The sequence below is a fragment of the Papilio machaon genome, chromosome 8 (assembly GCF_912999745.1).
Source record: "Papilio machaon chromosome 8, ilPapMach1.1, whole genome shotgun sequence".
NCBI lineage: Eukaryota > Metazoa > Arthropoda > Insecta > Lepidoptera > Papilionidae > Papilio > Papilio machaon.
Window position 1 is genome coordinate 1,112,737 of NC_059993.1, and position 72,089 is coordinate 1,184,825.

At 33.1% G+C, this 72,089-nt stretch overlaps 3 protein-coding genes across 3 annotated transcripts; 1 reads left to right on the top strand and 2 right to left on the bottom strand.

The window, feature by feature from the left end:
* Positions 1-6,086: 6,086 nt before the first annotated feature.
* Positions 6,087-21,614, bottom strand: LOC123721190. Its single transcript, XM_045679041.1, has 3 exons — positions 20,714-21,614; positions 16,284-19,732; positions 6,087-6,161 (listed from the first exon to the last, which is right to left on the bottom strand). Exons 1-3 carry the CDS (start codon positions 21,081-21,083, stop codon positions 6,087-6,089), a joined length of 3,894 nt encoding a protein of 1,297 aa, XP_045534997.1. The 5' UTR covers positions 21,084-21,614.
* A 1,358-nt stretch (positions 21,615-22,972) lies between these two features.
* LOC106709987 (LINE-1 reverse transcriptase homolog) lies at positions 22,973-25,435 on the top strand. The gene has a single exon (XM_045679042.1). It carries the CDS (start codon positions 22,973-22,975, stop codon positions 25,433-25,435), a length of 2,463 nt encoding a protein of 820 aa, XP_045534998.1.
* Positions 25,436-30,932: 5,497 nt separating this feature from the next.
* On the bottom strand, positions 30,933-39,969 carry LOC123721191. Its single transcript, XM_045679043.1, has 5 exons — positions 39,265-39,969; positions 38,085-39,144; positions 36,491-38,027; positions 36,087-36,367; positions 30,933-31,213 (listed from the first exon to the last, which is right to left on the bottom strand). Exons 1-5 carry the CDS (start codon positions 39,967-39,969, stop codon positions 30,933-30,935), a joined length of 3,864 nt encoding a protein of 1,287 aa, XP_045534999.1.
* Between the last annotated feature and the right edge of the window lie 32,120 nt (positions 39,970-72,089).

Below are 72,089 nucleotides of genomic sequence, written 5' to 3' on the forward strand. Positions count from 1 at the left end.
TTATACACCTAATAAATATGTAAAAATAGGAGAGATTTTTATTGCGGAGAACATCCATAAAATATTAAAAATCGGTTTCATACTTAGTTACTCGATTAAAATATTTTTTTTTAATAATTAAAATGAAACCGAATAAAATATTTATTTGGTATAATAAAAATCAAATCTAGAAACTGTGTACTTACGTTTTTTTTAAACGTAAATTGATACCGTTATATTCGTCTTTTCAACGGTTGATGTTAAATTGCGGTGGATGAAGAAAACCGGAGACGCAATTAGGCGTCGTTCCAGATAACAATTCTATTTTAACTGTAATCGTGCCTTCGATTTCTTTCCCTTTTTACTGCGAGTTTAGTTACGTTATTTTGCTAACATGAATGTTAACTATTATTTTTCTGTTTTTTTTTTTCACATATGGTTTGATTACTGTCGGAGATCTCATCTGGGTAATTTTCAAGCCTTTGCACCCGAAAATGCAGTATGAATAGTATTAGCTCATTACTCTTTTACTCGTACATTACATTATTAACTTTCCCGCACTATTCTGACCCATTTTTTCACTTCAGTTTTTTACTACATTACATTGTCAATATTATTATTGGCCAGTACGACTTCTTTGGTAGTACGTGTGCAAATGTTTTGGCTACCAAAGAGGTCGAATAGTTAAACTTCACTTAACACTTTCGTCCTAAAAAGATGATTTCTGATTTTTTTACAGTCATTAGTAATGTTCGTAATATGAAAATAATAATTTCTTTTCATAAAAGGGTCCGAATTTATTTTATTCGTATTAAGGCCAGATGTACTTAATGACGCCGAAAACGGTTTTAAGGTCAAATTCAAACGATAAATAAAAGCAGACGAGTTGTGCAAATTATTTATGTGCTGTTTTATTGCTCGAAAATTAATGGTAACATTTGATTAAATTATATATTTTAAATTTATGTTTTCGGCTTGATTTTCATATTTATCATTTACTAGTTGTCGACCACGACAACGTCCGCGGGAAATTAAATAATATATAAAAAAGCATGATATAAGCATATAATGTTCAACAGTATATACTGTACTTATGACAACTTCTACACACATTTACTTATTACCCATTAAACAACCTCTCTCTATGTAATGGTTAGCTGTAAGAGAACTCTTTTAGAGTTAAGCTCTCCAGTACAACACTGCATTTCTTATGTAATGCCACAGAAATAATATGTGTATGTACAAAGTTTAAATAAATAAAAAAATAAAGCAGCCTATGTGTTCTTCCATACTATGCCAAATTTCATCAAGATGCGTTGAGCCGTTACCTTCAAACAAACATCCATCCAGCTATATATCCGTCTAAACATTCGCATTTATAATATTAGTAAGAAGTAAAATTAGATAAAGGTATGCTATGCTGAGTTTAGAAACTGACTTTATATGCTTATTTTCACAGGTGGGCACAGTTAATCGAAAAGTTAACTTCGTTAATCGTTAATTCGTTAATTAAAAAATTAACTTCGTTAATCGTTAAAGCGTTAAATTTTCGAAAATTTAACGCAAGTTAAAGTTAATCGTTAACAGTTAACCATACCAAAATAATTTCACACATATTGTGGCGATACTTGTTTTAAATAGTAATTTGACTATACATTCTATAACACATTAGTATTAGAGACAAGTATGAATGCATTATAGTATATTTCATTACGTGTGCGGAAAGCACAGTGCCGAGGCGCAGCCGAAGGTGAGGGTTGACCGTTGGAATAAGTTGTAATGACAGTTCCGCACGTGTACTAAACAACTATTTTTAATATAGTTGCGAAAAATGAAACAATTTAATAGAATAATAAAAACACAATAAACTCAACTAACTAAAATGTTTGAAAAATGGAGGTAACCGTAAAAGAATACAAACAGAGATTTTTTTTTTGTTTTCTTCATCCATTCTGGGTAGGCAAAGGGAACTATGCCCAAACGGCCAAGTCTTCAGTAGATTATTTTTATTAATATGATACGAAAATGAAATTTAATGAGATTAAATAAAATGACACCTAGCCTAATTCATTGAAACAAATCATTAAATCTGATATTGTAACAAATTAGGAGCTTGCTTTTAGAAATATTTTCATGAATCATAAAAACTTCAATGATTTTTTTTTGTAAAAACTTCTTGGTTGTTTTTTTCTTTTTAATAGACATTATTTTCACAGTTGGGAAAGAGAACGCACGAGTTTGGAAAAGCTAAAGAAAAAGCACGAGTAAAAAGTATTTTAATACAGTGGCTCAAAAAGTGGCGTATTGCAGGGACGAAGAGCGTTCGGAATGTGGGCTATTACATACTCTTGCTTTTATATACTCGTAATGAAATATACTATTTCGAACCTTCTTTTTCTGTTGGTCACGTCTTTCCCGAACGCTCTGATGCATCACACTTGCACGCGAACTTCACATATATCAATTATTAATTCGTTCGTTCACCATTCGAGTCGCCGACAGTCGCACAACATAGCTGAACTTACGAGTGTGGCGTGGCGCGTAATTTAAACAAAATGACACCACGTCTCTCAAGTTTCTAATTTAACGATTAACGGACTTTTATTAACGGAGGTTAAGTTTAACGGAAGTTAACAAAAGCGTTAACACTTTTTGAAGTTAACTTAAAAGTTAATCCGTTAAGCAAAATTTAAACTTCGTTAATTAACGATTAACGGATTAACGAGTTAATGCCCAGCTCTGCTTATTTTATATATGAATCGTACTTTTTCTTAAAATATACTGTATTACTTATATAGTAATATATTATATAGTAATATATTACATATTTATATACTTTTATATATTTACTGTATAATATTTTGTAATGTAAATATGCATAACACATAATTGAATGTTTAATGATCACTCAGCATTAATTGCAAACAATATAGTGTTGTGATATAGTGCAATACCTGACTCTGTGAATAATTAAAGCCCTGAATGTGTGACGTATAAATTTATTATTATTATATGAGGTGATTTAATAAGAGTTTTACACGAAATTTAAATTAACTGTTTGTTTTCACTGCATTGACAATAATGCACATTTTGTTATTACACATATATCACATATTTTAATTGAAAGAAAAGAGATGTATGCGTTACAATTGAAACCTCACACACCTTTTTTCTTTCTTACTCACGGAACTGAGTATTATTATTGGAAATTAATAGTTACCTGACATAATTTTTGTTGGAGTAGTGTAATCTGCTTAGACGCTGAGATGTGCACTGGCTGTTTTAGTTTTATGAAAGTGTACGTCAGTTATGTGTCAAGCATTTATATAGTCTTTCAAGAATAAATTTTCCCATGTAAACGTGTGTTCTTCATCAGGTTATGGGCCCAGAAACGCAATATTATCAGGTTATGGGCAAATAATATAAAACGTTTACATAATGATGGCTCAATCAGTGCGAATAGAGTTACTGGATAAAGAGAATTATGAAACGTGGAAAATACAAGTTCAAGCATTGTTAACGAAGACGGAAGGTTGGCAATACGTAAGTGGGAAAAATGTGAGACCGTGTTCAACACCAGGTAATGAAAAATTATTAGATGATTGGTTAGCTGCAGATGAAAAAGCGAAGGCAGATCTGATTTTGTCTATTAGTCCGAGTGAGTTAAAGCACGTAAGAGGGTGCATAACTGCACGAGAGGTGTGGTTGAAACTCGAGTCTATATATGCATCGAAAGGACCTGCACGTAAAGCAATTTTATTGAAACAGTTAACATTACATCTTATTCAAGAGGGCGAGGATGTGCGTGAACACATTTCAAAATTCATGGACGCTGTAGATAAACTGAGTGATATTGGAATCGAAATACATAGAGATTTGTTATCAATATTATTGTTATATAGTTTACCAGCAAGCTATGATAACTTTAGATGCGCAATGGAATCCCGCGACGATTTACCTACGGTGGATATATTAAAAATAAAAATTTTGGAAGAGGATAGCTCGAGGCGACAGAGTAATAATACTATGGAAATACAAGGAGCTATGTATGCTAAGAGAAATGGGACGAGACATAAGTCATTCAAGAACGTCAATACTGTATCTAATTCCGGTGGTACATTCAAGTACAAATGTTTCAAATGTCATAATTATGGTCACAAAGCTAGTGATTGCAAAATAAAGAAGAAAAACCATGAGATAGGATGTGTAACTGAAGAACAAAACAATTATGAAACGTTTAATTGTAATGGTTTACCAAATAATTTAATACGAAATTCTTTTATTTTAGATAGTGGGTGCACATCTCATCTCTGCAAAGATCCTGAAATTTTTGGTAAAGGGGTTTTTCCGTATACTGCAAAATTAAACTTAGCTAGTAATCTGTCGACAAATGTCAAAGGTAAGGGTGATATTAATTTCGTAGCTTCAAATGATCGAGACAAACGTCAAATTCTGCTTCGCGATACTTTGTACGTTCCCAATTTAAGAAGTAATTTAATATCAATTGCGAAAATTACTGAAAATGGTCATAATGTTCTTTTTAAACGTGATGTCGCTTATGTCACTGATAACAAGGGCATTGTCAAAATGACAGCTGATCGTGTGGGTAACTTATACAGAGTGAGAGAAGTAAAAAATAGAATGAATGACGCGTTAGTTGCTATGAATGTGGATGTACGTTTGTGGCATGAGCGTATGGGTCATTTAAATGCACGAGATCTTATGAAATTACTGAATACTTACGGATTTGATGTTAAGACAGAGGATATGAATGTATTATACGACTGTGAAATATGTACGAAGGGGAAAATGACTGCACTACCGTTCTTGAAGACGAGAGGCCCATGTAATACTAAATTAATGATTGTCCATTCGGACGTGGTTGGACCAATGAGAACCGAATCTCTTGGTGGAGCAAAGTACTTCGTTACTTTTATAGATGACAGTACACGTTGGTGTGAAGTGTACTTGCTCAGTAAGAAAAGTGAAGTATTGAACGCTTTTAAAACGTATAAAACTTTTATTGAAAAACAATCTGGTATGAAAATTAAAGCTCTTCAGTCTGACAACGGTGGCGAATACTGCAACAAAAAATTCGATGTCTTTCTAAGGACAGAAGGAATTCAACGTCGTTTGACGGTAGCACATACACCTCAAATGAATTCTGTAAGTGAGCGTATGAATCGTACTCTCACAGAGATGGCGAGATGCATGTTGTTATCTTCGGGACTGTCTAGTTGTTTTTGGGCTGAAGCTGTGGCAACTGCCTGCCATATTAGAAATCGCTGTCCGACGAATACTTTTAATGGTGACACGCCGTATAACAAGTGGTATGGAGAACCAGCTGATATTGAGTACATGCGATGTTTTGGTTCTAAATGTTTTGTTTTAGACAAGACGCCTAATAAAGATAAGTTTGTCGCACGTGCTCGAGAAGGCATAATGGTGGGATACCCACGAACTTCTAAAGGATATCGAATATGGATACCAGATGAACATAAAGTTGTTATTGCACGAGACGTGAAATTCCAAGAAAATCATATTACCAAAATCAATGAAATTTGCGGAAGTAAAGAAAGCAATGTAGATGGAAATGAGATTATCGAAAAGGATAAGAAATCAGATAATGAATTGATTATTGACATGGTATTTGATAAAGATACGATATGTGATGATTTTGAAATTGATCATGAAAATAATATAAATGATATATGAAATGATAATGGCGATGCAAGTGAAAATGCAACTGGTGGAATAAACCAGATTATATTAAAAAGAATGCCTGGAAGACCGAAAATACAAAGAGGTCAACGTGGAAGGCCTAAGAAGTTGTATAATGTTAGAGAAACCAGTCAAGAAGTTAATCAAAATGAAATGACAGAAAATACAACAACGCAATATGATCAAGAAGACAGTGAAAGGCTTTATGAAAATGAACATTTTGCTGGAGCTATAGAAATATCTATAGATGAAGCTTTATCGGGTGACGAACGCGAAGGTTGGATGGAAGACATTTCGTCAGAAGTTCAAAGTCTAATTAAAAATAATACTTTTGATATTATTTTGAAGCCTAACAGCTGTGATGTTGTAGGATGTCGCTATATGTCTTAATCGCAGAAACAGAAATCGGTAGCTACATCGTCGATGAAAGCTGAATGCATGAGGAAGCTGAATGCGTGAGCCTGGCAGAATATATATGAAAGAGAGTATATATTTGAATAGCTTATTAGCTGAATTTGGTTTGGATGAACTTGCTAAAGTGGTGATGCATGTTGACAATAGAGGTGCGATTTGTTTGGCTGAATGTCCTAAACGTAGTGTACGTCCTGTACGAAGTGTTATGAAGGAAAAATACTTAACCTTAAGGCATCTGTCAACGGATTTAATGATAGCTGACATCTTTACTTAAGCTTTGCCAATATCCAAACATTTGTTTTGTGTAAAAGGTTTAGGGCTCGTAGATAATGCAGATTAAAGGGGGCGTGTTGGAGTAGTGTAATCTGCTTAGACGCTGAGATGTGCACTGGCTGTTTTAGTTTTATGAAAGTGTACGTCAGTTATGTGTCAAGCATTTATATAGTCTTTCAAGAATAAATTTTCCCATGTAAACGTGTGTTCTTCATCAATTTTACTTTTGTTTATTGTTTTGTGACTAAGTTGTCACAGTTTGCCTTGAAGAGGCATTTACAACTGCACCGGGCGTGAGGTGGCCGGGCGCAGATTACGCTCAGCCTAAACCTCGTTTAAGAGTAAGTGAGTTTATAATTTTGACTTCGGCAAGAATACTACCTGAATAGGGAACAGAAAATGATTTAGCAATAAATGTATAATTATTTATCAAAGAAGGAAGATACAAAGGAGGTTACAAATTAAAAGGAGAGGATAGGTTCTTTTAGTTTATATAGGTCGGAATGTTATATAATAGTATGAAGGGACTTATAATAAGTGTAAGAAGCTAACTCGTTGCCAGCTAATTGGATAATTATTAGACGCCGTTCCATTACTTCTACTAGTAATTACTATTTCCAGTGTCCTCAGTTGACCTTTTAAGAAATGACATTGCTTAACAAAGACCGAAGAAATCGAAAATTATGTGAAAACGTCTACTCGCTCGGTGAAATTAACGATTCAATTTTTCAGACGACATTTTTATACGATCGCCGTATAGTGTTCGAACGTGGAAACATTTAAGATTTTACGGTAGCTTGGTCTGATAATAAATTGACATACTTATTGTAACAACAACTCATTAATATAACGAAAAAAGTTTTATTTGTTATTTTATTTTATTTATAATATTTTTAGTAGAGAAAATGAAATTAAAACAATATTAAAAATGTAATATTTATTTTCCGGCACAGCCATATTTTTACGACAAAGATGAGCATAATTTGAAAAAGCGGTCACAGAGTTAAAAAAGCGTTTTTAATTCGACACGGTTAATTGATAACGATTTGTAGGTGTCATAACTAAAATATTTAACCTTTAATTTAAAACGAAATGTTCATTTTCTTATAAGAAAGTCCCTTAGTTACTAACCTGTAAGATATCAAGAGTATTACGTAATGGAATTTCAAGAAACATATCAACCTTTAAGGATTTATTAGACATTTTTTGCGGTGTGAAATTTCCCCAGTGAAATGATACACCAGTTACGTAAAAATATATGATGTCAATAGAGTAAAAATACAACTATATAGAAAATAAAAGTACAAACTATAATTAACAGTCATGTCGTTACAAATCATTGAAAAATGATTACTTTTAACTTTGGGGCATACAGAATTTTTTGAACATCGTAAAATTCACCAGAATTATCGTTCATTATAGTTCCTCAGAAAACACCAAAGGCACTAATTCTACCCTAGATTTAGGATTGCATACCAACAGTTCTCCTGCCAAACCCAAAAAAAGATCTGTAAAATCGACCCAACATAATTTAGATTTGCATTAAGTAAAACGTGGAAAATAATATTTTTAATAGGTACTTCACGAAATAAAATTCTCGTTTATTCCATTACGACTTTTTTGGAATTAAATTGACAACTTCCCAACGCTTTTAAAGATAAAATTAAAATATTCTTTTCAGCTTTTTATGCGGCCTTGTTTACGTAATGAAAAATATTTTTAACCCACCTTGTCTATATTTTGTACGCGAAATATTAAAGTGTACTTATAATGTTTTTTAATATATATTTTTTTAATTTAAACTTGAGTCAACATGTTACTAAAATGTTCAATATTGGAATGAAGCTTTTAATGTATGTATATTAGTTAGAATAATATATTCGATATGACAGAGTTGTTAAATTCAATTTTAAAACTTTTTTTTAATTATATGTATCACTCGTTGTTATACGTGTAAATTTATAACCAAAACTCCTCAACAAAAATAGTGTTACTCTTATTTTGTTCTTAATAGTGTTGCACTTCATTGTTTTCGAAACAGCGGAGATGGCAATAGTTATGATTAAGTGAACAAAATAACAGTCAGTAAGTAAAAATAAAACTTGTCTATTCATTTGTTTTGAACACCGTACAGCTTTCGTGGTGTTTTATTTTACAGAATTGCATTTCTTGTACAACAAAGATGAAAGTTTCTTTTACTTAACAGAAGATCAAACTTTCGTGCTAACTAGAATTTATCACGAGCTGTTTTTATTAAAAATGCTTAAGCTGCAAGTGAAATATTTTCTTGTTTCAATTTTAAAATATACTGCAACTGATCTAGTTAGTTTTTCTTTGAATCATTAATCTACGAAACGAGTGATATAACTTTTGTACTAATATATTTCAAATGTTCTTTTATGGACTAAAGAAGGGAAGTGCCATATCTGCATACTTTCATGGTATACCTCTATGTAATCAGTCGATGTTTTTATTGTTTTTTAAAGAATAATTCTTTGTTTATTATCGTCTAAACTATTGGAATATTAAAAAAAAGTAAATGAAAAAAAGAAAATAAAAAAGTACATGGCTATCTTATTTAAATATGCTTAATTTTTGTAATTGATTGCTCAAAAAAATAGATTGAGGTCAAGGCAATTAATGAAATTATTTGAAGACAGCGATCACGCAACGCAGGCTGGTAAAGATTAATTTAATACTGATTCAATAATTTATTCATATAATCAGCGGTACTAAAGTAATTATTTAGGTTTTTTTAAACAGTCATGTAATAAGATTGACCTTGAATAACTTAATCGTAAAATTAATGTATGCACAATTTATATGTTCGTAGAATCAATAAATGTTTATTATTATAATTAAAATTCAATTAAATCGGTTATTTGTATTTAATGGTCTATTTTTCCACATTATGTTATCTATGTAGATAGAGTAGCAACAATATAACAATTCCATCACAATAATACGCAACATGGTGACATTGTTTAGTACAAAAACACATTCCTATCTAGCTTTTAATGTAGTACAAGATTACGTCCATACCTTTGGGAAATAAGCTGCGTCCATCCAAACATTGAGATTCTGAATAAAATGTGTCACAGATTGAAGAACGGGAAATTGTAATTCCCACAAATTATGACTTTCATAAACTAACTTATCAGGACGACATACACCAAGTATCTACAACTGTAAGGAATCAAGCATTATATTATATTTTACTTATTGCTTATTGGGTTCTTTGTTGAATATAATCCTAACATCTTAGTCGAGGTTTTCCACTGCTGAGACACCTGTACAATAACTAGTTATAAATTAAAAAAATCAATAAACTCGACCAACTATAGTCTCTATAAAACTCCAAGGAAGAAAACGAATGAAATAACACTTCCCTCATCAAAATAGGTTAAGTCGTTTAGGCTTTACGCCATCACTTATTTACACAAAACTGACACATGCGTGAACAACATTCAAAATTCTCCTTTGTCAGTCGGGGACTAAAATGTAGTAATCTATGTCATTCACTTTGAAAAAAAAAAAAAAAACAGCCAAGTTATATGTTTTTGTTCACGTCTCCTGTCGCTTTATTCCAGGGATATTCAATCCAAATAAATTTTTCCGACGTTTTTATGATGATAGAAACATCGTGATGCAACCTGCACATATCTGCGAATAAATTCAAAGGTATGTGTTAAGTCAACAAACCCTGACTGGGCCAGCGTGGTTGACTATGGTCTAGTCTTGTATTGTTAGATATAACCTTTAAAAATTTGATATTGAAAAGTAAATATATCTGAATGGATAAAGTACATTTTCTCCGCAGACTGAATGCGAGAAAATCTATCATACAGATAAAGCGCTTTACGAATGTCATAGAATAGAACTGATACTACTCGGGACGGCTCTTTGTCAAGCAAATGTACGGGAAGTACTTACTCCGGATTTGAACACAAATAGTAATACTGTTCTATTGTACAAACAGTATCTCAACATCTGATCTGTTATGTTGAGATACTATGTTACAATATTTTTAATATCATTCCAGTTTTCAAGAGTTGCTATAATCATATAATAACCCAACTTGCGATTCCATCTAGCTTCACACTTGTGGACTTTTATCGTTTAATATTTATTAAGCATTTAAAAAGAATATAAAAAAAAAGTTAAGTCTTCACAAGAAGTACATTTTATATCTATGAATTTTCGTTATATATTGTCACGTCGTTGCCATGATGAAGTAGCGCTCATTCGTCGTTAACATACTTACTATAGCAAAAAGTGTCGTGACAACTTTTCGTAAGAATTTTTTCCGTCTAGCCCCCTTTCACGACGCGCGATAAAGAACTTCGTTCCAAATAGCCTATGATACTTGCCTATAATGTATTGATGTAATAGTTAAATTTCACTCTGAACGAGTTTAATCGGTCCAGTAGTTTTTGAGTTTTTTAGTTATTAGCATACAAATATTTCTCTGTTAAAATATTAGTGTGGATAAGCAATTTGCTGAATAGATGTAGTACACCTAGTCTGGAAGAACACCTAGGCTAATTGTTACGTTTAACGGAGTCACAGGCGACAGCTAGTAAATAAATAAATAAAAAAGTTACTCTATCACAGAATAGCTTTAAAATTTTAATATCCGTTAAGTAGTTTTTGAGTTTATCTAGAGTAAGTACTTGATCAAGTATTTTCTCTTTATAATAATATTGTAAAACAACTTATTTTACTATTCAACTGACTTTCCTAATAAAATTGATAAACATCAAATTGAATTTGTATCAATAAATATGAACACAGAATACTTAATTGAGCAAATGTTCAGAATAAATGAATGTAGTTCATTACGTTTCTATTCAAAAGGGCTTTTAATATCAGCTTCTTATACTTTTTGGGGTCGTAAAGGTGTCTGAAGATTTACTCTCAAGAGGAACCCCTTTTCAGAACAACAGAACGTTAATTAATTCACAATGTAACAGCTGAATAGAAAGTAATCAAGAAAGTTACTCGTTATTTAGGATGCCGGTTTATTGTTTTATATTCATCGCTACAAAACACTTGAAAATGAGCAGTTTCAACTCAAAATAATCAGAACATTTCATCACGTTATAAAGGAGCATTTAATAACTTGTATTTTGAATGTGGAATAAGTAATTTGTATTTTAGAATTAAATTGAATTTGTCGATATCGATTGCTTGAAAGGGTACGTTTTTCTCTCCTTTCTTATAAGGCATAGTAATGAAAATGTGCCATCTATCGGTTAAAATTATTACCACATAAAATTTATTTATTAATTTTAACGTAAACACTGCACCGACCAGATTGATGACGTTATTAATGTATAAAGAGTACTATAATCGTAGAGTATGTACATATAAACGTGGATTTTCACTGGCAAACATATGTATTTATGTATTACTAACTGTCGCCCGCGGCACCGTATGCTCGGAATTAAAAAAACATAATTAGTAGCATATGTTTTTTTTCACACTATGTTCTACATTTAGACCATATTTATCGAGATCCATGTATACGTTATGGAGATAACTTCTAACATACATACATCCATACATCCAAACATTGCATTTATAATATTAGTAAGATAACTGTCATTTTTGGATGAAATAAAATGAAAGTCTTTTGTATTTATACAAAAAAAATAATTCGGCTGTGAAAGCCTACCGTGAGGTAGAAGAGATAACTTCTAAAACTATGCAAAATACAAATCCGTAATATCTCTGTAACCCTGGCAGGAATGCTCATTTACTTCCTAAGAGGTTGGGCATTTTTTTGCTCATCTCATCATAGAAAACTTAGCCCCTAGCTTTTATTTAACTAGACCACGCGGGGCCGAGTGAGATTAGAAAAGTAGTATTAGGGTCAGTGCTGTTCTGAAGAAAAAGTTGCGTTTTTAACTGTTGCCTTTAAGAGAGAGATTAGTGCTCATTGTGAGCGAGAAACCGCGTAATTATGTATTTATTTCTTAGTCGTAACATTTTCTTTTTCTAGAAGAATTTGTTAATGTTACTGTTTTTACGCACCGTAGGTAATATTCTCAGCACGTTCAAGATACAAATAGAATGGAGAAGTTTAGAAAATAATAATTATAATTGTGTCTGTAAAGAAAATTTAAAACAATTTTGATGATAAAAAAGTGCTAGATTGCTACTATGCTAGATTTATAGGTACTTTAAGTATAATTACATTTTACTTTCTTAATATAAAAAATCTATCTATATATATAAAAGAAAGTCGTGTTAGTTACACTATTTATAACTCAAGATCGGTCGAACTGATTTAGCTAAAAATTTATGAAGAGGTACCTTAGAACTAGTAGACGGACATAGGACTTTTTTTTCTTGTGTGCATTTTTTTTATTCCGCGCGGACGGAGTCGCGGGTAAAAGCTAGTTTAGAATAATTAGAAACAAAAAAGGGTGTACTTTTTTGGTCCACTCTGATACTATTCTCGGTTTAAACTCCTAGTATTTTCTACAACTTCTAATTAACAATTAAAATAATAATACTTGACACACCAAAATATCTTTTCCATATTAAATAAAGCTACCAAAATGTATTATTTGTTATAGATTTGTTTGTATAGCAAATAATAGTTTTTACCTGTAGCATGGTGCCGTATTTATTGCCGTAGTTCAAACATACATTGTGCGTAACATGCGGCTCTGATATTTGTATTCTGGCGTCATAGCGCCGTGGGTCGTGGACCGGCCAAATGCGAAATAAGATTACATCGCTTTATACTTTGGGCCAACTGTAAATAACAATAGAAATTTGTAGATCCCCTTTTTAGTCTCTTGGCCATTTGACGCTTTGTTCACCTAATAAAGATACAAGTTATCACGTCAATAAATAAAATCAAAATATTTCAAATAATGGATCCTAATCATCTAAGACACTACAACACTTTCAAGTAAATTTTTCCATGTCTTCTAACCCTTAATTCTAATATTTTTAATATCTAGTTCAATGTCCAAGCCATCTCAATTTCGCTCACCATTAACTTTATTTTGAAACCCTAACTAGCTTTGAATTTATTGACGTAAAAAACTGATATGATGGTATTTGGATTTTTAAATAAGTATTAAAATAAAAAAGAATAATCTTATAATGTCTTTGTGTAATTAGAATGCATAATTCAAAATGTAATATCAGTTAAAGCCGGGGATTATGGAACATCTGTTACGATTGCACATTTGTATTCAGAGTTTGTTCTCTCCCGCTGCAGCGGGATGTCCTAATGAATGTTGTGCCGCGATCCATTCCTTAAGACCTAATCCATTTTATTAAATGTTATACATTTGTAGTGAGAAACTGAGCAACCTCTGCCACGGATAATAAACTTCCTAGTAATCTATAATTATTAAAAGTTTCATTTAATTTTAAACCATTTCTATATTATTAGTTTGAAACTTTTTACGTATGACAATTTTGTACGTGAAAATGTATATTACTTGAATGTGAAACAAAATATATTTTAAGAGTTGTAAGAATTGCAGGTAAAAATACTCGTCTAAAAATATTTTTTTCGATATTATTTTCTTTTTCCAGATTTAGGACACTATCACATATATTATCACATATATTGGAACTAAAATGCGAATGCTTTATCAATTGTATCCATTCGTTTTTTTTATTATAAGAGGACAAACAAGCAGCGGGAAATCCGAGGTGAACATCGACCTTCATGGACATACACAACACCAGAGGACTTGCCGATGCGTTACCAGTGTAAGTATGAAAACTGAATAACAAGAGAGGTATAGACCGATGTATTCCTACTTATTAACGCCTTGTTATATACTTTGGTTAGAATCCTTTTTACTATTATTTATATTGAGCGAGGCTGATAAACTTCTGATCATATTAAAAATGAGAAACGTATGTCAAAGTGAAGGCAGCCCTGTTGTATTTACAAGAAACCAAACAAGCAATAGTATTGGAACGTTTGTTCTAAATTTAATCAATTACATACGACGTTGCCTCGACGTACAAATTTAATTGTAAGTTGTTTGTAAGTGTAGGGTGTCTGAAGCAGAAACGAAAGAACAAAGAAATTTAAAAAGACGTCAAAGAAAAGTCTGCTCAAAGTGTAAACCGAGTTGTAGGTGTTAAGTTTACTTATTTTTATGCTTTGCTTGTTGAAACTAAATTAGATAACTTAATTTTGATTTACTAGATATATATAATAAATTAATTATAATGATTATTATGTATTTACAATTTAAGTTACAAATAAGTAGCTCCATAAAATTAAATTCTTAAATATGTTACTATAAAATCAAGCCGCTATAAATATATTATAAAGTCTCGAATTTGTCGTTAGTGTATTTTTTTTAATGGAAATAAAAGTATTCATCCGACAACTCAAGTTATTTCAATAACTTGTTATTCCACATGTCAAGGGTATGTATGAATATATTTCGCATGTTCATGTTACCTTGAATAAATAAAAAGGATTTCCTTTTACGTACCATATCAAGGAGAGATTAAAAATAACGAAATCGCTTCACGTATACGAGGTATTGGATTGGGATTGTACAAGGAAAAGATACATAGAATTATTAATGGTATTATTTATTTTTTAATAGTTGCGGCAAAGAGATTAGAAATACGATTTATATCTAGATATAAATAATAATTGTTGTAGAAATAAAGTTTATTTTTGGGCCGTAAGTTTCACCAAAACTTTATCTATTAATCTTTGTATCTATGTATCTTTCCGTTTGTAGGGTTGGTAGGTGGCGCTGCTAGTGTAAATATCAAGCGTTGTGAGCTCCGCGAATTTAAATTAAGAAAAATAAGAAAACAAAATCTCTGAATACTAGTAATATGTTAATTTTAAAATTAAAGTGAAAATTGAACGAGTGAATTAAGTGAACAGTGACTAAACAGCATTATTAGTGTTAAATAGAACATCTCAAACATATAACGGTCGTGAAAATAAATTCAAAATAAGTGCGTAAAAGGCAGGTTTTTCTGTGATTGTTTCGTATCTAGTGTTCTTCAGTGTTCCCTAATTAACAAAATAATTAAATACATAAGCAATTACAAAACAAAAACTTGAAAGTGAAATTTAAAGTGAAATATATGCAAACTCATCCTATCATGTATAAAGTTCAATGCCATCTATCGTGAAAGGAGAAAGTAATATTGACTATTATCATTCAAATTTACAACGCCATCTATTGTTACTTAAGAAAATTAAAACGACTCAAAAACTTTGACGCTGTTAAGGGACCAATGTTAAACACAGTTGCAATCTTTTGTTAACAGAGGTCGCTAAAATGTCGAGTGATCTATCAAGTCTAGAAAAATTGATCAAAGAATTAAGAGTTGATCTTAAAAATGACTTACAGGAACAATTTAATAATTTTGAGTCAAAAATCTCGAAGAACATCACGGAACTAAACGAAAAACTAAACTCAAATTTCAACGATATTGAAAAACAAATTGAAAATATAAATGAATTCAACAAAAAACAAGATACTAAAATATTAAATTTGGAAAGACAATTAAGAGCACGAAATGTCATATTTTTTGGAGTAGAAGAAAACGAAAAATCATATGAAGAACTAGAAAGTAGTATTATAAAGATTATTGTGAATGTAACTTCAAACTTTCGTGGTTTTTACTAATATAATGTTCGTAAGAAACGGGATTCTTACCACGATTAGGCTGTTTGAGCTCCCGATATTTCGGCACAGTTGCATGCGCCATGTTCACGGGTTGACTGGTGTTGTGCGGTAGTGTAAAAAATGTTAAAGATAGCCGTATCGGTCTACCTTCTTCCTGATTCGGCGACCACTACCACTGTCCGCGTTCTCACTGCACATTAAGTCCGCACTCGATGTTATTTTTGTTTGTCGACAAACTACACTCACTGTGTCTACATTTGTGCGCGTACTCGAAGTCGGTTGCTGTCCAGTCTTGTTGTAATACTGGATCACTGGATTCCAGGCACTCGACAATTTAAACCCATCTTCGCGATTGAAGTTTTTGCATTTAGCAATTTCAATCGCTTCTCTTACCAATCTTGGTATGTAGTGGCGTTCCGTCGATAGTACCTGGGGACTATGAAGTTCAATCCAGTGATTGGTGGAGGGGTCCAAAAGGTGTTCAGCTATAGCCGACTTCTGAGGATCGTTGTTTTTAACAGCTCGTATATGTTCCTTTATGCGACTGGTGATGGTGCGCTTGGTTTGTCCTATATACGAGCTGCCGCAGCTGCAGTTGATTTTGTAGACACCGGGTGTTTCAAACGGAATACGGTCTTTGGGCGATCGCAGTTTTTGTGCTATCTTACTGTCAGGGGTAAAAATAGTTTTTATCGCTGTTAAGAGTGGACTGTATTTGATTTGAATGCCTGTGTTTAAAAACGGAAACTCTAACTGAGTTCTATCACTGGGTAAGTCGCCCATGATAGGTTGTGCTGGCTTAGCCTTAAATCTAAAACAACGAACACAGGCATGCACCACGCGTCTAGCGAGGTTCTTCCCCCCCAACGGCCAGTATTTTTGCCTTACAGAAGATAAGAGCAACTGCGGCCCAGCATGCATCAACTTTACGTGTAGGTTGTGAAAAATAATTTGCGTCAAATGAAATTTGCTACATAATAATATAGGGTGTTTTACATCAAAGGTGTAACATGAATTGTTCAAACGGCCACCCACTCTAATAAGATTGTCAGAATGCATGAAAGGAACGAGCGAGTTTAATCTATTATTCTTTGGAAGAGGCTTGCCCCTTTTGAGCAATGTGTACTCCTCTGGAAACATTTTTTGTTGAACTAATTGCAAGATTTGATTTTCTGAATTTTGCAACTCCATTAATGATAACGATCCTGTTACTTTATTCTTAGGATTTTTACAATTGTTTATAAATCTTTTTATGTAAGACATTGATCTTATTAAATGTGTGAAACTAGATTTTTTATTAATGAATTCTTGTATTGTGTTTGTGTCTATGTCTGTTTGTATACATGTAGTGTGAAAGATGATTTCTGATTGATAATTGGAATGCGTGTTAGGAATGTTAGGAATTTTGATGCTTGAAGATTTTAAAAAGTCTGGACCACTCCACCATGTGGAGCAAGAGGAAATGCTTTCTGCCATAATACCGCGAGAAACTAAGTCGGCAGGGTTTTCTTTTGACGGAACGTAGCCCCATGTGTGATTAGCTGTGCTGTCTTGTATCTCACCCACTCGAGTACGCACAAACATTTTTAATTGATTTGTTTGCGTTTTGAGCCACGCTAACACGATGGTGGAATCAGTCCAAAAATATGAGTCGTCAACGTTAAACGATATCGACGACATCACTTTGGCGTGAAGTCGAGTGGCTAATAATGCACCACAAAGTTCTAGCCTGGGTATTGTAGTAGGTTTCAAAGGCGATACCTTGTTCTTTGATATTAAAAGACGGACTTGTGCTTTGCCACTCGCGTTAACCGCTCTCACGTAAATACATGCACCGTAAGCACGTTCCGAAGCATCCGAAAAGGTATGTAATTGTAAAGAAGTTATGAAATCGGTGCATACCCAACGTGGAATACGTAGCGTATTAAGAGCAATAAGGGAAGATGTAAAATCTAAGAAAGCCTTTTGGATGTCTTTTGAGACTTCCTCATCCCAACTGTACTTATTTACCCAAAGTTTTTGCATAAGAATTTTACCTTGAAGAGTACATGGGCCTAAAAGACCTAAAGGATCGAATATCTGACTAATAAGAGATAAAATTTTGCGCTTCGTTATTTTTTTTGTGGCAATTTCCAAATTGATTGTAAACAATAAGTGGTCATGTTTACAATCCCAATGAAGACCAAGTGTTTTACTAGGTAATGAATCATCATCTAAATTTAATGTTTTTTCTGTAGAACATTGTTCTGGTATGTTGTCAGCGCAAGTAGATTTTAAGATTTCTAAGTTATTAGACTGCCATTTACGTAGCTTAAATTGCGCTGACCGTAATGTTTTGTCGACATTTTTGCAGAGCTCAATGACCGATTCTATAGAATCTCCACCACTTAAAAAATCGTCTACGTAAAAGTCTTTAGTAATAGCCCTTTTTGTTTCGGGATCGGAACATTGTTCTGCCAGCGAAACTAAACATTTTGTCGCTAGGTACGGTGCAGATGAGGTACCGTAAGTTACCGTATTAAGTGTAAATGTTCTTATTTTCTCACTGGGATGATATCTGAATAGGATTTGTTGTAATGATCGTTGAGAAGGATTAACTAGAATGGCTCTGTACATCTTTTCAATATCCGCTGATACTACATATTTATGTTGTCGGAAGCGCAATAAAATGGAGAGTAAATCATCTTGAACAACAGGGCCAACCATTTGTAAGCTATTAAATGTTTTCCCGCCTTTAGAAGTGGGGTTTGACCCGTTGAACACTACACGTAATTTAGTAGTGGTACTAGCTTCGCGAGTAACACCGTGATGAACTAAATAATTGGAATAGCCTTGAACTTGATGTTGTTTTGGTACTTTTGAAATATCACTCATATGTCCTAAGCGTTCATATTCCGTCATGAAGTCTAAATACCTATCCTTTAATACCGAATCGCGAAGAAATCTTCGTTCCAATGATAATAAACGGCTTTTTGCTATTTGATACGAATCCCCTAGAACTTCCGGAGACTCCTTTAATGGTATCGTAACTATAAAGCGACCGTCAACTTCGCGCCGAGTGTTTTCAGCGAAGTGTTTTTCGCAAGCCTGCTCTTCTAATGATAATGTATACTTCGAGGGTACTGATTCCAAATCCCAAAATCGTGTTAGTGAGAGGTCGTTAATTTCAGAAAAAAGACATGCTGATTGATCAAATTTTTTGTTGTCAATTGTTTTATGTTTTGTAATGGTGCCTGAAACCAACCAACCGAATTGGGTTTCTTGTAACTTAGGACATTGTTTTCCTAAATTTATGAAATTGGAACACATGACGTCCCAGAAAACGTCTGCCCCGACTAAAATATCTATAGGAGACGATATGTAAAACGATGGATCGGCTAACTGAATGTTAGGTGGCAGTTTAATAGATTTTATATCTACGTTACTAGAAGGCAACGAGTTGGTGATTTGGGGTAAAACGTAGCAATTTAAGTTGACTTTATAATCTCCTGAGCGTGACTCGATGGATAAGTTACAAGACTCTGCACTGAAAGATACTTGATTATTAATACCTGTCACAGATGAGCTTACGTGACGCCGCGGTAACCCGAGCTTGTCACATAGGTGGCGCGTGACAAAGTGCGCAGTGGACGCGTTGTCAAGCAAGAGTCGCGCGGGGTGTAGGTTCCCGTCACCCGCGACAACGTTCACCAAAGCTGTGGAAAGCAATATGTAGGGCTTGTTAACATCGGTATTTATGTTGGACGATAAGGCTACAGTGTTAAAAACTTCAATATCTTTATGTAAGAGAGTGTTATGCATTTTTGTACAGTATTTACAATGACTTAATTTACAAAAATTTTCTCGATGTCCTGGTCTTAGACAATTTTTGCAGATATTAAAGTTTTCTACCTTTTCAATTCGTGAATCTACGTCTAATTTTTTAAATTCTTCACAAATAAATAAAAAATGCTTTTGTTTGCACAATGGACAAGTTGTTCTCTTATTTTCAGTGTAATTTGTTTTAATTAAATTCGAGTCTTTTGAAATATCTGAATGTTGTGTATGTTGAAAATGTTGTGTTGTTATTTGTTGTTGATTTTGTTGTAAATTTTGTGTTGTTAAATGTCTTTGAAATTCTTGTTGTTGTAAAGTTTCTAGTAAATCTGCTCGATTAGTCAAAAAATCTAAAAATTGTTTTAATGAAGGTGAAGTTGTTATTGCATTTCGCTGTTGTTCCCATTCGCGAAATGTGGTACTGTCTACTTTACGAAGCATTAAATGGATTACGATAGTATCCCAATGATCGGTGGGCTGGCCGAGTGAATTCAATGCGCATAGACTTGTGTTTATGTTATCTACTAAAGATCTTAAGGCGTGACAGGATTCCTTTTGAATAATCTCTGTATTTAATAGATCATTCATATGTTGATTCACTAAAAGACGTTCGTTGTCGTACCTGTTTGATAATAATTGCCACGCAATAGCGTAATTTTTTGCCGTAAATTCTAAATTTTGAATAATAAGCAATGCACTGCCTTTAAGGGCAGATTTCAAATAGTGGAATTTGTTAATGTCGCCTAATTGATTTGAAGAGTGTATGATTGAAATGTATGTGTCTCTAAAATTAAGCCATTCTTTAAACTTCCCTGAAAATTCCGGAATTACAATTTTAGGAAGACGAACGAAGTCGCGACCTGTCACTTCTCTGTCTACGCCGCCATCGCTCGACTCGGACACTGACATCGCGCGCTGCCGGTCTCGCTGATACTTGTTCAATATTGTGCGCGCCGTCGATACTAATGCGAAATATTTGCTTTCAAATTCTTCTCGTTCTGACATTAATTGATTGGGATCGTCAGACAACATTTCCAACTCCGTCTGAAATTTATCAAAATCATTATGTAGACAATCAATTTTATTTAAACGCGAGTCGAGTTCGTTAAATTGAGTTTCATTTACATTTACTATGCTTTCCAAAGTGTTTAAGAAATTATGAAAAATTGTTAATTTGCCTTTAATTGATCCTCTAAGCTTAATTAAATCTTTGCTTCGTGCATCACTCATTTTAATGAAGGAAAAGGAAATATGTTATGTAAAAAATAAGTTGTGCTCGGTATACTGAAATAGTTGAAGGGTCCAAAGGTCGCCTTGCACTGGCAATGAATGCGCGCGCGCCGATTATGCGACAAATAGGTGTAATTGAGAAAAAAAAATATAACAACGAGTATTTGTCTTGTATTAAGGGCCAAAGGACGGATATTTGAGGTAAAGAATATGGAACAGACTCACAAATAACGTCCCGATGTCCTCCGCTTTGGCCGTCTTCACGAAATCTTTCACTGAATTTCCTTTTTTCTTTTTTCTTTTGCCGGTTGAAGGACCATATGTTAAGAGTGGACTGTATTTGATTTGAATAAAAGGCCTTAAGTTGAATAAAGGCTTATAATATTAAAATGATTACACAAGTAGATGATGGCGGTAGATAGACGCGAACAGTTAAGAGGAGCGAATGTTTAATGAATGGTCGGCGGTGAGGCGCGCGGGCGGCGAGGTCTGAAAGGGCCCCCGCCCGGTTCCCCCGCCGGCGGTGCAGTAATACTGAACAATCGCGTATTTGCTCAAAATCTTCGACAGTTTGTCAGTTACCCCTCTGACGTACGGCAAAAAAGCAGGCTGTCTCGCCACCTCCATCGGCCTATTCCGTTTGTGTCGTCGTGCTTTCAGCTTTCCATCATATCCATTCCGCCGCAGTACGTTCGACAAATGTTCGAGTTCACCTGGTAAGTGATCTTTGTCACAAAGATCATGGGCTCGATTAACTAGTGACGTCACTACAGCGTTCGGCGCATGCAACTGTGCCGAAATATCGGGAGCTCAAACAGCCTAATCGTGGTAAGAATCCCGTTTCTTACGAACATTATATTGTGAATGACCTAAAAGTGGAGTGCAATAAAAGCGAGCTGGCAATGGTTAGGAGAATGGGAAGAAAAACTGTAAACAAAAAGAGACCAGTCAACGTAACTTTAACAACGTTTGGCAAGAAACTAACCATACTGAAAAATAGTAGGCTCTTGAGAGGCTTCGATATTTACCTGAAGGAAGATTACCCACCTGAGATTTTAGAAATCCGAAAGTCTCTCCAAGAACAATTACACAAGGCTAGAGAAGAAGGGAAATATGCTTTCATAAGATACGATAAACTAATAATCAAAGATCCCTATACATCCCCTAATTCAAAAAGGAATAATAATCAAAATGCTAAAAAAAGGGAGCTCGAAATTACCCCTCCGAATCAATTAGTAGACACAAATACACATCCGAAAAGAATTAACCAGCATATCGTTAAAAGAAATAAAACACTAAAAAAGAATCCTTCTTCGTCTAACCCTATTCTTAACTATATAAAAAACAACCAAGACAAGACTACTTCACAATCTGGTTCAGAAACATCTGCAGAAAATACAGAAAACAATTAGCAATCAGCCAAGCCTCTTCCGAACAAACACTCAAGAATTTCAAAAATATGTAATAATATTAACTTAACACATCCTCCCCCAATACGGCTTGTCACCGTGGGGGCAGTAGACAATAACCCTCCAGAAGCAAGAAAATACTATATTGCTACCTTTAATGTTAGATCGTTAGCTAACGAAACTAGATTAATAGAACTAGAACAAGCAATATCTCAAATAAAGTGGGATATTATTGGCTTATCTGAAACAAGACGTGAAGGTACTATCATTGAGGACAGAGGTCAACACCGGCTTTATTGCTACGGGACTAAAAGTGGCCAAAAAGGAGTAGGTTTCCTTGTCAAAAAACAGAAACACATAACAATAAAAAACTTTACCGGCTTTTCAGACAGAGTAGCTACAATAGAGGTTGATCTTCACGATAAGTCTTTTACTATTCTACAAGTTTACGCGCCTACAATAAAAGCAAGCGACAACGAAATGCAACAGTTCTATGACACTATTGACAAAGCACTTGCAGAAAACATACAAAATATAATATTACTTGGAGACATGAACGCAAAAATAGGAGAGCCAAAGTATGGAGAAAACATAGTTATGGGGAAATATGGGTATGGTAAAAGAAACAGCAGAGGAGAGTGTTTTATTAAATTCTGTTTAAAGCACAAACTGAAAATTGTAAACACAATGTTCAAAAAGCCATACAAATTAAGATGGACATGGCAAGCACCCAACGAATATACTAAAAATGAGATAGATTTTATAGCGACAAATAAACCTAAATTAGTTGAAAACATAAACGTTATTACCTCTCTTAAACACCCAAGTGATCATCGTCTGGTACGCGCAACATTAAATATAAAAACTTCAAAAAAATCACGATCGACTTATTGCAAACCTAATGTAAAGTATATAGATTATAAAAAGTTTAGAAATGAATTACTGAAATACGAGTACAATGATAACCAATCAATTCAAACACAATACAATGATTTAGAACAAAATATTATTAGAAGCTCCAAAATTTCCTGTATCACAAAAAGTAAAGAAGAAAGCAACCACGTCATAACGCCGGAAATAATTCAACTTCAAGAACAAAGACAAATGTTAAAAAATAAAACTAACAAAACAAAAGAAGAAAAACACTTACTTAGCAAATTATACAGAATAATACACAAAAAAATAAAAAATAACCTCTACCAATACAAAATTAGAGTCATAGAAGACCACTTGAAAAACACAGGAGCTGTAAAAAAAGCGTACAAACATCTATCAAGATCAAAACAAGTTATAAGTCAACTTCAAGATACAGCTGGTCTCATAAGCACGAGTAGACAAAACCTGTTGCAAATTGCCACCGACTTCTACCGAAAACTATATGAGAAATCGGATGACTGCCACACAGAGAGCAACTTCCGCCTTGCTGTTAACACAGAACCAGTGCCGCAATTTATTGAAAGCGAGATAGAATGTTCGATAAGAAATCTTAAAACCGGTAAAAGTCCAGGAACCGATGGTATAACCAATGAAATGATCATCGCGGGCATAGACGTCCTGACCACTCCGCTTACCAAAATATTTAACGACATTCTGGAATCTAAAACGATACCGCAGCAATGGACCAGCTCTGAAATCACACTTATATTTAAGAAAGGAGATCCTAAACTAATAGCAAACTACAGACCTATAAGTTTAATGTCGTGCTTGTACAAAGTTTTTGCAACAACACTACTAAGGCGAATAACGAAAATAGTAGACGAGAACCAATCACTCGAGCAGGCCGGCTTTATACGCGGTTTCTCTACGGTGGATCATATTCACACATTAAAAATCGTTATAGAAAAATACTGCGAATATAACAAACCTCTCTACATTGCATTCATTGATTATAGCAAAGCTTTTGACTCAATATTACACGAGTCAATATGGCAGGCGCTAGCGGAACAAGGTGTAAATGATGACTACGTAAAATTAATCAAAGAAATATACCGTGCAAGCACAGCTACTATAAAGCTAAAAGGTCAAGGACCAACCTTTAAAGTGGAAAAAGGGGTAAGACAAGGCGACCCTCTGTCTCCGAAACTATTTATAGCGGTTTTGGAATTTGTATTTAGAAGATTGAACTGGTCAAATAAAGGATTAAATATCAATGGTCGATACTTAAGTCACTTAAGATTTGCTGACGACATAATATTATTCTCTGAAACCGCTGAAGAATTAGAATACATGATAAAATCACTCGCCGCACAGAGTAGATTGGTAGGACTGAAGATTAACGAAAGTAAAACTAAGGTTATGACAAACAGGGAGCAAATACAGATCACTGTGGATAACACACCGTTAGAATACGTTGAAGACTATATCTACCTTGGACATTTAGTTTCCTTCAAGTCGAGTATTGATAAAGAAGTAGAAAGAAGAATTAAAAGGACATGGAACAAGTATTGGTCAATGAAAGAAGTATTTAAAAGTAAAATCCCTATTGAATTGAAAACAAAGGCCATGAACATTTGTCTCCTACCCTGTCTTACATACTCGTGTCAAACCTGGCCATTAACAAGGAAAAATCTGTACAAACTTAAGACATGTCAGAGAGCAATCGAGAGAAGCTACCTAGGACTAAAACTCAAAGATAAAGTAAAAAACAAAGTAATAAGGAATCAAACAAAAGCAAAAGATGTAGCTAAACAAATATTACGTCTAAAATGGAAATGGGCCGGACATACACAACGAGTGAAAGATGAACGATGGACAAAAATAATAACCAACTGGCTGCCCATCGATCACAAAAGAAGGAAAGGAAGGCCATATCAACGGTGGTGCGACGACATAGCCAAAGTAGCGGGTCACTGCTGGACACGGTTGACGACTGACAGGACGACGTGGAGCACTCTGGAGGAGGCTTTTACCGCGCTAGGCGGCCCTTATAATGAAGATGAGTAGCAATCATACTAACAATACTAATATTTTTGCATACAATAGCTTAGAATACTAACCAAACTAACAATTATTATTATTTTTTTCTTTCCGTCATAAATTTTAGTAATATTAGCATAGTAGATAATTATTTAAAACTTTGTTAGTAAATGTGTAAATAATACAATTCACATTATATGTATCATGTTATAAGGGAAATAAAGCTATCTTTATCTTTATCTTTATGTATCTTTCCATATATTTAATATAATATTACGTAAACCATAAATATCCTTTTTTCATTTACAAAATAATACGTGTTTTACACATTCGTCACGTCATTCTTAAAAAATTTACTCATTTGTTCCCTTTCGTGTAATTTTGTATTGAAACATATTACATTCTTTTGTAAAAATGTCACGACTCCTTTTTCCTGTCGTAAAGTATTGGAGGACTTGAAACTCAATTTCGTCACTGAAAGCGGTTTAAAAAAAATACGCGTTTGCTGTATTAATTCTCAAGTCAATTTGTATAAAAACTGGGGACTTTTTATCCAATGAAGTAATTTGTATGTAGCAGAGTATTCGATTTAGGTTTTGACGCTAACAATCATGTGTTCTTACTTGTATATTATTTTGTATAAATACTAAGAGTAAGTGGGCGTCTAAACTATTTATGAATACTATCCTATGAGTAACGGTAGTCACTTAAATTGTATTAGGTTTACACTTCTCCATTAAGAGTATGTTATGAGATATGTCATCAGAAATACGATGTTAATTTAATGTAAATTAATAGTATCCGAGAAATATAGTAAGATAGTGATACTTTGATAAAAAAAATGACAAACTTATGTCTCGATGCAAGTAGTACAAAGCGAGTCTAAACTTTTCTCATCTAATCCCCGCTGGATGTTGCGGTTAAACTCACTCTTACAACTTTTTCATTCTACGCCAGAATAAAACTAATCTACGAGTAAACACTTCGTATTTCAGATTTATTTATATTTATTTTTAAAAAAAATGTGTGAGCCGTCATGGGACGCCTGGCAGATGTGAAACATCGTGTGTGTACAAGTAATATGCATAAAATATTAAATATTATTAAAATAATATTATATACCTCAGTATAGCGTGGCGACCCGTCGCCACGGCAAGCGTCGCCACGCCAACAATTTGGTTTACAAGTGAGCCTATAGATGTTTCACATCAAAAACATAAAGATCCATTAATTAATGTAATATATTGTTCAATATTAAATTACTAGCTGTGCCCGCGACTCCGTTCGTGTGAAATTAAAAAATATTATGTGTTCTTCCAGACCTTACCTTCAAACAAACATCTATCTATTTAAACATTCGCGTCTATATATATAAAGAAAATCGTGTTAGGTACACTATTTATAATTTAAGATCGGTCGAACTGATTTAGCTGAAAATTGATGGGGAGGTAGCTTAGAACTAGGAGATGGACATAGGAACTTTTTTATCTTGTGTGCATTTTTTTTATTCTGCGCGGACGAAGTCGCGGATAAAAGCTAGTTTATAATATTAGTAAGATTAATAACTATTAAATCTTGGACGTAGTTATATTTGCAGATTTAAAGTTAAATAAAAAATGTACACCAAAGTTGCAAAAATATTTTGCTACGTCATTGCCTCAATCTTTTTGAACTTGAGAAATAGGAATATAAACAACATGTATTTGTACAGAAGTGGAAACTCATAGCAATCAAATATATGCAATTTAACGAATCAAAAGTGATACAGCTATCGTATCAGCGTTTTATAGTCGCCGAAATTACAGTTATTTTAGCTCCAAATGTTGGTGTTCACAGAATTATATGTATTTTCACGTTAAATCGACTACTGAATTAAATCTGTGGAAAATTACACGTGTGTTATGTTTATTAAATTTGCGAAATTGTGTAACAAAAGCTATATTACAACAGTTTAGTTTGTTTCCATTATTTTATCACTATAACATTAATTTTGTAGGTTATATTATTTTTTTTGTAAAATATTATTTTACTGTACATTTCTAATTATTTATCTATTACCAGTCGATTATCATTTCTATTGAAAATGAAAATCTTTATTATTGCACACTAAGTTTACATTATTCAATGTTGCCTTGGTCCTTAACTAGTGAAAACTGTATTCAAGTAGCAAAGGACTTCCCATATGTGAAATTACATCGTTCTTAGTGAAAACAAGAGGTTTAATTAATACGAACAACAATTTAGAGATTACTATTATTACATTGCCACTCCCTTTTTAACTCTATTATTTTTTTACCCAACTCATCTGATGCTTCCTACGCTATACTTATTCACATTTAAAGTTCTTATTGTTACATACAATTTCTCCATAAATATTCTCTAAAATAATTAAGAAATATTTACCCTTAAAAATGAATAATTAGCGCTGACTGAAATATTAATAAAACTGACGCAGCGTTTATTGACAAAATATACACTAAGCTCTTTGGGTCGCTTTAGTAAATAGGTAAAATTTGTGTTTTATAAGCGGCTTATTCTTAATAACACTCAGGAGTATTTTATTCGAAATTAATTTACACGATACCAACAAAATGCTGCTGAGCGAGGCTTAGGAAAATTTATAATCTATATTGTGCAGTCGAGATCACGTTTAACATGAATCTAGTAGAAGGGTCAACGATAGCCTATCTACTGGCTAACCGTAGGTTTCTAAGACCAAAATCTCCATTTAAAACATATTGTTATATCTGTTTTATCAGGTGTCAGTGACGATGGTATGTTATATCCAGATATATTAGTCTTAGAAACTCATGGTAAATTAAAATATCGGAGTTTAATTTTATTATTTTGTATTTAATGGGAATATGTGACGTATTTTAACTCATTCGTTATTAAAAATTCAATCTTTCCCGATAATAAAGATATTAAAATTATGTGCATTAGACAAGGCTTAAGATCATTTAAAGATAATTAGGTCTTTATTTCTATTACATTAATGTTACAATATCTCGTTTCTCTCTAACTTTGTCCGTGACGTCTTTTCAAGACTTGTTTTGGCAAAAAAAGAGCGCTAGCTCCCGGATATAGATGGGGTTCGATGCAAGGCAATTTCCTATGAAAACTCTCATACACATGCCTCGAATTTTATTAAGAAAACGTTCGTGTATTTAAGTCTAATATTTATCAAAATGTATACAATAATTTATTTTCTAGTTTTTTTTTCAAAGTATAAACTATCGCCTTCAAGTAGCGTTCGAATAAATTGATATCATAATAGCAGTATATTAATAAAAATCAAATAAAATAAATTTTTTGAAGCTCATATAAATCAATATTTATATAAAAGAAAGTCGTGTTAGTTACACTATTTATAACTCAAGAACGGCTGAATTGATTTGACTGAAAATTGGTGGGCAGGTAGCTTAGAACCAGGAAACGGATATAGGATAGTTTTACCCCATTTTCCATTTTTTATTCCGCGCGGACGGAGTCGCGGGTGAAAGCTAGTATATATATTTCAACACAAATAATATTACCAGCAAAAAGAAATTTATGACGTTCAGGGGAAGGTAGAAAAAAAACTCTTTAATTAATCTCCTTGTGGTAAAACTAAGGAACAAGACCTATAAATTTCTCCTCTAGGCGTGAAATAAATGAATCCGTTATTACGCAATGTTTCCACAGAGGGGGATTTTCTGTCTGCGACAACTTTGATTTATTGCAAGTGCCAGAATATGGCGACGCGTGTGGTATGTAGCTGTTTTACAAATTTACAGTGACGTTTTAAATAAATAAAAAAAAATCTTGATCCCAAAATAAGACGCTAAAAATTTGAGAAATCTATGCCTAAACAAGATTTAAGCGCATAGCAGTAACGATGTTTTTTTGAAGTCAGTATCGGAGATAAAACTGCATCAACCAACATATTTAATTTAAATTGAAAAATAAAATCCTAGGAGCTATCATCGTAGATGGTCGCGGTGTGTTCCATTGGAGATCCCGTAACAATCGCAGTCGCACTTGAGGAAGGCCGTCGAGGAGTTTTTTGGAAGTAGAAATCTCACTTAACCCTGTCTTTTACCCTAATTTGCAGGGTTTCTTTTGAAGATTTCCCCTATGATACAAAAAGGGGGTTATTAACGTATACATTGATAAAGCAAATCATCGAAACACACTTAAACGATTTTCCCAAAGATAAACATTAAAAAAATAACTTCCGAATGTTATAAAATATTGGGCCAATGAAAACGTCTATGTAACGAATATGCGTGTTAATATTTTGGCACATACTTACACGGGCACAGCCGCGAGAATGGATAAAGTGCCGACTTAACGGCCTCGCAATATGGAACGCAGCCGTAAATGTTACGTCTGTTGCGAACACGTTGGCTTTGTCTGTTTCATTAACGTCTAGTGTTAAACACTGAATATAATTAAAACAGAAAAAATACAATTGATGTAATTATTTCTTCTTTTATAAACACTAAAGGAAGGATTAAGTATATTCCGTTTTGGACACCCGTACCTTTAACCGTCTGACAGGACGGCATTTACTCAGCTTGTAACAATGCCCTATTAGATGTTATAGTTTTCAGATATCTTGGCGCCTTTTAACTTCGCGTGAGTCGCTGCGTACAACAAAATTTTTGGTCCAGCGGGGTGTAGCGGGATGCGGGGGGAGAGAACTGCGCGGCGCCCTGGTGACCTTGAGCAGCCAAGATATATGAAAAAACATTACTTATTTTATATGTACCTTAAGTTGATATGCCTGTTTTTCAAATACCTTATTTATATCAATATAGGCTTATGTAAACTTTATGCAAATTTAGCAAATGCAAAAGCAGTTGGATAAATAATAATGAAAATATATTAGTGTTATGATAAAGTTAGTCATTTTCTACTTAAAACAATGAACCGAAGTTAATTTATATTCGAGAATATCTAGGAAATGAGATGCAACTTGATTTCCTACAACTTATGTATTCTAACTTCGAAAATGCATGAGAGGGGCAATGTGCGCTGTAATTCATTCTCGTATAATTCACCGCTGTGTATTCTGAACAGGCATGTTTTTACTAAGTGTTATATCAATTCTATCGAACTTTGTATTTGTTAGTTGATTAATATTCTAATGCTTTGATAATAAAGAGTTTTTTTTATAGCAAACGGCGGCAGACTAGCAAACGGACACTTAAATTTACCAACTAGCGAAGTGGCCTTTATCCATAGAAATCTGCACTTGCAGATAAATTGCGTATTGTTAATCGACGGAGGATGTGATGCACAGATATACGATATAAACCTTCCATTGCGTCACCTCCTCTGCCAAATCCACCTCCCCTTTTCATCCCTTCCTGATATGAAAAAATCTAGTCCTCTTACAATTCCCACAATCATTAAACAAATCACATTCGTGAAAAACTTTAACGTTCTGAATAAGCCGGATTTTTTTGTACTACAAAACGACTTTTTAATAGAAAAGAAATTAGCTTATTTTTTTAAAATCTCAGTGCTCAAATACTAATCATAATAGGACCTTTTTTTGCCTGGAACTACGGGGCTGACAGACCAAAGCGCCCAGTAGAAACGCCTCGCCTTTTACATCCCCGAGCGGGGTTCGTTCGCGCTCACGCTCACACTCAACGTTTTCTTTTTGGAGCATGACAACCTCGTAAAACGCCACAAGAGCCGACCATTGCAACTTCCCCGCCAGTGCCGCCACCACTACTGCTGGCAGGGAGAGGTCTTGCCCGATCCCCTGGACCAGGATCCGACGCTCCGAATGAAAAAAAATCATAATAGGACCTAGTAATGATTACTTGTTCTTTTTTTTAATTTTTAATGAAGGATATTTTAATTCATAAAGTACTCGGAGAAATGTTACAGCTCAATTGTAAAGCTTTCAGTCGGGATTTTTTTTTATAAAATCGTGTTTCCGCTTCTAAGATGATAGTTTCTTTTACAACAAAGATTAAACTTTCTTGGTAACTGAAATATATCTCTAGATGTTTTATTAAAACAGTAAGCATAATATTTCATGCTGCAATTCAGTTAGACTGAAAATTCCTCTCGTTTGTTCCGTAGCATGAAAAAAAAACCTTACTGCGACGCTCAAATCGTTGATTTTTGTAGTTGTACGTATCTGAATAAAACAGTTACGTGATATCTTTATTTTTTTATTTGAAAATATGATTCAAAAATATGTTTGTATTTCCAGAAGAAAAAGGCGGCGACGTGGCTCGCCACCCGTCACGTTCTGTCTCCCGAAATGGCGAAAAGTGGATTTCGAAGGTTCGTTTGGGGACGCCGAATGATCTGTGCCTACCCCTCTGGGTTACAGGTGTGGTTATGTGTGTGTTTGTGTGTGTGTGTATTTTTAATATAAAATAATTAAAATGCAAAATAGTTGCAAATAGCATTTAATCGTAGGTTAAATTAAGTAAATAACTGAATTATAAAATGTCACGTATTTGGGACAATCTATGAATGCAAACAGAAATAAATCTCACTGCAAACTACAGAGCAGTGAATTATTTAATAACATTTTAACAATGGAATAGTTTTAAATATTACGTTGTTAAAATTGTATTAAATTTAAATTGTCTTTTGCACTAATGGCGAATAAATATTTATTTAAATATTCATCTTACGTTAATTTTACTATCTTAAATTATAATGATAAAATCCTTTTTAGGACAGTTTACTTCTTATTTATGTTCAGGCAACAGAACTTTAATTTCGCTTAGTTTCTGCATCATTAATTTTTTAGACACAACATTTATTTTGTGAATCGTTTCAATTTCTCTTTCGTTTCCACTTTTATATGAGACATTGGGCTCATTCTCCGGATATGGCAGTGGCTCACAACCAGACAATTTCCTTTGCAACTCCGAATAAATGCTATTCCAATTTTAGTACCCATTTGCTTTACGCCATGTTTTTTGGAGCAGCTTATATTTTATGTACATAAGTTTGGCATTTTTAAATCGTAAATGGCACATACTATTTATGGCATAATATTTTCTAATATATACTACATACTATTTGTTAATTAAAAAAAAACAAAAGATAACGAACTCGAAAATCAAGAAAAGAACACAAATGCAATAACAACTCACTCATGAAAATCGGTTCACTTGTTTATATTAAATTATTTCTGTACCTGTTTAATTCCTGAATCATTCAGGAATTAATTAAGTAAGAGTTTATTTGATTTAAAATATTTAAAAAAAATTATTCTCAAATAGATGCCTATTATAGTAAAAACTGAATAATTATTTTAATGCAAAATGAACTATAAAATATTCCATTACTTTCAATAGGTCTGAGATATTCCTTTGTGTTGTTTTAGGCAACGAATGGCGTCTCCTAAACGTCTTTAGCAGATGAATCTTAATGACCCATCAATTCCGACAAAGCCTGTGTGTCTGCAGCGGCAATTACGTAAATAGGCGAATACTTCTCATCTCCTCTGATCATCAATTTTCATGTAATTTGCAATAAAAGGGTGACTTTATTTAGATATAGGTAAGGGTTATAAAGTTTCAAAATAACAAAATTAATGAGTTGAAAAGTTTGTTATGTTTAGGGCGAATTGAATTAAGACTAATGTTATTGAATGAGAATATATACGCAAAATCATATTTTTTAATTATTAAACTCGCCTTTATATTGCAATGACAAAGTGTAAAAAATGCCGTGTCAAAAGCAAGCAAAAATTTACATTTACAGCATTTTTTTTTCTGGTACAAACCTTCCCTGACGTTTTCAAAATCTACTAAAGTTTCTTCAAAATATAGTTATTAATAAAACATAGGTAACAGACGTGATTATTATTTGTACAAGAATTACAAAAAAAAAAAACTTTTTCACTTAACAATTTTCATTAACGAGGACATAATCTACGAGCGTAACTAATTAACTTCGGGGGAGGAAAATTTGAAAGAAACAAATAACAAGGAAGGACAGCTGTTCCTTATTAAGTCAATAAATAATAATTATAAAGCAGCCTAAATAAATTATATAGCGTGATCAAAACTCGCCCGATACAAAGTTTGACAGGAAATCTTAATGATGTGATGTTTGCAAAAGTTATTTTTTTTGTTACCGAAATTAAAAACAAAACCTCTAATTGAACAGTCGTAACAGATAAAATGAACTCACGCATTAAAAAAAAATTAAAACCCAAGCCTCACAACTTTATATAATCTTCTAAGGTCTTTTAGTTTGCTGTTCTCTGTCTACCTGTCCATTATAGTTAAAAATTAATTATTCGTATATCACAACAATTTTAATATTATCTGTGCTTACTCAAGTTTCTAGGTTTGGACTTTATGTTTTGACTAGCTGTAGCCCGCGACTCTGTCCGCGCGGCATTCAAAAAAACATAAGTAGCCTATATGTTCTTCCAGACTATGTAGACAGTAGACAGTAGATTATGTAGATGTAGACATCTGTGCCAAATTTCATTAAGATCCGTTGAGAGGTTCTGGATGTTCTAACAAACATCCATCTATCCATACATCTAAATATTCGCATTTATAATACTCGTATTTTTTATATCTCATCTTTATAAAATATAATTTCAACATAAATTTAAGGCAAATAATTTTAATGTAATCCGATTAGTTCCATTGTTAGAGTTTCCAAAGGTCTAAAGTTTATTTACCAATTTCATGAATGAATTAAACATAAAATGTCTGAAAAGATTTAATCTCGAACTCTGTAATATCTTTAGTATTTTGAAACTCGTTACGCATCTATTCAATATCGCCGTTGCTATTATTAATAAATTACACATTTATTCGAAATAAATGTGTAATTTATTTGAGCAATTATTTTTTGTACAATTTTTTTTTAATTTTAATAGAATTTTTTATCACGTAATTTTCAAATTTCATTTCAATGTTCAATGCCCTCAATTATTCATCATCTTAATGCCCTTTTCCTAGCGATGGGTCGGCACAGAATATTACAATCTTCCATATCTCTTTTGACCCCTAATATGTGAGTTTACTCTCTACTTACACAATCGGTTAACAATGGTAAAGGGTCGATACGAAAAAAAATCAGGAATGTCTTATAAAAAGAATCTTCAAAGGTTTGCAAATACAATGCCAATATAAGTTGATCTTAGACATATCAAGCCAAGAAACTAAAACTAACGTAAAGTAAAACTATTTCTAGCAAAACACGAAAATATCAAGTACATTAATAGATTCAAATAGTCTGTTACGAGAAAAACAAAATAGAAGCACAATTCGCAAATAAAAATAAATCTTCCGCTACCGTGGTTTATAGCCTAGCTTAGTTATTGTCAAACAATTTAAGAGGGAAATTTATATCCAATATTGGCGAACCCATAGGGGATTTGAATAGCATCGCAGCAGGAATGAATAATAGTCAGACATTAGTCAAGCATTGTAATGACATACCCATTAATTGCGAAGCGCTTTGTGACCGAAATCAAAATATCTCTCCTATGTATAACCGTGCCACTTACATCATAGTAACACAACTAGATTAATCCGTGAGATGAGACTTGGTTTTGACGTGTACATTTATTTAAGAGTCGATAGTTAATAAATAAACGAACGAAAATCCGTGTCAAAAAAAAAAAAAAAACTAAAAAGTTTTGAGTTTGATTTGGTTTACATCGGCACTACAATAATAATATAAATAGGAATGGTTTGACTGTTTGTTTGCATTGAATAGAATCCGAAACTGACACGATTTGTATAATTCTTTGACTGATGGGTTTACACTATATTACTACTTTTTTTTTTATTCCGCGCGGATAAAGTTGCGGGTAACTGCTAGTATTATATAAGTCAATAATTATTATAATTTTGTAAAGAGGTCTCCAGTTTTTTAAAAGACAAAATAACAGAAAAGTTTCGTATAAGATAAATAATGCTAAGCAAAAATATAGGAACAAAAGTTTAGAGAAGAGAAGAGAAAAGTTAGTTAAGAAAGTTTAAGAGAAGAAAAAAGTTGAATTAAATCTAAATTAATAATCTTGGAACTTATTAAGAAAATGAACATGTTCATTAAAAAAAAAGAAAAAAATGAAAACCTCAACCACAGGTTACATTTTTCATTTGGTTGAATTAAATCTTAAAATTTATACCTTAAGTTGCATTTTAATTAAAACCGTATAATCCCAGATGTAATAAGAGCTAGGTATAATAGAACATCAGTTAGAATGGCTCATCTGTATTCATAGCTCGAATGAGATGTGTAATAAAACTCCATGTTGAGCAAGACTAATATTTTAATGTACCCTCTGAATAAACATAAAAATGCACAGATAACAAATCATTCACTTGTTTATGAATACAGATACTACATCATCCTCCTTCTTTTTTTTTTTTTTTTTTTTTTTAACCAAAACACTATGCAAAAATCTTACAAACTAATTAGAACAGCAAAACTTAAACTTAACATAAAGTAAATACTTTTTTTTTTTTTTTTTTTTAACCTTAATAATAACAGAGAAAAAAAAATAAACTATTAACATTTAGCTTAATGTAAAACTAAATAAGTATTTTAAACTTCAATTACGGAAACAAATTTTTAAACTTATTTTTCGCTGAAATAGCCGCCTGCCTAACATCAATTTTTTTCGCATTATTATTGGGTAAGAGTGAAGACGTTGCGATTGTGGTGGCCTCGTTACCTAGGTCGCGTTGTAATGCCGAGTCTGCGCTAGACGTTCCCGGGATGCAGCCGCTCTCAGTGGGTTCAGTAGCGCCATAGGCACTGCCCTGCTGACCAATATTAATCAAATGCCGCCTATTACGTCTGTAACACCTGCCCGCGGCATCACTAACAAAGTAAGATCGTGGTTGCGCAGCGCGCGCCTGCACACGGCCGCGCCTGCGCCGACTCACTCCGTCCGCGATGATCACCTCCTGCCCGGCCTGCAGCTCCGGGAGCGCCCTGGAGTGCCAGTCGTATCTAGTTTTACACTTAAATTGTTTTTCTCGAATGTTTTTATAATCTTCGCTATTGTCTCGAGAAGGTTTAAGTTTGCTCAGATGAATGGGAAGCCGAGTATTTATCCTACGACCCATCAATAACTCCGAAGGTGAAGCGATGCCGTCACGCGGTGTCGCTCGAAAATTTAATAATCCTAGATAAAAATCAGTGCCCGACAAATACGATTTCTTTAACATTTCTTTTACGGTTCTAACAGTTCTCTCACTCCGTCCATTCGACTGCGGATAATGGGGCGACGTCGTGATATGATCAAAACCCCACGTCCTACAAAACGATGCGAACTCTTTCGACGCGTAAGCGGGCCCGTTGTCTGTCACCAGATGGGCCGGAATGCCGTGTCGAGCAAATTGCTCCTTTAAAGCGCCGATAACTGATCTGCTACAAATATTCGTTAACATAACTACCTCAACAAAATTCGAAAAGTAATCCACTAATATAAGATAATAGTTTTTTCCTATTTGAAAAATATCTGAACCTACCTTGACCCAGGGTATATCAGGTATGTGATGAAACAAGAGGGGTTCACGCGGGGGGCGCGGAGCGCGCTCTGTACACGCTGCGCAGCGCCGCACGCGCTGCTCGACATCGCGCGACATGCCCGGCCAGAACATGACTTCGCGCGCGTGCCGCTTGCAACGGTCTATGCCCATGTGCCCGTCGTGAACGCGATCTATCATCTCCTTACGCAGACCGCGCGGTATATACACAAGATTGTCCTTAAAAATTATGCCATCGACGTATTCAAATAATTCCCTGTAGGACCACTGCGCGCGAACACGTTCATCGACTTCGTATTTATTGTCTGGCCAACCGTTACCTATATACGATATTAAAAGTTGACACTCTTCATCTTTGGCTGTAAATTCCTTAACAAGTTTTGTTTTTTCACTACTGAATCTGACATTTTCTAACAAAAAACAGGTCTGCTCCTCGACTTCGTTACTAATGTTATCCGACAATATTTCTCCTAGCGGCGCTCTCGACAGTGTATCCGCAATATACATATACTTTCCGGGCTTGTATACAACTTTAAAATCATAAGCTTGTGCCCTCAACATCATGCGTTGGAGGCGAGCCGGCACCGAGTCCAAAGATTTCTTAAACAAGGATTCTAATGGTTTGTGGTCTGTCTCCACCGTAACGTCCGACCTACCGAAAACATATTGATGGAACCGCTCCAACGCAAAAACGATAGCCAGTAATTCCTTTTCAATCTGCGCATAGCGACATTGCGTATCGTTGAGCGTCATGGAGGCAAACTCGACGGGACGACCTCGCTGCAGCAGTACGGCGCCGAGCGCGCGCGCACTCGCATCCACCGACACCAGTACTGGCGCGCGCGTCTCGTACAACGCCAACACGGGCGCGCCGCTCAGCAGCCGCTTGACGCGCGTCACCGCCGCCTCCTGTACCCTGTCCCAGCACCACACGCTATCCTTTTTTAACAAACATCTCAACGGATAAACTTCCTCGGAATAATTCGGTATATATTTCGATAAATAATTAACCATGCCCAAAAAACGTTCCAAAGACGGCCTATCTTTAGGTGGTGGCATATCCGTAATAGCCCTTAATTTACTCTTATCTATTTGCATGCCGCTAGCGCTGAAAGTATGACCTAGATAATTAATTTGTTTTACGGCGAATTCACATTTTTTACGATTAAATTTAATACCTACTTCTCTGGCCCTATCGAGAAGGGCCTTTAAGCGCCTATCGTGTTCTTCGATATTTACGCCCCAAACGACAATATCGTCTACGAACGAGTCAACGCCTTCTAAATCCTCTAGAATCTGTCGAATTTTTGAATGAAAAACTTCCGGTGCACAATTAATTCCGTACGGTAAGCGCAAGAACTGGTAACGCCCGAAAGGCGTCCCGAAGGTACATAAATCGGCGCTCGCATCATCGATCTCACACATCCAGAAACCCGAGCGCGCGTCGAGCTTGCTGAAAACGGTGGCCCCTTGCAGCCTGCAAGCTATCTCCGCGAGCGTGGGCAACGGATAGTGTGCGCGGCGCACGGCTTTGTTGAGCGGACGCGGATCAAGACACACGCGAATGCCGCCGTCCTTCTTGGCGGCCACCACTATCGCGTTAACCCACTCCGTCGGATGAGAAACTTTTCGTATCACGCCTAACTCCGTCATGCGATTCAATTCGACTAACAACTTTTGTCTAACACCTATAGGTATTTTTCTAACAGGACATATCGACGGTTGTACACTCTCATCGATTACAATTTTATATTTACCCGGTAACTTGCCCAACCCCTTGAACAAATCGTCGTAAGATGTAATGTCAATAGTATGGATACGCCTTATCATACCTAATTCTTCACAAGCATTTTTACCGAGTACACTTTGACAATTATGTTTAGTAACAATGAAATGCAAATTATATGTACGACTTTTGTATGTCCATGACAAATCACATGCTCCGACAACAGTTAAGTAATTACCACAAAATGACTGCGCTCTTGTGTTATCTGAATATAAAATAGCAAAGTCGCATCCTAGTCTTTTAAACGTATCTATAGAAATAACATTTAGATCTGAACCCGTATCTAACTTAAATAACTCGCGATTTCCATTACAATTTAAAATTAAATATTCATACCATTTGCCGCCATACTTGTTGTCCTTACACTTTTCACGAAGAGTCGAAACATGATAAAGATCCTTATCACTATCACTTTCGTAACTTTCGTTTAATTGCATTACTTTTTTATAAAACTTTTGCCGACAACACTTTTTAAAATGTCCTATTTGATTGCATAAAAAACAAATAGCTTTTTTAGCTGGGCAGGTAATATCGCTATTGCAATTGTAATTAGCGCAACAAAAACATTTAACTCGCGGCGAAACTTCGGAGCGCCGACGCGCCGCCGGCAGGGGGCGCTGTTGGCCGCCGCGACCGCGACCGCGCCGCCCGTTGCCCCACGCGCCCGCCACGGCGTCCACCGCGAGGCCCGACGCTCCCGGCTCCGGCTCCGCCGATCCGCCTTTTGTTTCTTCTATCTGCTGAGTCTCCTCGTTAGACATTTCATTTGCCTGACATATTTTTACTGCCTTAGCCAGCGTAAGATCCTCGGTCCTGAGTAATCTTTCCCTCACGACGCCATCCGCTACTCCACAAACTATTCTATCGCGTATCAAGCCGTCTTCTAAATGTTCGAACTCACAGGACTGACTCAACAATTTAAGTGCAGTGACATATTCGTCTATGGACTCCCCTCGGTTTTGAGATCGCGTAAAAAATTTAAATCTGGTGATCGTCGTATTTTGCTTCGATCCAAAGTGTTCATTAAATTTTTTCACCAAAATCTCGATATCCTCGGCGTCCTCATCTTTCGTAAATTTAAACGTAGTATACACATCGTAACCTTCCGGGCCTATTAAATTCACTAACAGACTGCTTTGTACATCTTTTGTACTTTTGTGTACTCCCGACGCTTTCAAAAAGACTTGAAACTGTTTATACCACTTTCGCCAGGCGTCTGCGCGCGCCGCCGGCCCACCTTGTAAAATTAATTCTGCTGGAGGTCTAGCGTGCTCCATTTTAGCGCAAAACTACACTTTTCTAATAAAATCGTAATTTAACACCGCTGCCACCATGTAATAAAACTCCATGTTGAGCAAGACTAATATTTTAATGTACCCTCTGAATAAACATAAAAATGCACAGATAACAAATCATTCACTTGTTTATGAATACAGATACTACAAGATGCAGCTAGATATCGTAATGAATGTACCTATAGTTAATCATCCAAGGGATGATGACGTCATCATTTTATAATACGAGGATAACAAAGGAATTGCTAGTGCAGTTTTTCTTTGTTCGTATAATACTATGTAATTTTAATACGATTACATCATCATCATGTCATCACGCATTCTTAAGTACTTCGTGACGTGGTAAAATATCAATTCTTAGTGCTCATACGAAGGGGCGTTTTTTATCGCCGTGTTAATACTCGGTGTTGGCGGTTCTTGAGCGACGAATACTTTATAATCACTCTTGTTCCGTTTGTTCAGCAGTCAAAATACAACGCTGTGTGATAAAGAGTTGTAGGATAAGGTAATGTATACTTTTTAACGCACGTTAGAAAAACGCCCGTAGGAATTAGGGATTATCGTCATAAAACACATTTTATAATTCTAAAAAAAAATATTGCAGTCTCAAAGAAAGTCGTAAAGCAAACATATATGGTTTTCGCAATTAGCAGTTGTTATTTCTATAAAACAATAATTCCGTCTCGTACGCAATAACATTAAAGCTTTTGAATAAATGAACCGCATGCCACAAGATACTGTACATCTAAGATATACTGAGAAAATGCACAAATTGATGAGTTTATAGCGTTTTTAAGTTGATTTATCAATTACCTTTACCAGTATCAGAACTAAAATATTACAATGACTTGAAATCCAAGAGTGTGCACCGGTACTAAAACGTGATGCTAACAGCGTGGCCTAAGCCAGATTACGTCGTTCGTTACATCTGCAACGTTTTCAAACTGTATCGGCCTGATCAAAATACCTACGTGTTCTATAGCTTTAAAGCGCTTAAGACAGATGGTAAGCTTACATTGTGGGTTACGTCATCGATTTGATCGTTACTGGAAATCTTAAATATTATAGATATTAATACCAGAGTAATGTCAATAAAATTGTCTTATAAGCATAATGTTTGCAGTAACGAGTAAATCCAAAGTTCATTGTTTAATGTAGTGTTTGTTCGCACCGCCCCTGTCACAGAATTAATCACTTCAAGTTTCAACTAGGGCTCTCGATAACGGTATTGCCGTAGCTTACTAGGAGCTTAAGTTCAATGTTGTTTACACGTACACTGCATGTTTTGTTAATGACTGTACATAGTCTTTATTAAAGCAATCATCAAATAAAATATCATAAAAATAACTTTTAAATAACAAGCTTACTTAAAAAAAGAAAAATTATTTATCAAGACGATTCAAACGAGCCCAAACTCGATGAGATTCGTCGTTTCATTGCGGAGTTCCTATGACCACCTTCCAATTCCCTCATCAGATCATCACCATCATAGTCACACGATTTATACTTGTATATAGATGTAAAATTTCAGCTCAATCAGTAACCTTGAAGTAGATCAAATTTTATCTTCAAGATTTGATGAAAAAAGGTGAAACTAAATAAAAGCTTATCAAAATTATTTTAAAACAAATAAAAGGGCAAATAAAAATTCATTGAAGCATCGAATTTTTGGCTTATTTGAGGCTAATAAGAAATACTTATTCTTCACCGTAAGTAGAATAATGTATTCCAGGCATTTTTTTTGGTGAGCATAAGTGAAAATGCGAATCAAGTACTAAAAGCCGAAAGTTGCTTCCAAATCCCAAAACTCCGCATATATTAAGCTTATTCCCGTGTACCCATAAATATTGTTGACATTTACGTCCATTTCACTTGCCATAAAATGGGATAACGCAAACAAATTGGCACGGGTTCGGTACAAGTCGAATTAAAGTGAGGGAGCAGAAGTGAGAAACCTTGATAAAACAGTATCAAGGCTTATTCCCTTTTTAAAGAAAAAATTGCATCTGTTGTTCTTTAAAATAACGTCTCCTAAACTATATCTCTTCTCCTTAGTCTTCACCGTCTTCCTCTCTCCTTTCTCTTATTCTTTCTTTACCATCTTTTCCTGAATTAAACTTTCGAACAATACCCTTTATAACAACACTTTTCTCTTAAAAAGTTATCGCTATTCAGAGTGACATCGTTTTAAACGTCAAAGGTTTTTTTTTGTCTGCATTTCAAAGTATTTTTAAGTACTCCAATATTACCGATGTTTACATTTTATCGAATGAAATAAGGTTTATTTCACATACAATCGCACGAACCTTCCGCATGCCAGTATTTCACAATTTACCGCTTTTGTTTTTTTTTATCCTCTTTGTCGTTATTATTTTTACATTTCCCTACAACAAGTTTAATACGATATCAAACGAATGCAAATATTCTGTTACAATTTTTGAGGTTAACCGTATTGACAGATGCAGGTTATTTTATCTTTAAAGAAACGTTTATTTTATTTAAATTTGTTCTCTGGGTTTTATCATTCCCACGGGCGCTATTTTATCGTGCGTTAAAAAAGCGTTCTAATAGAACAAATACATTTTCATGTACAATTCTTCATACGACAGCGCTTTTAAAACGCGTTAATTTTCTATTAGGCAGTGTTGTATTTTGAGCGATGGGTGAATGGAACAAGAGTCATTTTAAAGTGTTTCGTAGCTCGAGATCCGATAATGTCAAGATTTAAAGCGGCGTTAAAAAAGCGCCCGTGAGATTATGGATTTAATTCCTGTTAATTCATTCTGACATTACGTGACATCTATATCTTCTTGTTCTATATCTATATATATAAAAGAAAGTCGTGTTAGTTACACCATTTATAACTCAAGAACGGCTGAATCGATTTGACTGAAAATTGGTGGGCAGGTAGCTTAGAACCAGGAATAGGACATAGGATAATATTTACCCCGTTTTCTATTATTTTTTTTTTATTTCGCGCGGACGGAGTCGCGGGAAAAAGCTAGTATATATATAAAAGAAAGTTGTGTTAGTTGCACTATTTATAACTCAAGATCGGTCGAACTGATTTGACTGAAAATTGGTGAGCAGGTAGCTTAGAACCAGGAAACGGACATAGGATAATTTTTACCCCGTTTTCTATTTATTATTCCGCGCGGACGGAGTCGCGGGTAAAAGCTAGTCTATATATATAAAAGAAAGTTGTGTTAGTTACACTATTTATAACTCAAGAACGGCTGAATTGATTTGACTGAAAATTGGTGGGCAGGTAGCTTAGAACCAGGAAAAGGACATAGGATAATTTTTACCCCGTTTTCTATTTTTTATTCCGCGCGGACGGAGTCGCGGGTAAAAGCTAGTAAGACAATAAAAGTTATACATAATTCAGATCAATATCAAAGCAGCTTTAAAACAGGTAAAGTTTTAAACAATTCCTTTACAATTTCTTGTCCCTGTAACTATTTTTATTAAATGAAAGTCTTAAGTCTAATACTTGTAGAGGTAAATGTAGTCATTTACTTCGTTACGTGCCTATGGGCTATTTAGAAAAACGGCTTTAAACGGCACTTTATACGAAGACATTACAGTAACCTGTGTTTACTACTTTATCATGTACATTTTACTCGGTTTTCTTTACTATTATATTCTTTAAAAGCATATCTTCCATATGATATATCATTTAATTTTTACTTTTCAAGTTATACTTTTTTAATACCTTCATCGTTTAGATGAAAAAGATTTTGTTTATTTCTTAACTAGCTGTAGTCTTTGACTCCATCCGCGCGGATTAAAAAATAAGTAAGTAGCCTTTGTGTTCTTCCAGACTATGTTCTACATCTATACCAAATTTCATCAATCAATTCATTGAGCCGTTCCGGAGATATCTTCAAACATCCATCCATCTATCTATATGTCCATCCATCCATCTATCTAAACATTCGCATTTATAATATTAGTAATCTTTCTTGTATCGACTGAATTTATAAACTTATTAAGAAAACTTTATTTTAAAGAAAGATATCATTGTAAATAAATGACAGTTGCCACAAAGTACACGTACCTAAAGCCCGCCATACACCTTCAGCTTAACTTGCACAAGTCTAACTGAACAGTCGAACTGTACAGTTAAAACTGACGTGTGTTAACCAGATATTTAGCATCAGTTAAACTGTACAGTATTTCCTTCACATGTACGATTTAAATGTATAGTTAAAACTGAACGTGTATAGCGGGCTTAATAGAACATTAGCATACAAACGCAACACAACGTTATGTCGCCTGTCTCATTTAATATTTAAAAAAGAAGAGATACAAAAGATATTGGTTTCCCGCGTGATGGATGTCATTTCATTACATTTATTGATTATCCATTACAGGGCATTTGCAGTAATTGACGTACCATTATCTTGACACACCCATTTCAAACTCTTCGTGAAAATAAATTAATTTCAAAGTATTTTCCCGATATTGAATTTATATATTATGTTTTTTTTTATCTTTTTATATATTAAGGGTATGAGTGTTGCCAGATGTACCCAATATCATTTGTTTTTAAATTTAAAATATTAATAGACAATATATATTATAAATGCGAATGTTTGGATGGATGGTTTGTTTGAAGGTATCTCTGGAACGGATCAACGAATCTCGTTGAAATTTGGCACAGATGTAGAATATAGTATGGAAGAACACATAGACTACTTATTAAGTATTTTTTAATTCAATGCGGACGGAATCGCGGGCGATAGCTAGTTTACTAACAATTCTAGGACATGGTTCACGACAACAGTCGAATGATTATGTAAATACTAAATACATGTCGCATTTCGCAAGCAAAAAGTTTCATTAAAACCGAAAAAGTTTTTTTTTTAAATTTTAAGGCCGCAATAAATCACCAACATCGTTAGAACCATCACTATCATATTTTATATCAACCAGTCAAGCGGATTGTATTTTTACACGTTTCTAAACCATGGGACTAGTTTAGAAACAATTTAAAACTGTTCTTTATTTTTGGTACATGTACCAACTGGTACAATATTACTTCACTAATATAAGTCCAAAAGCTAGTAACGCGTGGTATAATCTCGCAATATCCGCATTCAGTTGTGCAAACAATATAGACGACTGAATCGGCCGTAGCTTTGTCGATGATTAATGCCATCGTATTAATCAAACGTTGCAATTGAAGGAGCATATTAAATTACATAATATATATATATATATTTTAAAAATAACCTTATAACACAAAATATTCTCACTCAGGATCAAATATCGTATAGAAAACTGTAATCAAGAGCTGTAACTTACGTTTAGATTGTAAGCGTCAAATGACATTTCTCTGTGGGTAGGAAATAAACGTCCTTGACTGTAGATTCTCACTTCTACTTGTATAAAATAATTAAATATACCATCAAACCATATCATTATCTTCAAATCAAATAATACAAGTGGGCAATAGAATTGCAAATAGAATAACTAAACGTATCATTAGGATTATAGTGCAATTCATTTCCGATTCCATTGCTATTTTGTGTTGGATACGTGACATATTTCAGTTTGTTGAACAACACACTAATTGTTTATTTAACGCACAATTGACAATAAATGCCATTTGCAAATGGAAATTGCACAATTTACCTTTGTAGCATTAACCACACTGCTTCAAAGTGCTTCCATTTTGAAATGAATTTATAAATAGTTGTCGCCTGCGACTTCGTCCGCGCGGTACTAAAAAAAGGTAATAAGTAGCTTACTTCTTCTTCCTAAGTTCTTCATCTGTTCCAAATTTCAGCAAGATCCGTTCTGTTCCGGAGATACCTTCAAACAAACATCCATCCATTCATACACCCATCCATTCCATCTATTAAATTAAGAAATACGATTATGTGAAAGTCCGGAATAAATATGGTTCATCAAAAATAAGCACACACTTTATTAATCTTCTTATAAATAGTGAGGAGTAATTCAATAAAGATTTGTATCGCGATTGATTAATATTAATTAAAAGTGATCAAAGGTGATTACGTTGATGTTATTTCTTACTATTTAGTATTATAAATGCGAATGTTAAAATGGATGGATGGATAGATGGATGGATGGATGGATGTTTGTTTGAAGGTATCTCCGGAAAGGCTCAATAGATTTTGATGAAATTGACTGGAAAAACACATAGGCTACTAATCAAGTTTTTTTTCTTTTTATCCCCGCACCGACGGAGTCGCAGGCGATAACTACAATATGATATATACAGAACAAAGTATATAGTTTACAAAAAAGACCTTGGTTAAATATTTCCACATTTAAATTTTACTAAACATATATATTTTAAAATGTAATTTTAGAATTATTTCAATAAAAGGCTCATACAAATTTTACGTTACGATAAAATTCGAGACAGAAAAGATGACTTATTATTTTGCTGAATAGTTTCTTTTCTCCGAATGCCGAATTCACGTTATTGAATTCTTTTTTCATTTCGCTAGGATCAGACTTGAATACATAATATAATTCAATTATATAAATATAGTTACTACATAAGCACTTGAATACACAATTCATATTCATAAATTTATTTTAATATGAAAATAATTTAAATATTAAAAAGATGTCTAACAGAATTTTGAAAATACATAAAAATGATACATTTTTGTGTGTGTGTATGTTTTGTTTTTATATTATAAGGTGTCAAACGAGTGAGCGGCCACCTAAATTTGCCGAATTAACCGCCGCCCAAAGCCATCTTTCTGTAATTGCAAATGCGCTGCCTAGCTTTCATAAATGGAGGAGGGGTACTGAAAGTGGATATTTCTCCTTACAATGCTTCTTCAGTCAAGGCCATTTCCGTTTCACATTATTTCCTTGTAAGAAAAGGTTGGGAAAGGAAAGTGATACATACTTATGCTAAAAATACAGTAAATGATAATAATAACATATATTTCTTATAGGCATATTTATAAGAATATGACGCGTACTTCTTATAAAACTTATTAAACTTGAGATTTGTTTACTTAATCATTAATTTAATTATCTTCCTTAATTTTACAACCTATTGAAGTGGGTAGAATATGCTTATGTAATTATAAGCAAAGTTTGTGAGGATATATGAATAAAGTTTGATGCCCCGAAATATTAAGTTTCCCGCTAAAATTATGCTTCAATCCGGATATAATTTGTTTGTTTGTAGCACCGAAACTTCTTAATTAACATCGAATTCTATCGTCGGGTATGTTTGTCCAAGTTTCAAAAATGTTTTATAATATAATAGATTACTGTTGATTATATTTATTTAAGCAATAAAAAAAGTTTTCAACCACGACCGCATAAAGTAAAGCGAGTAAGATAATATTATGTAAAACAGCACCACCTCAGGTAATAATAGTTTTTTGACAAAATTGTGATGTTCATTTTATAGATTTTTCTTGAACTTCAATAACAATCTTCTGTCTGTTCCCTCCTCTGTTGATCAAATTATCATCTATGTGCATAATTTAAATTAAACAATAATATTTGAAAGTATGTTTATTTTTAAAGCACAGAATAAGTAAAGCGCTTAGTTGATTTTAACATCTTATGAAACATTTATTCAGACTAAAGCGAGGTGTTCACAGACGTTACAGTAACGACTGTGTTCCATATTGCAAGCCGTTAAGTCGGTTACATTATCCATTCTCCCGGCGCGCGTATAACAACGTGCCAAAATATTAACACACTGAAAAAAATATCCAGTTCGAGCGTATTGTAGGAGGAAAGATAAATGAAGATTGTAGTATAAAAGAGAGCGGTACTAAGCTATTAATACTACATAACTACATACAGATTAATATCGTAGATTAAAAAAATAGTTTACAACAGAGCATGTATGCGTAGATTTTAAATGTATAATTGAGTTAGTCATGCCTAAAATGTCTACTTGTTTTGGTGATAGGCGTGAGTACATATATATATATATATATCGTACAAGTCGATGAATCAGTTGTAATGCCACACACCTTGTCCTTATGTTTAACTCACAACATATATCACACGAGCAATAAATCAAAATTGTCGCAGACAGAAAATCCCCCGTGCGTTACAACAAATTCATTTATATACAGTCTGACAGGTTAATTTATTGTTTATATTCTATAGAGTTATAAGAATAATAATATTAAATCTAATTTTTGTAAGCGTTGTAACATTGATATTGTAATTCTCTTACCACTTGGAGATTCATAATTGCTGCCTGCCCCTTTGCTTTACGGGTGTGAGTTGTATTGTGGAGTGTTGTTAATTAAACTATAGAACTGATTATCTTGTAATTGATTCAAATAATCAATACATTGTTATGTATAATTCACCCTATTCATCTAATAAAAGTATAGAAAAAGTTTATGAAAACATATCTTCAAGTTTGGAAGTTATGAGGATAAATCATGAAAAAATATCTATTTGCAAAAAAGTTACATGCTGACATTTTAGCGGCTTCTGTGATGCTATAGGCGCAATATCGTCCTTTCCATTTAGTGAGGCTCGTACATTGCGCGGTTCCGGAATATAAATCAGTCCGGCCTTGAATTTATTTAGCATGAGTGCTATAATTCATATGTGGTACATGTAACTGTCGCGATCGCTATGTAGCTTCGTATTTCATTGCTGTTTAGAATTTACGTAATTTTTTTTTTGTTAGTATACATGTAGAGTTAAAGTTGTAAGGTACTTACGTAAATATATATGTTTAGGTCAGAGCAATTCGATTACATATAGAGAAAAAAAATGTACTTTTATCACTGCGCTTAACTAACTATATCATAATATAACGCGAACATCTCAAGATCATAGCGAATATTACGCAATTCGTCCGCCAAATTTAGCATTGCTTCTGAATCATCAAAAATAAATCAGCCCATGACAAGCTGTTTTTTCAATTTCTTAAATGGACCGAGCAATAATTTAAAGTCCTTTCGGAATTTTACACCCGGAAAACATTTACACTTCATAAATCATAAACTGAAATGGACTTTTAAAAGTACTTCAATCACATTGCCTTTCTGTTTTTAGTCATAAAATTTGAATCCTCACAATTTTTTTTTGAAACATTAATTTTTCTCTCTCCTCTACTTTTTTTTAAAATCAGGAAACATTTTTTTTTTTGTTAAAAATGAACATTGTATACTCTTTAAATCATCGGCATTTGCATCGGGTTTATACGTTAATATTAGTAACAGTGTTCATTACTATAACATTTGAAAAAGGATTGCAATCACGTATGCGCGAAAAAAGAACAAACACGAAAAAAACATTCCAACTTGTAACGTCAAAGAAAAAGTATACTTTTTAAGTTATCGATAAAAATGTTTGTAGCATTATAAAGTTTATGCTTAATTTCCCTTTGCATAGAAATCAACATTCCGTTTGAAAGATTTAAACAAGATACGTAGGAATTATATTAAAGTGTTAAAAGTTATGACTGGGCTTCCATCGTAAATATCTGCACGTAATTGGCTTTCCCGAGTCGACGCCACCGTAAACTGTTTTACAGCGCAGTTTAACACTTTATTAAATTTTTAATGTTGGCACGTGTTGATACTCTTAAAGTTAAGACTAAGTTGAATTTAAGTTGTTAATTTATTAGCTAATTTTTATAATAACTTTTTTATTTAATTAGTTAAACTGCTAATATGTAAATGTTACAAGCATCAACTATAATCAAACTTTCTCATCAAATGGGATACATTTTGGTTAAGAAAGCGTAAAGTAAATCCTCTATTTTATTTAAATTTTACAGTTCTTTAATTTACAAAAATACATAGATAACATGTTTATTATTGTCTAATAGATATGGAATTGAGTGTGTGTACATTTCTATATAAATAACTATATAAGTAACTCTTTTCTAGCCCCTCAACCGCTACTATATTCGTTACAGTATAAATAATCATCACCATTTTTTAATTTGGCATATTTAAATCTTTGAATTAATCAAAAGGGAATAAATTTAGTCTAGTAGTATACATAGTTAAAATGCTTCAAACATTTCATGTACCCTGTAAATAGAGTCAGGGTCCTGTTTGCACTACACTCCCAAACAAATAGACCACAAGATCGTTTACTTGATCCTCGTCCTCGTCTATTGTTACATGAAGGGCTAAGTTATGTCAAATATTTGAGCAAACTTGTGTTGTTTGTTGGCATGTTGGTACAAATGGAACTGCAATGTCATTGTTGCTGTTATTTGTTGTGAACGTCTGACGGGTATTAATTCCGTATGCTTTTCTCTACTTGTACAGTCGAGGGTTATTATTTCCTACTCATTTCGGTGAAATGTCATTTGAAGGTCACAATGCAATTAGGTTTTAAATTGACTTAGCAACATACAAACATAGACGCTTAGTTATAACTCTTATTGTGACAGTGTGCTGTTTGATCTTCGAGCCTATGTGGGAACCGAATTTAATTCCTTGACTGCAAACTTACTGTATCGTGCTAAGCTGCACAAATTGGACTGTAGTAAAATTTTGTAATATTATCAGAGTGTATTGTCCGAGTTGTATGAAAATAAGTTTAATTAAGGTTAAAGCTGCTATGAATTTAACTGCCGCACACAGAATAATTTTAATGATAACTACCAGAGCCGTTAATTCAGATTAAGAAAAAAAAACATTATAAATTAAATTTTAAAGATTGATATATTATTCAGAATCGAAATAACAAAGCTTTTTCAGTTGCAAGATGTTCGAGTTGTTGTTGTAGTTGCAAGTTGTTTACGCTCGAGTTAATTTTATAATAACAAAACATCAACTAGATAACTGCACGAGGTACAGACTTTATTTTTATTTAACCAATGAAAAATATATAAACACAGTTCATCAATTTACACTGCCACATTAAAAATAATAGAAAATAATACAGAATGTATTTACGTAATGAACACTTTAAACAAGATTTTTTTCTAATGGCAACATTTAAAAAGAAAACTTTCGCCTCTAATGGCACTGACCTTTATATAACTTTTCTAATCTGTGCCCCACTTGCGGCCGAGCCTCTATAGTTAAATAGTAACAGATGCTAAGCCATATAAGATTTTTACGGTGAGAAAATTTCGCGTATGTTGCAACTATTTGTAAACATTTACAATAAATTTTGTGGCACACTGTATTATTAGCGGTTACTAATAGATTCATTAAAAGGTATTTTTAGTAATTTCTTTTTAATTCAATGTAAAATTTCAAGTCTACTTTATCTACTTTGGAGCAATTTCAATGTATAATCTGATACATGAAAGCAAAAAATGAACGTATTACGCTTTATATCATAAGTATGTAACTTACCTGAAATAAAAGTTATTTATTTTTTGTAGTGGTCAAGTAACTATTCTTCAAAAACACCGCATTTATTTTACCTTTTGATAAATTCGTTTACCATTTTAAGTACAACCTTAAACTAAACCCACGTTCTTAGATAAATATGCAAGGGAGGGCAAATTTAAATCGAGTTTCTGCATTCAACATCAATCTAAAGATTCGACACTAAATCCGGGAGTTGCTCAGAATAAATTAAGAAACTTCATTAAGCTACCATTCAGCTCTAAACACCTGTATCTTGCAACAATTTCTCTTGCGACGGTATTTACTTCGAATTGACGTTTTTTTTTATAACATAATGTTAATATGATTAAAGCAAACTGATGTATGAAAAATAATTAAATAAGTTATACTATAATGGGTCGAGATGTTTATAATCGGTTTCTCTTATTAGTTATAAAACCATTTTTCTCAAAAATAAAACATTTATGTTGCCCGAAGCATTTAAAAATACATATATAAAACTGTAAAATAATAAATCAAAATAACTTTGAACACTATCACGATATAGTTATTAAATTAACTAGCCACACTTTAATCGAATTTTAAAATTATTCAATCATTATGTTAGTCATTAATTAGACGCCCACACGCTTTAAGCTTCGTCTACCAGTTAAACAAGATACACACGGTCGTGTTTTGTTTTTAAATACAAAATATACATAAGAGATCAGAAAAGTTTTTACCGGCTCTCTAATGTTACCTGATAACATGACTACGCGATGCTACGCAAAGCTTAGCGATGCTACACGATGCTACACGTGGCTACGCGATGCTACGTTGTTCAGCGATGCGAACATATTAAGTCGTCGTGATGTCGCTTAGTAGCGTTATATCGCTTGTATTTGTTACTAATAATACCATTATAGTGTAAGTAACAAGATATTTATCCGTTATTGGGTCTAAATTAACTATCAATAGAATTTGAAATAGAAGTTAAGTAAGTTAAATAGAAGTAATTGTCTTATAGTCTGTTACTTAAAATATTCAAAGCGTCCGTGTGTCCAGTGAGTTATAGTCAATTTCCTTATTGAAAGCGCTGGTTGAAAGTCCAGGTGATTAATGCACGACAGGGTCGTGTGTAGTGTGTACACAAACACTCCATTACACGAATACACTACGGTTTTAGCTTACCTTCTTATTGATTGCTTCGTGGATTAAAAATTGAACTACGTGCAATCTACATTTGTATTTTTTTTTAATAAAAACTTCATCCAAAGAATTTTTAAATTACAAATTGGTATTATTTGTTAACATACTAGCTGTTGCCCGCGACCTCGTCTGCACTGATTTAAAAAATAATAATAAGCCTATGTACTTTTCCATACTATGTTCTACATCTGTGTCAACTTTCATGAAGATCCGTTGAGCCGTTCCGGAAATACCTTCATACAAACATCCGTCCATTCATACATCTAAACTTTCGCATTTATAATATTAGTAAGATTACAACGTTATTAATATTTTTATACGCGTATTATTCGATTTTAATTAAATTAATTCGAAACAGATAAAAACAATAGCCGATAAAGTAATTTAACAGTGTAGGATTAACTAATATATCGCGTGAAAATGTAAAACTACATATTCGCTTAATGTTATCGTATCAGTTTTAAAACTTTACAATTAATATGTTTCTGTAAATTAAATGATTAAAAGATATACTCATTAGTTTTAATTACTTCTATGTTTTATGGATGTAGTATTTTTAATACTTTTAAATTTTAAAATACATCGTTGCAAAGTATATAAGTATTACCTAATTATTTTCTTTGACATCTTATGCTTTCCAATCATTATCAATCACAAAACTTTATCTTCGATGACACATAAATGGTGAAGCATTTTTAACTTAGATCCATAACAATCATCTTCGCTGTATTTCAAGTTAATAAAGTAACCATAGATTAAAAAAATACTTGAAAACTTTAAGAATTTTTTTTTTCATTTAAAAGATTTTTTTCAGATCATTTAACCTTCATTATGTTATCCAAAAAAGTTATTCTATTTTGATTTTTAGTACATATTTACAACTCACGCCCGAGACGCAAAGGGATAGACAGAGATAATGGAAGTAACACAATACGATACTGGCACTTCTCTCACACCTCTTCCACATACGCACGTTGGTTTCAGGTAATACTAGTTACAACTCAATAATTTTGATTTCTCATTCTTTACCACAATTATTATCTTCTCATCGTATATAATGTATACAAAACCAATACAAAATATGTATTAAAAATGAGAATTGTAACTTCGGTTTTGGAATTCACCAATTATTTTCATAATTGCGATGAAATTACATTTGTTCATCCCTCAGCTTGTCCGTCACATTTCACTGTGAATTTCGTATTCGGATGGACACGCTGCATTTCCCAAGAGAATGTAAATAATCTGATCTCATTGCTTTTTGGTAGAAAATATTCATCATACTGTTTTAAAATTGATTTGTAGTGATAAATATATATTTTTTTATTAATGTCAAAACGTAATTTTACGAAAATAATTAATAAATAAAAAAAAATCTTCAGTTTATTAGATCAAAGTAATGAAGTGTCTATAATCGCTTTGGTAAAAAACGTTTTTGATATTCTGAGGGATGGCTTGTAACGATCATAATAAAAAGGAATTCGCGACCCCTAGGTGTCAGGATCTCGTGAATAAAATATTAAGCCATATTTATTATAAACGTCCTACGCTAAATTTCATTCAGGAGATATTGCCAATTTTAGCGTAATATTCAAGCAGACTTGAAAATTAATATCGCGCAAATATTTCCATACAGCTGGTTATTGCGTCGGATTTAATACGAGAACGATATCGTTAACAATTGCTTTTTCCTCGTTCAAAAGTTCAAAAAAAAGAAACAAAGTTAAAAGTAAACAGGAAAACAAAGATTTTATAATAAAAGTGAAATAGAGTCAAACGTTGTTACTTTCAAGGGTTTATTTTAAAAGGATCTACATGCACATAGAATCGTTAAGTTTTCACTAAGGGCGCCGCTCAGTTTAGATTTGATATGAGAAATCTAAAGAAGATAATATTTAAGTTATCTATTATTATTATTTTTTTATATGAGAAGGTGGTAATTGAGCCACGGGAGCACCGAGGTGATCAACGACCATGGACTTCCACAACACCAGATGAACTGCAAATGTGCTGCATGTCTTTAAATAATGAAGGTTTTTCTTACCATGACTGTATAAAGTTCTCTACTACTCTACGAGGCCTACAATCGCGTGATCTCACGTTTCCAGCTTAATTGCGTTCGCTGCCTTCACTTCACCTTATTATGGATTGTGAGCATTCAATTAGAAATCGCACGCAAACATTGTAGGAAATGAAGTACACGATTATCGTTTTTAATGTTAAAGTCTTAATTCATTAATTTTTAAGTGTTATGTCTCTTTAAACAGAAGGGTTGGTTGAATGAAATACTAGATGTCGCCTGCGAATCCGTCCGCGCGGAATTAAAAAACTTGAAAATACTAAAAACTAATAACTTGGCTTATTCTATTGATTTTTGTTATTTATTATAGGATTTTTAATTATTTTATTCATTATAGGAAATAAAATACTTTTAAATATAAGCAATACATATTCAGTGAACGTTAGCGAAAGTTTAATGAAGCCAAATGATTGCTCGCGTGCGCTGGATTATTGCGTGATGCTCTTTTTAACTCTATTCAAGACCATCTTAATATTTCGCAAGATTAAGTGATGATAAACCGTAAGAAAATTATTATTTCAAAATGATTTTAAACATATAATTTTTTTTAATCTTAACAGACGACTAATTTAAAGAATATTTCGACATTATGTCAGTTACATTATTCAACGTCGTATCTTAAACTATGTATGGATACAAAATAATAGTATGTATCTTCTTTAATTAATTTAGTAAAAATTTTAAAATAAAAAAAACCTTCATACTAGATTTAAAACATGCAAGATGGAAATAAAATATACTTATTTATTACTTGTGCACAGAAGCTTTGCCGATGACCTTGTGACGTATTAACTGACGGTACGGAGCAGATGACCGCGGTGTTAGTGTGTGGTTAGTCATCGGCAAATTTTCTGCGCTCGGCTTATAATAAACAACTTAATCAATGTAAGTGTATAAAAAAATCTAATTTATTAACATCTAAAGAATCCTACTATAATATTACCAGAGTACAAATATCAAATAAACATAACACGTTGTGTTAGAGTATCCATCAGTCGTACAGTCCCGCGGGTGTCGTGCGGGCGACTGAGCAAATATCTTAGCCGTACCAAAGCTAGTGCCGCGTGCAAACTGTGTCAATTGCTCCCACAGAGTCTATAGTGGTAAACTGAATTTGTGTTGTAGCTTACAATTACAAGACGTTACGACTATATTTATTTTACACACAAACAGACGCCGCAATAGTCTCAAGAATTGTAATGACAAAAGAACTACTTATATGTGGAATACCGCCATCTTTTGTCATAGAAGCGTAAACTTTAAAAGCTGTTTAAACTTCAACGTTTTGTTTAATGAATAAGATGCTGTATACATCATCAGCTTACTATATGTCCCCACTGAGGGGCTCGGAGCCTACCCCAAGTTAGGGGTGACTAGGCCATAGTCAACCACGCTGGCCAAGTGCGGGTTGGTTGACTTCACACATTCATTGAATTTCTTCTCAGATATATGCAAGTTACATCACGATGTTTTCCTTCACCGTAAGAACGTCGGATAAATGTATATATGTAAATCGAAAATCGAAAAACACATTGGTACATTGCGGGATTCGAACCCAGGACTTGCAGATTGCAAGTCAAGTGCTTAACCCATGAGCCACCGACGCTCCTGATGCTGTATACATGTGTGGCTAATTATAAATTTAATCATTTATTTTATATGAAATTTAAGCTATGTAGTCAGACTGTATATTTCAAAATTCAAAGCGTTTATATAGAAAGATAAGGCTTTGATTCGTAAATGCGCGTTGTACGTATTTGATGTTCACTTCGATTTGCTTTGACAATTTGGCAAGTTAATATGGCGAACAAATTTTGTGTTATATCTCTCTGTATAAATTATTAGTCGATCGTTTGTCCAATGCCCGTTGGGAAATGACTAACGCTAATTGGAAATTGAAATTTGGGATTTCAATCCTAAATCATTAATAGAATGTTTAATCTAATTTCAATCCCCGTAACTTCGAACTCAGAAATGCATAGATTATATTATAGCAGAAAATTTGCGGAATTACACTAACTTGCAAAATTATTGACTCACCTTGTATTTAAAATAAAATATTTCTGAAGTAAAAAGAAATTGATAGCAACTATTTAATAGTTAATTTCACATACCCAATGCAATCTATAACAATCATCATCTTGACCTTGTCCTACCTACGTAGGGTCGGTGCACCAGGTTTCCGTCCTCCAAATGAATCTGTCTGCCGTCACCTCCATTGTTACCCACTTCTTGATCATGTCATAAAAAACAATAAAAATAGTAAATAAAATTTGTACAAACCTATATTTCAGTAAAAAAATAAAAAAAAGACAAATACATACTTCGTGTGTTGAACTTTAACAATATTAACAGAATAGATTTATATTTAAATACAAACAGAGCTATACTTTTGTAAAAAATATTAAAAAAGTATTTTTTAATAATTGCAGATGTCAACAAATAAGAAAACTAACATTTAAAAAAACACAAATCTTAAATTTTAATATGTAAAAAAGTATACCTGATACCTTAAATCCTTCATCGTATGAGTGCAAGCTCATACCGAGAACAGAAATAAAGTTCTTTACAAGTCGTATAATGCAGGATGTGGGTCGAGCCTTTGACGCGAAAGGAATGGCCACTGAAAGCAAATGTAACAAACTCAAAGATCCAGTTGCGGTGCTTTGGTACACACCCGGCATTCGGCAGATTCTTTGTAAAGGTATAAATAAAACGGACAAAAGCTCTATTCTTGTAGTTACTTTACTTTAAATAAAACTCATTATTTACCGTTACTTTAATAGTATCGATTGTTAAAATGTTAATGTAACCATTGAGTCATGACATGACTCATGAAATCACTTGAAAATAAATGAATAAGCAGTTATTTTCGCCTATATTTAATTTTGGAAAACATGTGGTATCTCATTAAGTACTAAAGTATATAATTTTAACAAAAAAATAGTTCCTTTATTATTCATTTGAGTGTAAAATATTTCGAATGACCCTTGACTTTTTCTTGAGTTATTTGTCTTACTAATATTATAAATGCGAAAGTTTAGATGGATGGATGTTTTGAGGTATCTCCGAAACAGCTCAACGGATCTTGATGAAATTTAACACAGACGTAGAACATAATTTTACACATTTACACGCAAAATACGCGCCAGTCGTGGAGTTGCGGAAATCGAGCCCTTACAACTCACGTAGAACATAGTCTGGAAGAACACATACATAGGCTACTTATTAGTACAATGTGGGGCCTTCAAGAGTAGAGTGAATAGGTATCTACAAAGCTAGCGCGTACCATCTTTAGACCACATTTTCACCTCATCGGGTGAGATCGTGATCAAGCGCTATCTTTTTCAATATAAAAAAAAGTTTTTTTTTAATATATAATGTAGAATATTAAAAGAAAGATTTTACTTAATTTACATATAATGTTGAGTATAGTGTACTTTACATCGTTCTATCCATTAAGGAACGTTCAGTTCTTTTCTTACCCAACAAAATAAATAAGTAGCTTCAATATAAGGCTACTAAGAGTTATAAAGCCTATTATATTCTCGTCAACAACAGCCACCATTGATTAAATTGCTCAGAAAATTGTTCACTGTATTCTGCGCAATTACACTCCCAGATTACCGAATGCTTTTTAGTCTGCGCTTGTCATTAACTACAGAAATACAGGGCAGTACTGACTTATTCGCGTTATGTAAATAGCAGTACAGAATGGATTAAGTAACTTTAAATTACATTTTGACATTTAATGCCTCGCATAATTATTTGCTTCAGTAATTAAACTACTTTTTGTTGGTTTCTAAGACCAAAATCTATAAATATGTACGAAACATATTGTTTTGTCAATAATAATGAGAGGAATGACGACGTTTTCTACAGAGGTTTTAGTCCCAGAAATCAATGGTTTGTGCATAGAGTAAAAATATAATTTTTTTGGAAGACAATTTTTTTTTTCCAAAATTAATTTTGTGACTATTTTCGCTTATTTGACTATTCGAAAAAAAAAACATCATTAATATTACAAAAAATGTTCAATATTAAACAAAATATAGAAAAAAATATGACACTAAATTGTATACGCCACAATAAATAACGTAAAGTAAAATATTACAAAACAAGGTTTACATTTGAAAAAGGAACTAGTGTAATAAATTAAATCTCTTCACGGGAGTAAATAATTTATTTTATCAAAGAACAAGGAATGTGTTTTCCTTATCTATTATTAAGTGATTAAGAAGCTCCTAGTGGAATTAAAGACAAAACAACGCACGCGATACGAAACGACCGAAACACGCGAATAGCGGTATGCTATTAAACTTTTTTTTATTTCTTTGCTTTTCTTATTTTATTTTCATTTATATCATCATAATTCATAAACAATAAATTAATATAACTCTCATAATACAGTTCAAGTTTAATTAATCTTACTAATATTATAAACTAGCTTTTACCCGGGACTCCGTCCGCGCGGAATAAAAAATAGAAAACGGGGTAAAAATTATCCTATGTCCGGTTCCTGGTTCTAAACTACCTGCCCACCAATTTTCAGTCAAATCGATTCAGTCGTTCTTGAGTTATAAATAGTGTAACTAACACGACTTTCTTTTATATATATAGATGAGATATGAATGTTTAGATGGAGGGATGGACGTTTTTTTGAAGATATCCCCAGAACGGCTCAACGGATCTCGATGAAATTTGGCATAGATGTAAATCGTAGTCTGTAGGAACAGATAGGCTACTTAATATGTCTGTTTAAATCCGCGTGGACGGAGTCACGAGCAACAGCTAGTCTTCTATAAGGGCAGAATAAGAAGAGCTTTACACATGTTAGTTTGCCATTTTAAATACTGTCTTTTAATTATTTATCAAAAGAACATAGATTTGTAGAAAAAAGAAATTTGATGTTCATTTACTTCGAATTGTAATGGCAAAATGTGACAAAATCTAATGCTTTTTTTTTCATGAACTTAAAGCTTCTTACTTAACTTTCTTTAAGATTTTACGGTTTTTCGTAATAGGTAGTAACTTGGTGCTTTGAGTGGTATCCTTGATTATAATATTTGCGGAAGTAAATGAAGTCATTTATTTGACGTGTGCTTAAGCCATTTAGAACCGGCACAACATTTAATGGAAGCACATCACGTTAACTTATGTTTACATTTTAAATTCATATTTAAGTATAATTCTTTTGTTTTATTAACTTGACTTTTCTTGTTACACGTAGCGATTTAATAATGATTTTCGTAGCAATGTTGTTTCGTAGCAAATTCTTCGTAGCCGTAGAAAATATCGTAGCACATGAAAAGTGGTAATCTTCAACTCACGGAAACACTGAGATGTTTTAAAATTGCAGTTCTCTTTAAGAAATATTCTTAATACGATTCACGTGTACAAATTATTTCTTTTCAAGGCACCGTCTATTAATACACATGGAAAATAAAAGTAAAATGTCAAAGTATTTAATTTTGGTATAAACTTCTTCATTGTTAGATTAATTTTGATATTGTGTTTATCTCACTAGCTGTCGCCCGCCACTCCGTCCGCGCGGTATTAAAAAAATATATTAGTAGCCTATGTTTTTCCAGACTATGCTCTACGTCTATGCCAAATTTCAATCATCCATCCATTCATCCAAACATTGGCGTTTATAATATTAGTAAGATTAAAATTTTTATAACATTCAATGAATTTGTAAATTCAGAGTTGCAGTTTGTATTAACTCAAAGTTCTATGAATATTTGCTATTAGTTTTAGGCGAATTACTAAAAAAGAAAAACCAGTGACTATTTTTGTGCGATTGTATGTTTTACGTGTGGGTTTGTATGTATGACAATTCAATTGTGACTAAACAATTGAACCAAAACTAGCAAGTGTGGTTGCATTTGATTCGTAATTTTCCCCTATGTTTCATACAGTTAATTGCATATTTTTTAAATTAACAAACAGATTTTATTTTTAATTCAATTAAAGCCTTTCTACTTAAATGCATTGGTTAGTCTTACTCAAGGAATGTTTGCACCGCACTATGATGTCTCGAGTACGTTAAATAAATTGTTTCTTTGCGGACTTACCATTTTTTCTTTGACTAGTGTTAGTTTTATCTGCACGTCTTTGTTTCACTTCAATAATGTTTATTTAAAAGGCTTCTTAGAGAAGAGTCTTTAAAGATTCGTTTCCATTTCACAATATACTATTTTGTGAGTAAATTTCTGGAATGTGAATCTTTTTAATGTTTTCATTTTTAATTACTTTGTAATTTAATAATTTACCAGAAATGTAACCATTTTTTGTCTGTATTAGGAATATGAATAAAATATAAACATTGGGCAAGTTACCAAAACTATATTTATTTACTAACATTTCATTTAATATTAAAAATGCTCGTAAATAAGTCTTTATTACTTTGATTAGTCCAGAAAGTTTGAATTTACGTCACTGAAATCAGTAAACTTCAAAGTATAACAAGTATTCTTGGAGAGACGTCGTCTATTTTTTGCTAACATTGTAACGTTAGGATTGCAATAAAAGGCAGTTAATATCGAAACAAACCAACCATAGAAATTTATATCCGTTTGTCCCAATAATTAAGGAACATGTGGCGTGTAATTACTGTTCGTGTTGTATGCGGATATAAATTACATGTTGTTTGCTCATCGACTATATGAATGCGGGGAAAAATGTTTGATGAAATTTGGATTTCAAATTAAAGATGTATAAGTCAAATTTATATTTGTTTTATGAAGTTTCATATTATATGTGTTCTACTCATCTATCTAGAGTAGATAGGCATCGCATCTAAATTTGGGCATGTCTATGGGCAGCGATCACTTCACTATTTCAGTGAATTAAGTTAGCCGCTCGCTTGTTTGCCACCCTATGAATAAAAATCATAGTTAGATTAGCTTTAATATTCTTACGTTTAATTTTATCTTATTTAATTGCAATACATTGACATTATTACAGAGACTAAATGAAATACAGATTAACTATGACATAATACAAAACTTAAAGTAACTATTAATCAACAAAATACCGCCACATATTAAACAGATTAGGGCAGGCCTTTTCTCTAGAGGGTATTTAATAGGATTATCCAATTTCTGGTCATGTTAAATTGTTAGCAAAATTTTCTTACATAGTAAAGGCCCATTATTTACAAAAAAGCTTGAAAAGCACATAAATAGATGTATTACTAAAGATTTCTAAACTTGAATTATAAAACAAAAGAAAGTCAATTATACTGGTTATATGTTCACTAGAATTACATTGAAGTTAATTCAATATGATTAGGTGACAAATAAATAAATACAAATCTCGTGTTTTAGTTTTATATAAAACATGGGAACACTTGATTTAGAAAATATCTCCATAGTTTATTTTAAGATACTGAGGTGTTTAATTATAGCGATGTAATAACTGATGAAGTTTACTTTTAGTAGTATGCTTTGTTGGAAATTTCGAGGTCTGAAATTATGAATGATAAATGATTTCCTTTATAATTAAGTGATACACATAATGAAAGCTTCCTATCGAGCCTGTCGTGATCGCATGCCCGCGTCGCGTGCACTTAAACTTTAACAAGAGCTTTTTTAAGAACTTCAATTACAAAAGACACGCAAGTATCCTTGTACATAAAAGATGAAAATCTTTAACGAATCACTTTTGTAACGAAAGATAGTATTCAAAAATCATGCCTGATGACTTAATTTTTCATACTATTTTATTGTACTTAATGACACGTTACCATAACTTTAACTTAGCAATTTATTGATTAACATGACATTATACTCAACATAATCTTCTTGACCAGTTATTTCCAAGTTCGAGCCCGGGGCCGCGTCCGCGAAATAATACCAGTCCCACTCACCCTGATGAAGGGCTCCCGAAGGGCTCGAAACTAGTCGGTGACGACACCGGATATATATACGTGAGTGTTTAAGCCGTTTTTATATAATTTTATGATAATGTCTCACGAAAGTTTGAATCATTTAATAACATAAGATTCAATCAAAAAGATCATTTTTGTTGAATAAAAGAATTACCTACCAAGAATAATAATAATACGATCGAAAAAATTGTAAAATATTCTCTACTGCGTTTGAATCTAAAGCATATCACAGAAAATAAAGTTTCAATATCTTTTAGGATGTATTAAATAAACCCTTTATACAGAGAAGAGTATAAATTACATTCAAAGTGCAAAACTCCTTGTCATCGTATGAATAGTGAATTCGTACGTTCAGTTTCATTAAAATACAGTCAAGAGAAATGTTCCGAAAATACTTATACAATAAGGGTATGTAAAGCTAAGAAGCAAGTCTAGATGACGTGTGGAACATTAATAACTGCCAGACATGTCGAGTGCGACACAAAACATTGTAATAAGTGGCTCTTAGCCTTCATAGAAAAGGGATTTTAAGTTACATTCCGTGTGTAAACTTCGTCAATTTACAATGTTATATAGCTTATCATTTTATTAAACCGATCATTGTCAAGCTTAATCTTTAATTTTTTTTTTTTAATATTGCGATGCAAGATACGCGTATGTCGTGTGTATTAGTTTGAACAAGTTAATAATAAATGTACATAATTTCGTAAGATGTATAGTAAAGGAAAATAAATTTAATTGGTTGGATTCTCCAATTTGTCGTCAGTTTGATTTAGTCAGCTTTTAAACAGACTAGCTATTAAACTGTGCGGCAACATATAAACGTTTTCACTAAAGTAATAAGGTCACGGTTTGCGAACTAAAATTTAATAAAAATTGTTACTGGGCCGTAAAAGAGTTCAGTGCGGGAGTAAGCAAGGCAAAGCCGGCGAAGCCAATTAGGCCCTGAAATTTATGACGGCCGCCCTTCCATAAATTGTAACATTTTAATTTAATTTACGCCAAGTCCGGCCCTAGAACTTTCTGACACAGTCCGTACTGAGGCAAATAACTTTGACGTTATTCTTACGGCATTTAGTTTTTTTTTTCTTATATAACCTCTCTTAGCAAATACTTAGTAAAAATTGAATTAATCCATACTTTGAGAAAAGTGTAAATATCGTATTTGACATTTTCATTTCAACAAAGAAATCAATTTGTATTAAACCTAACTTTTCCAATGAGATTTAGATATATAATTATTATTTTGATACAGTTTGTCGATAATGTAATGGCCATTTATATTCAAGAGCTAAAAGGCGTTGCGATAATTATCTCTTTCTGTTAAGCAAATTTTATTGAATAGAAGTATAAATATTAACGACTATTGAAATTTTAAAAGGGGAAGTTTTATGAGGCGTAAATATATATGGAAAGTTTGTAACGATGACGTTATCGTCAACACATACAGGACTGTCCCTTACTGCTCCATTATCCCTTTTCATAGTAACTGACACTTAGGTAGCTATCAAAATAATTGGATATAATAGGAAATTACGTCATGAATACGCTTACTATGACAAGGGTTTAGGCCACTTGATAATTTCATGCTTTTAAATAATGTATTATCAATTAATGCGAATGTAAATACTCAGTTATATACGAAAATTGACGGTTCAAATAAGCATTTGTTTATTGAAATTACGTATTAACTATAATGTTATTAAAAATAAAGGCGGTGAGTTGGCACGTTAAGCAGAATACTGTGTTTAGTGACGTGTTAAATCAAATTCATACATGTTACCAAGTTAGTGTCAAACGAGCAAGCGGCCACATGAATTCGCCGAAATGGCGAAGCGACACTTGACCATAGACATTCGCAATTGCAGATGCGTTGCTAACACTTGAAATTAGGATATTGTGAAAATGGCAAAATAGAAAACATGTTTTATTATTAAAAAAATATAATTTCTAGGAAATATTTTTAATAATTGAAATAAGATAGTCACCCTTTATTAATGCAGGTATTTACTAAAATTAAAATGTTCTAATTTATGTGAAGGCTGATGTCATAAATTTAGGGTCTAATTGGTTTTGCTGGCTTAACCTTACTCTAGACTCTTATACTGAGTAATAAATTTTGATCAATTCTACTTAGAAAAACTTACATTTAATTTAATTAAGTTTTCTACTTTAAAGTTTACATAATATATTTGTATGTTTGTATATCTTATGAACATTAAACCATTTTACTATAATGTTTAAAAATAGGACCTTTTTTGGTGCCTTTAGGGGGGCAAGACAGGGTTATGTGAGATTTGACCCACTAAAACCCCCTCGGTGGCCAAACTTCAATTCAACAGAACAGGGTTATGGGATCTCCAAGGAACACATAGGAATAAAAAAATAGGGACTAACCATAAAAGAAATAGACAGTGTTTCAATTAAATTTTACCGTAAACATCACCCCTTAACCGTACGCTAATATTAGACATTACCAGAAAATATGATCATAGAAATATGAGTTTTTAAAATAGGGTCTTGACAAATAAATAATAAAGTAATTATAAGGAAATTAATGTAAGATACATATTTGAGAGTAAAACATACTCTTGTATAACCACTGTAACGTCCAATCAATGGACTCATGTTAGGTGAACTCTACTGAGCCTGTTCCCGACTCACCAGACATGTAGCTCCTATGTCTGTCGGTGCCCTAAGGCATTTTTCCCTCTATAAAAAATCCATATCAATCACTAGCGGTCAAAGGGTTCAACATGTGTTTAACTGGATAGTGTCTGAATGTATTTTTTGGGGTAATATGGATATTTTTACTTAGATTAAAAATATAAGTACAGTTTTTTTGCAAATTGGAACATAATAAAAATAGAAATTGCTTTAACCTGATAAAGATTCAAAAGCTTTCATAAGCTTGGTAGGTGTTATTTTTATCTTAAATTTTTTACAGAGATAATCAACATTTCTCGCAAATTAGGTATAACAGAGTTATTCTATACTTAGTGTTTCAATGTAAGCTTAGAACTGATGCTAATGTTAGTAATAATCCTAAAACAGATAATTAATTAAAATTGAATAACAGATCAAAAGCAAGAGCTTAGTAACGCCATCTATTGACGAAATCAGTAAGTGTCTTTTAAAAATACATAAGTAAAGGCTTTAAGTAAATTGTATTAAGAAATTTGAGACCACCATGCCCATACAGAACAGTCGTGAAGTGGAAGTAATTCCGAGTTTTGTTTGACGAATGATTGGAAGGGGAAGTGGATTTGGCGTAGTGGGAAATGTAATCTCCATAGGAAGAAAAATCCATAGGAAGGGCAAATATCCTCTTTTTGTGCATCCTCTCAGCCAGCGATTAAAGGTAGGCAACACATTTGCTATGACAGATATCTATGAGCGGTCATTTCGATATTTTGGCAAATTCAGATGACGGCTTGCTCCTGAGCCACCTTACAATATAAAAAAATATAAAAAAATGTTGTTGGTTGTAAATCATAATACATTTCCCTTGTAAAGGTCTTATTTAAGATATTTAACTTACCTTCCATACATATATATGATTGTAATCAAAAATACGCAGAAAAAGCATTCAGTTAAAAATGATTTTCATTAAGTTCAGGAAATGAATACACCTGAAGAGGTTTTTGCAGCGCCGAAGCGGAGCTTTGAAATTGAATTCGTTGTAAAAAGTTGTACAGAAAAAGTCGCTTAGAACACAAACGTACTAGGAATTAATTTTGAATTTCTGCTAAACTGTTTTAAAAATTATTGAATTATTAACCAAGCTAAAAATGGTTACTGACTTTGTGACGCAGAATTAGAAAGCTTTCGCGTTTTATTTATAACAGCAAAAAGTTGATTACCAAGTTATTCCACTGTACTTACGTTACCTTTTAGTAAGTTATAAAGCAAAACATTTTTAAAATAAAACAACGTTAATGTCGAATATGTTTTTACGTAATCGGACAAAGTAAAACAAGATTTTGATTTTTCCACTAAGTTTTTTGTATGTCAATATTTTATACATAAATTACCACATTAATTATTACTACCAATTGCCCGCAACTTCATCCGCGCGAAATTAAAAAAAAAAAAAAAAAAAAAAACTAGTAATAAATATAGCATGTGTCTTATACAGGGATAGAGTTCCCAACAGTGAAAATTTTTCATATTGGTTCTGTAGTTACAGAACCTATTCAATGCAAAAAAACACACAAACAACCAATCAAATCTTTCATCTATATTAGTATAGACTTAGTTAGATATATCTAATATATAAAATTCTCGTGTCACAGTTTTCGTTCCCGTACTCCTCCGAAACGGCTTGACCGATTCTCATGAAATTTTGTGAGCACATTCAGTAGGTCTGAGAATCGGCCAACATCTATTTTTCATAACACCCCCCCCCATTTTTTAACTGCACGCGGACGGAGTCGCGGGCGACAGCTAGTATATTATATATTATACTTAGTATAGATAGTATATTATTAGTATAGACAACCATAATTAATTTTCACATATCCTAGTTAGGCTAGGATCAATAAAAGTATATAATATGTAATATCTTAATGTCTTATTTCAATAACACTTAATCATTATTAAATCCTGAAAAGTGAAGTTTCTATGCGAAATAAAAATAAAATTTGACAACATAATTTCCTTCAAGTAACTTGCGAAAAGAATTTGTTAATGCTACAAAACTTGGCTCATGAAAAATGAGGATGTAATTTGCGTTCAAACTTTGAGATTATTTTATTACTGAAATTTTAAAAACAGAATATCTTTTCAGTTCAAAAATAATGGTAATGTATGAAAAATGTTACTTCCTTTTTCATACACCATTGGTTGAATACGGTTAGGGCTATACTCGCATAATATTAAGCGAGATATTACGAATCAAAGCCGACGCCCAAAAACTCTACTAGGGATAGAGTACAAAGAGTATGTGCGATTATGCTTAAAATATTTTAAAAGAAAGATTTCGCAATGTTCGCTCTATAACTAGTCTCATAATTGAAACTCTTTGCTCGTACGAAAATGTTTGAAAATTAGAACTTATTTCAAATTTTTAAAAAAATTAAATTCAATTTGTTATTGCTAACAATAAAAAAATAATTAAATAAATTCATTGCTTTACATACAAATATTTTTTTAATTATTACGAAAATCAACAAGTGTGATTAATCTTGAAGACTTACAGGTAAATAAGTTCCCCAAATCTCATAGAATTTCAGCGAACGACTAAAGGAACATTAGATAACATATAGAACACAATAATAAATATGTATTTTTATAGGAAGTTATTCCTTTTCCTTGCACTACTTACAGTTAGTTTCTGAGACCAATATAAATATATAAAACAAATTGTCATCCCTGTCACTATCTTTGACAAAACAGTCGTTACTATATATTAAAACTGCAAATAACATTTACTTTATTAATTTATAAATTATATATGTACATATGTGAATAAACTCTACCATGATCATATAATATTATAAAGGTATCAATTTTGATACTCTCTATCTAATTATCGCTTGTAATAGCATTATGTACTCGTATGTATTTAAGAGCCTTGTCGGTAAATCTTCTCAATTACACAGTAACCTTTAAAGGGGCCTCTATACTAGTTATTTTAACATAATCTTCGTTGTTTGAATAACCGCTTTTAATTAAAGTAACAAGCGAAAGGGGTTCCTACGTAAATTACACGTAAGTTTTATATATCGTAAATTGAATGAGGTATTTATTTTACTTTAGAAATAAAGGTGGAATATTACAATGTTATTAAAATTATTAGTTACTTTAACATTTTAAAACAGAATATTTTAAGAAAGAAAGAAAGAAAGAAAGAAAGAAAGAAAGAAAGAAAGAAGGAAAGAAAGAGGGAAAGAAATAACATTTATTGCCATACAAAGAATATAAAATCAAAAAAGAAAAAACACATAAATACAAGACACAAACTTGGTACAATAGTGTGACAGCAAGCGAAGCAGGGACAGGCTAAATCAGCGCAGGCTGGTTTTCAACTGGCACCTTTACAAAAAAAAAAAAATAACAATAATAATTTTTTTTTGCAGATGTCCATGGGCGTCGATGAACACCTTGGTGTTCCCGCTGCTCGTTTGCCCCCTTCTCTTATAAAAAAAAACATATCCTAAAGCTATAAAAACTCTATTTGAATAACTGTAACTGCTCGTTTGAACGATGTGTGAAATAGTAACGCTTTGCTCTTTTTGTGTTGTATTCACCACGCATGTGGTCATGTAAATAAAAGCTCAGTAAAAGTATTTGTCCGCTCTGAAAGCTCATTTGATTGACAACGCTGACGGGTGAGAGCTTTTGAAAGTTTAATTCGATAGCTCACGCGAGCGGTGTGATTGGCGTAAACTACCCTCTATTTTATTTATTATTTATGGTGCACACATTTATCGGTCTAGACAAGGTACACTCATTCGACAGGCGGAGTGAATCCTTATTGATTTGAATAATTTAAATGATTGTGTAAATCTAAATTCAATTAAGGCAAATGATCCACATTACTTCATGCCTTATTTCCAAGGATATCCTTTAACATATTCAATAAACTGATTACTTAAATAACTTATTTAGTAAAGGAATAAATGAATATTTCAACAAGTAATAAACCGGGGAGCACTTATCGCGAAAATCCACGTCATGAACACATTTTGCCCGTGACTTCGACTGCGCAGAATTTAAAAAAAATCGTAAATTTTTGTACAAAAATATAAATCTTTTAGGCAGGCGGCCGGCCGTAAAAACTTAAACCAAAACTTTAAAGTGAGAGTAAACCACGTGAGAGAGAAAAGGCCAAGTAGATGATGATGGTGATGAAAAATACAAATCTTTTTCCTCTATAAAATAATGATAAATTGTTATATTTTTTAGGGAAAGAGTGGTATTACTAAATGTTTTTAAACAAGTGATTCGGTAAAGAAAAACAACTGCAATTCGACTAAAATCATAAAAACTAATTATAAGGTATTATACATTATGTATTACTATAGCAAAAAACATCTAAAGCAACGATTACGGTAAGAAATTATTCTAATACTCGCAATCGTGGCAATTACTATAAAAGAAATATTTTATTTCCCAAGCCTTTTTTTCCTAATCTCGAGGCAAAGCGGCTTACATACACAACTCCGACCTTCGCAAATTGAAGGAATATAATTTCTTTTCACCTACGATATACTTTCTCATGCTTAGCCAGCACTTTGTTATACATTAGTCAAACGATTTTTTTCATAACTTATAAGTTTTCTTTTGTACTTCATTTACTTAATGACATTGTACCTAGCACGAATATTTGCGACAATCGCCTTTGTATCGTTATCAGCAAAACTTAGCGATGGCAATTGTCATAAATACTAGTGCTAGACCCACAGGACATAGAACTAAAATTTGATAGAAAATATGCTTTAACTAAACTTTTTATATGTTTTTTATTATTGTAATGATATCTGTATTTGATTGGATATAAATATATCTAATAAATGATGACATGACATGGCATTTAATTTGACGATTCAGAAGAAAATAATTAAACAAAGAGCCTAGCATAAATAAGACATGCGCCTTCGTAACTCCATCGAGAAAAAAAAAGATGTACAAGATTTGTTGTTGATACATCCGGTACGTCTACACAAATTTTAATACAAATTTTGTTTACGACATTACAAAAAAGTTCTCACGAATATTGGTACTAGACCCTTAGATACTGTCTACTTACAGCAGACAGCTATCTATACATAATTTGACATATTGTATAAGCTACTACGATTCATCGAATCAACGAATAAAGGCAATAGATAAAAATGTAATAAAGAAAAATCCCACGTTCGTCATTACGGCGACGTTTTTCTAAAATCGCACATACAGACACGCGCAACGAATTCCTTATTTCTTTCTTTTTCTGCTCATACATCAAATTACAGGTGAAACAAATTGCAAGCGTCGGCAATAAACGCGACGTGTTTTTATTTATAAAGGCTAGGCTCGTGACACGCATCTGTACTCTATTCACGATGGAATAACTATTTTTTGACAGTATTCACGCGTTCCCTTAAATGAAGTGCTCAGGGGCATATATTTCATCTTTTGAAAAAGATATTCAATATAAAGGATCGATTTGAAAATAAAATTTTTACTACGACTAGAATTGTGATGACTAATTGTAGGTTTCTGGGACCAAAGTCCCTATATAATGAGAGAGATGATGTTATCTCAGAAACCAAAGATAAGTTGTACAACTTCACACATGAAAATAATTACTAGCAAAATGTTGTAACATAACTCAGACCCCTGACGTGATGGGTAGGTAGAGACTACGTACCCCCATTTGGTAAGATGATACGCCTCTCTCACTCAAGATTTTATACATTTTTAAAATGTAGTTTAATAAAAAAATTCTTTTATTAATAATACTTTATTGATTTCAAAAAGATGTACCGATGATGTCAGCGTATAAAAGTGTTTATGTATGTAAATAAACGCATTCTTAATGTGTTATATAAACAAACAAAAATAATCAGCGAAAACTGTGACAAATGTAAAGAAAATCCCTTTTACCACGGCTATGCATAATTTTAGAGTAGCGCAAAATCTGGAGCGATGACCTAGAAAATTCAATTTGGTAGCGGCCGCGATTCACGCATTCTAATGTGCGATGCCGCAGCGCGTTACAAAATCTAATCAAAGTTTATGGTCTCCTTCGCGGCTGAGACCCTTAGGTTTGCTGTACACGAACTATTTCAAGCATTGGACAGAACCAACTTTACTGCCGGTAGCTTTTTTTGAGGGGACAATGCTACCGTCAGAAGACTGAATGCTCGAAGTTTGTCGATAACTTTAAGCTGGCCGTCTATGGCTGCCCTTAGCCTGGGAATGTAGTGAGTGCTTTGTACGAAGGTGATGGAGCGGTGAGAAGGAAAAAGTATGCCCGAAACTTTAAAATTAAAGGAAGAAATGCTTCAAAATACGAAATGTCGGTTGCTTTTAGTAAAAAGGAAAGGAAAAAAGTTACAAAATTCTAGGTTGGATCTTAAAAGAACAACTTGCAAACTCACTGATATTCTATTGACTTGTACATAACTTTATGAACACTTTTGCTAAGATTCTAAAAGTACATATCAACAGGTGTACTTTAAATCAAACGAGAAGATTGTAAGAAAATTATAATATTTAGACTAGCAAATATGGACTTTTACAAAAAATTGCCAATCTTCAAATGGTACTCTTAACTAGAAGGTTGAAAATGGTATAAAAGGAACATTCATTATTCAAACAAAGTCGAGGCCTATAGAATGTTCATAAATCGCATTAAAGAAATATCGCGTTATGAAAATTATAACAAAAATAAATTGGGCTCCTCAAAAATGTGACCTCAAATACCTGTTAAAGAAGAAACCGGATGTTAAATTTGTGGTACCGGAAGTGCTGAACGTACGGCGGCACATTGTTAATGAGGGCCGGGGGTCGCGGGGCGCTGCGAGGGGTGGGGGTTCGGAGTCGGGCTCAGGTCATTTTGAAAAGAAAATTACGAAATAAAAAGCAGTGAGGTGGAAGAACGATGTTATGTTAACGCGCCGTGACCTTTTTATACAATTGTTAA

Excerpts from the sequence above, each read along its gene's own strand:
- LOC123721190 (XM_045679041.1), bottom strand. The coding sequence starts at position 21,083 with ATGAGTGATGCACGAAGCAAAGATTTAATTAAGCTTAGAGGATCAATT. Across the intron at positions 19,733-20,713 it reads CGTAGACAGAGAAGTGACAG|CTTTGGTGAACGTTGTCGCG; the intron begins GTCGCGACTTCG and ends TGCTTTCCACAG. Across the intron at positions 6,162-16,283 it reads CGCGCACAAATGTAGACACA|GCTCACGCATTCAGCTTCCT; the intron begins GTGAGTGTAGTT and ends ATATTCTGCCAG.
- LOC106709987 (XM_045679042.1), top strand. The coding sequence starts at position 22,973 with ATGCAACAGTTCTATGACACTATTGACAAAGCACTTGCAGAAAACATA.
- LOC123721191 (XM_045679043.1), bottom strand. The coding sequence starts at position 39,969 with ATGGAGCACGCTAGACCTCCAGCAGAATTAATTTTACAAGGTGGGCCG. Across the intron at positions 38,028-38,084 it reads CGATAGGGCCAGAGAAGTAG|GTCATACTTTCAGCGCTAGC; the intron begins GTATTAAATTTA and ends TTAATTATCTAG. Across the intron at positions 36,368-36,490 it reads GGCATCGCTTCACCTTCGGA|ATACGACTGGCACTCCAGGG; the intron begins GTTATTGATGGG and ends GTGTAAAACTAG.